This window comes from Arachis ipaensis, chromosome B9 (genome assembly GCF_059453495.1).
Source record: "Arachis ipaensis isolate K30076 ecotype BB chromosome B9, ASM5945349v1, whole genome shotgun sequence".
Lineage (NCBI taxonomy): Eukaryota > Viridiplantae > Streptophyta > Magnoliopsida > Fabales > Fabaceae > Arachis > Arachis ipaensis.
The window spans coordinates 135,360,042-135,432,130 of NC_142444.1; the positions used below are offsets into that span (position 1 = coordinate 135,360,042).

Sequence of the window (72,089 nt, forward strand, 5' to 3'; positions counted from 1 at the left end):
GATTTCACCATAAATATAGTAGTTATTTTAAATATTTTAATCTTTTAAATTTCATTAAATAAATATAGTAGTTATTTTAAAAAAATTATATTAAAATATTAAGATTCAACAAATGATCCCACAAATCGATTTTTTAATTATTCAGTTCTACCATATAAATTAAACAATAATAAAAATTATAATTTTAAAAAATTTAAAAGATTTAAATTTTAAAATAACTACTGTATTATTTAATGAGATTTAAAATATTAAATTTTATATATATAACCAACAATAATTTGATAAACTCGTTTAAATAAAAAAAATTTACTATAAAAAAAATTACAATTTGAAAATGTAAAATTTTAAAATGCAAATGACAAAATAACTTTATAATAATTTAATTATTTTTATTATTTTATGTAAAGAAAATTTTGTTTATTAAGATCTAAAAAATAATATTAAAATTAGTATTATAAAAAATATTTTAAATTTAATATTATGAAGAAAAAATAAAAAAATTTATATAAGGACTAATTTGATTAATTTTTAAAATTGTAGGGATGAAAATGACTTACGCGTGAATTTTTAGGGATTATTTTAATTATAAATAATTTTTTTACATGTCAAGTGATACGTGGCGTAGTAGGTGTCACTAATCTGACACGTCAACCAATCATCTTGTGACACGTGGCATTAACATACTACGTCATTATCTAACTAATAAAAGAATCAATTTGACTTACATTTTATTTTTTAAAGACTAATATGATTAAAAAAAATATTTAAAGACTAATTTAAAAAATAAATAATCTTTCAAGAATGAATTTAATTATTGAGCCAAGAGATATGAGTCTAACTTGCTATTGGTTCTATGATTTTTATATGCTCTTGTTGAAACTGAAAGTATAAAATAAATATTGTAGAATAAGAAAACTTTTGTTTTAAATTTTCATCCATTGTTTTTGTCAACAAAGTAACTATATATTTCATATCGTCATTTGATATGCAATTTTGACATTAATATATACTATGCTAGTGAAACTTGGAATTAGTTATTCCTAGTATTTGAAAAGGGTGAAGATGGTTTTCATGGTTGATAATAATATTAGATTGCGGGTTTTAAAGTTGATAATGATAATTTTGTATATAAAAAAAATCATTGATGATAGGAATAATTTAAAAATTTTAAATAATTTTTTAATAGAACCAATAAAAATTTAATAATGGAGTGTTTTTATTAAACAAAATTTATTTTTTATAAATATATGTTTAATTTAATTTTTTCGTAGTTAATTTTGTAAGTATTTAAATATTGAGAAAGTTTAAGACATCACTTTTATTAAAATTTGACTAACACTTAATCATCAAAAGAAAAATGAATAATTCTACATCATTAAATATCATCTCACACCATTAAAAATATTGATGATGACTAATTAATGACTAAACATCACAAATTCTGCCGATTCCTAACATTCCTCTATTTGATAATAAAAAATAGGCCATGAATTCCTTACTCCTACATTTTTGTAAGAATATCATTAACCTGCATTAAAATAATTACAAAATATACCCCACTTTTTTTTTTTAAAATTTATTAATTAAATTTTGATTCCTTTAACTTTTTGTTATTTACACTTTTTCTTTTTTTTTTTTTTAGTTTCAGTTTTTCAGAAGAGAAGCATGTTTGTTAGGACTTAAAGATTCAATTTCAATCAACGCCATTTTCTCATCTTCTTCCTCTGCTGTATCTTTGATTCGCCTATCCTCGCCGCCGCAATACGCCTCAAACGCTGCCGCTCCCTGCGTCCGCCGCCGCGCCCTGCTTCTGCCGCCGCCGCGCAGGACTCTGCCTAAACGCTTGGAGGTTAGTTAATCATTATGCCTTTTCAATTCATCATTTCGTATGTTTTCTTCTCTGTTCTTTGCACTGTTATTTCTTCAATCTCTTTGACCCTCTCTCTGACTTTGACCTCCACACACACGCACTTTCTATGTTGTAAATGGTTAACACACTTGTGGTTGTTGTTGGTGGTGGTAATGGTGGTGTTTCTCATGTCAACTCTCTCTACTTGCAACTATATTTATTAGTTTTCGGTGTTTTATTGGCTTATTCATATGGTAGTTCGGCAGAGTAACACGGAACAAAAACCATGTTTCATTTGGCGAGTGTTCAACAAGAACATGGTCTTGTCCATGATTTTGTATCCCATAGTGGTCGATTTGCCTTTGATTCCAAGTTCTTCACCTTTGGCTCTGATAATTGCGCTTTAGCTTTATCAAATTACTTGCACTTCAATGTCACAAACCACAGTGTGTGTTCTGCTGCTTCTCCTAGCTTGAAACTTAGAGGCAGAGGGGATTCGAATTAGAATTTCAGGAGGTTTTTTAATGATTTCAACACCGCTATTAGGTTCCACACTCAGAAATTGCCAATTGGATTTGATTCTCCTGCCTTGATTCTAGGGATAATAGTGATGATATTGCCTTGCTACTCAGTAGCTATGAGGAATGTTATTCTAGGGATAATAGTGATTTCAACGCAGCTATTAGGTTGACTAGTATGTAAGATAATACAAAGAAAAATATTAGTCTTCTAATATTTCTCAAAATGAAAATTTATAAATAAGATAGTCCTTCTGTTTTGTTTTATAAATTAGAAAAACGAATAGCCGCTAGTAATTTTGTGCCTGGTGCATTCTAAAACTGATCTGTTAAGTACTTATGCCAAAAATGAATGATGATGATAACTGTATTGATGTTAATGTGTATGGCTTATGGCCCTATGATGGCGCGACTAGTAGTTTGATCATGGCCTTGACATTTGTTTTCAGTCTATGGAGTATGTAGTGATAAAATTATGATTCTTCCTCAGCTTAATTTGCTCTGTGCTGCATTATTATGATTATTGTTATTGCTTTGCTCTCACAAATATATTAATGTTTTTGACGGCTCTGATATGTCAATTCAAGTGATTCTTGGGTCATTATAGTGTCACAATCATTCACACTAGATTGCAGCATGGCCATCACGACTTCATACACAGTTATGAATTATGATGGGAGCAAGTAAGCTAAATCTTGGAGACAAACCCAGAGCAATGAAGCTAGTAGACTATTCCGTTCAAAAACTATATCTTGCGCAGCTTTGGATTGCTATTGAAAAATTCGACAAAATCAATCTCTGGAAAGGGTTGCAGAGCCTCAAAGTCCCCTTTGAATTCAACCTTCATAAAAAGATGCTTCACCTCACTTGCCAATTTCAGCATTTTACATATTGCATCCCAGCACCACTGGACTCCTCGCATCGACAGGAACTCCAGAACATTGAGGTTTCCGAAATCTATCATGTATACCCTCCCTGGAAACAATTAACATGAGATGAAAGAAATATAAGAACAAGAAAACACAGCCAGTAAGAAAAAACTATATGTACAAGAATCACTTAATATGGAAAATTACCCGAACTGTTGGAAATTGAAAGCTTCTTCAAATGCCCGGTTTCAGGGACCCTGATCCAACTACAGCTTTGTACCTCAAGGGATTCAATTTTCGGAGAGATAAGAGAAAGTGAACAGTTTCCCAGACCATAAAAATCGTCCTCATGAAGCTGTTTGAGATTGAGTCATACAAGGCATGGGCAGCTGCAGAACTTGAGCAACAGAGAGGTTGAAGAGGCTGAGGTTTCCATGCAGGAAGCTCAGGACTACCTTGATTCTGTCACGGAAAGTGCCATGGACGAGTTCCGGCGCTTTGAAGAGGAGCTTGAGAGCATGTCAAAGGCTGAAATGGAGAGCCTAGTTAACACTTCTGAGGGTGCAAGAAAGATGGGAAATTTGATGGAGAAAGCTGCCTCCATTGCTTCCAAGAAGTATATTGAGGCTGCACTCAATTCAGCCACTGCTTCCATGAAATCTGCTTGGAAGGGAATCTCTTCTGGCAAGGTCCATCCTTCTTAAAACATGACAATAACAAAATAACCCTCCTATTGAAATGTATTTAGTTAAAATCTGTAATAAGATACTTCTGTTTTAGCCTTGTTTTGTTATCTTCTGTTCTTATATTGCTGCTATAGAAATTGGATCAGAATTGATGTACCAAATTTGATAGGCTGAGAATTCATGATTCAGCCACCAGTGAGAATGCAAACAGATTTAATGTTCATGACACATTGAAAATCCAATACTTTCATGGATGAATCTGATATAACAGTTAGTAGTTAGGTTTATGAAGCTTAATCTCCAAGATTTGTCAGTAATGTATTTATCCCTCAATTCTTCTTAAGAGATATATTATTACTTCTTTGGTTTAATTGAATTTAGTGTCATCGAAGGGCATAGGCATATCAAAAGAAATAACCATCCAATTAAAAATAACAAACATAATTATCTGCATATCTATTAAATTAAACATATAATATATTCATTATTCACATTGTTTAGTATTCTCATTGTCTATTTATACTTTTCTTATAAAAAAAATTCATGAAGCGGCACCTCTGATCTGAGGAGACAAGAAGCGTGCGTATTTTTTGGTACATTGTATAAGTTGAGATAATAGATTAATAATGAATTCCAACAAATATGTATTGTTGTGGATCTAGTATAGATTCAACAAAACGTAACTTGTCAAAATGAGTATGAATCCACTTGTCGAATGTAAGAGTAGAGTCACACAAAAGTTGCATACTCTTCAATTGCTACACATACACCAGCCTTCATATATAAATTGTAACAACTCTTTCGACTTGGAATTGTCTTCTTATTCAGAGCATTTGGTCTTATATCATCTCTTGCTAGTACATTAATTTAATATAAAGTTTTAATTCTCTGCTGATTTACCAGAATATACAACATAAAAAATATATACTGCACTTCCGTTTGGACTATGAATTTTCTTCGGCTGCTTCATATCATATCAAATATCATACCTACAAAAAAAAAAAAAAAAAATAACGACTCTCAACTATCAATTTTACGAGGTTCAACTCTATATATATAGTAAGATATTTAATTTTCTTAGCAGCAAAGTGTATCTGATCGTTCTCTATAACTAATTAGTCACCCTTAGCTTGCATTGGCTTCTTCAATTTCTTCCACTCAATGTTTTCATTTCTGTATTATCTGCTTCTTCTTGCAATTCCTCTAATGGCAGTAGTGATATTTCATCACTTAAAGAAACAACAACACAAAAGAACCACTCTACCACCAGGTCCTAAACCACTTCCCATAATCGGAAACCTCCACCAACTCGACAGCTCCAACCTCAATCTCCAACTATGGAACCTCTCAAAGATCTACGGCTCCATATTCTCCCTTCAAATAGGGTTCAAACCAGCCATAGTTATCTCCTCACCGAAACTCGCAAAGGAGGTTCTCAAAGACCATGATCTTGACGTTTCAAGCAGACCTCCGTCGCTCGGAACCACTAGACTCTCTTACAACGGTTTCGATTTGATTTTCTCTCCATGCATCGAGTACTGGAGAGAAATCAGGAAGATCTGCGTCGTTCATTTCTTCAGCTCCAAGCGAATCTCTGGATTCTACCACATCAGAAAATCTGAAGTGGAAAGAATGTTAGGCAAGATATCAGAGCACGTGAGTTCTTTGAAAACCACGAATCTGAGTGAGATATTGATGTCCGTGTCGAGTTCTATAGTGTGCAGGATTGCGTGCAGAAGAAGATACGAAGTTTATATGGCAAGAAACCATTCATAGAAGATGAAAATATTGAAAAGCTTGTTTATCTGAAAGCAGTGATCAAAGAAACATCAAGATATTATGCACCTGCACCATTGGTACCAAGAGAATTCAACAAAAATAGCAGAATAGCAGGGTATGAAATTGAAGCCAAGACGATAGTATACGTAAATGTGTTTGCCATCCATAGAGACCCTGAAACTTGGAAGGATCCAGAAGGGTTTAGTTTGATTACATTTTAAAATGAATTGATTTCTCAAACCAAACCAAAATTCCAAACCAATTTGAGTATAAATAGTTTATTGAGTTCATCCACCATGCCTAAACTACTGCTATCTTAGATTTTGTCCCCCCTTAGAAATTCCAATTAACTCAGCTTACTAATCAAGTCTCATTCAACAAAGATTAATCACTTACAGGTTACAGCAGTAATAGCAGTAAAGTATAATAATGTTTTAGCAACAAGGACCATTCAACAGCATTATAATAAAACGTTAAATGAATAATATAAAACAATGGTGAGGTCAATTTTACATTGTCACGCATAACGGTTCTCTTTCTCCAATAATTACCGTTTATGCAGCTAGAAAAGCAAGCATCCAAAAAACACCCTTCACTGCCATTGGCCACAACACATACACAGAAGTTGATGGCACTTCACGTGCCTCCAGAACTTTCTTTTCTTTTCTGTTCATAAAAGTTTGAGTTGATCTACATCTACTACACTAGATTAGATAGTGCTGCTCTATTTAGTATTTACCATAGAGGTAGTGACCAGATACATATACAAATAAAATTATTTTCAGTGAAAATACTGAATAGATTTCTAAGTTTTTATTGCAAGCATAATTAAATTTCTTGACTATTGAGAAAAAAATAATGATTAACTAACCTCCAAGTGTGGCGGCGGCGTCTTGCGAGGCGGCGGCAGCGTCTTGCACGGCGGCGGCAGGTTGCGAGGCACCGCCATAGGCAAAGCTTTCAATCTTTTCTCAAAAACAGCCTGCACTACCATGTAAAGGGGAATCTTAGACAATTACCAAGTGATAATCACTTTACACCCTTGGGAACTTGTACAAAGAAGAAAACAAGTTTCCTAGGAGGAAAGAGGTGGCAGTTTACGGACCAGAAGGTGCTCTGCATTTCGCTTATAGTGCTCAGCCTTACTTTCAGCAAGCATGGAAGCCAACCTAATAAGATTTATAGCTGACACCGAGTTCCCAGAGGGTTCTGCCCCATCATGGTCTTCTTTCACACGGAGAAGAACTGAAATATCCACCTGCAAGTATTATTGAAATATCCACCTCCATCCCCATCAAGAAACAAAGCATCCTGCAAGTAACACATCTCAGGAGGAACTCGATGTCTGGCAAAGCACCGTGAAATTTCTTTCAGATTCAGATATCAATCTTTACCTGAGTGCCCTGCAATTCAATTGCCCATTGAAGCCAGTTGATTCCACCACCAAACTCATAGAGATCCAGTAATCCAGAGATCAGAAAAGCATAATCATCCAAGAAACCAGGTGCTTTAGATGGAGAATTTCTGAAACTACGGTTCAGCCTTTGTGTTTCAGCATTGTGAAGTTCCTTCTTAATAAATAATGCTGCTTTTCCCGCAATTTGCATGTATTCCTTTGGCTGGAATTTGCAAAACAAAAAGGAGAAAGTTGAATATATTAGCAATTACTCAAAACTGAAAAAAAGAAGAGGATCTAATTGTCTCCAGGTGTTCCTTTAACAAGCTTCATCTACAATTCCCTTATAACTGCCAATGCCAACTAACTCATAAACTGCCAATTCCCATTTTGATCAACACAACAATATAAAATTTATCCATAATAGGATAATTTACAGACATCCATGATATAAAAGCAGTGTGTCTTCTGTCTTTTTAAATACCAAAAGTCATTCAGCAAAAGGGCAAAACTAAAATATCAAAGGCTCTCTAACTACATATATGGACATCTGTATAAGGGGAAACTTACTTCAGTGCCAACAACAGGAAAATAGAACTTAGTGCTCTCAGCTTCACCCAGGAGAATCTTGGAGGCCCTGGAAAAAGATGAGATAGCCAGTCCATTCCAAGATAGAATAACCTAGAAGCATAGGATTTCTTGAGACTCATACTAAAAAGTTGAAACCAGTATCATAATAGAAGATTCTTAAATAAATTAGTAACCATGTTTACGGGGATACTTTATCATCCAAATGTGGCCTTGCCCGCCTTGACCTTACTTCGAACAGCTTCCGCCTAAATTCTCCAAGAATATCTTATATATGTTTTGATTGACATGCTGTACTTTGATGTGATCTCTGAAGGATCTTTTGATTCTTTTCTCTCAATCAGGACATTCTTTCCCTTGAATTCATCATGAGGATCGCTCATGCTAGATAGGTCACAGTTACCAGACTGCTTTATGTAATAGTGCTCAATAAAAATATCGGCATGCTCTCCAAGTATGTCTTCAACCTAAACCGAAAATTAAAATTAACAAAATGGTTGAAACCAAATATTCAAAGGGAAAAAAAAAAGTTGAAAGCGAACTGCAAATATAGCAAAACAACAAATGATAAATTACAATACATCTATTACATGTGGAGAAAAGCGTCTTGCGCGGCGGGGGCAGCGTCGTGGGCGGCGGCGGCAGGTAGCGCGCGGAGGCGGCAGGTTGCGGTGGCGGCGGAGGCGTGTTGCGGCGGCGAGGATAATGCTAATGAAATTTGCAGCAGAGAAAAAGGAAGAGGAAGAGGAAGAGAAAGAGAAAAATGCAGGAATTGAAATTGTACGAAAATCCTAACAGACCTTTTTTTCTCTTCTCTAAATGCTTGAATGCTTCTAATGTGAGAATGAAAGAAAAAAGAACAAAGTTAAAAAATCAATAATTAGAGGGGTCAAAATATAATTAATAATTTTTACAAAAAATGGAATATATTTTATAATTATTTTAATGCAGATTAATGATACTCCTATAAAAATATAAAAGTAAAGAATCCATAGCCTAAAAAATAATTATTTACTCAAAATTATTTAATTATGATTTTTGTTTGTATTTTCTTTTCATATTTCGCCCGCGTGGACAACACTTTCGAAAATCCCAAAACCTGCTCTCTCTGTCTCTCACTCACTCAGCCAAAGAAACTCCTTCTCATGAAAAATGGAAAACCCTAAGACCCTATACCTCTCCTTCTCTAAATCCAATTCCAACTTCAACCACAGTGACCTTCTCATTCTTTGCGAAATCTTCTTCGAAAATCTCGGCACCGCATTCCGAACTCTCTTCTCTGCCCTCCCTCTCTTCCATGACCGTCACGCTGCCGGGTCAGATCCGAATCCGGATCCGAATTCACGGATTTGGCCGCTTGTTGAAGATGCTGCTATCCTTCTTCGCTGCTGCATGGTTTCTCTGACACTCCTTCACTCCGACCAGAAGTTCCTCGTAGACAAGACGCGTTTTCTCCACCGTGCACTCCACGCCTTCGTCTCCGTCGACGTCGCTAATTGCCGCCTGCGCTTCCGGAACTTCGTCTCAGGTGCTGACGTGGAACTATCCGATTCTTGCCGTCCGTTTCTGTGTGCGCTGCTAGAGGCAAGGCTACTACCTGCAACTGCTTCTAGCTTCTGCTTTTGTGGCTATGTTCTCTGCCTGATTAATGTTTCTGATGTTTAGTTTAGGATTGGTTATTAATTTAAATTGTTTTGTGGAGGTTGTGATTTTGTTTCTTACTTGAAAATTTGGGTGCATTGATTACACATTGCGTTCGAGAATATTAGCAATAGCCACGTTTTCTTTTGATAGCTTTAGTTGGTTGCATGGATTCAACTATACGGTTTCGACTGTAGTAAAAGCAATATTTTGTCCCTTAGAATAACTCAGAGGAAACCGTAAAGTTCTAGTGGCTTCTCTGAAGGTTTTATGAAGTTTTAGACTTTTGTTTTAATTGGACTTGCTGTTTTTGGATCACTTTTCTTGTGGAAGGCCTATTGTTTTTCTTTGACATTACCAAATCAGCATAGATAAGTGTCTACATCTTTTCTTCAGTGCAGTCTTCTCTATATATTGTCATTGGCGCTTATTTGTTCTGATGACCAGCCTCATGGTGTGGATGGATTCAGCTTTGAAAATATTTTCTTTCAGTTTGTTTGAAGTTTTAGTTTCAATTTGCTTACCATTAATTTTAGTTGTAGTTGCAAATGCAATATTCTTGTCACAGCTATCCAAGTTTTTGACGTTTGTAGTCATATTTTCTATATATATTAGCTGTTTTATTAACTTCCAAACACAAACATGTATAGAAATGTTATGATTCATGTCCAACTAAACTTGAAAGTTATTTCAGGTTTTTGCAGATGAGCTTCTAAGACATCAAACTTTAAGAAGCTATCTCATGCTTGTCGATTCAGTATCTTCCATGAGAGAAAAGCTTTTTGTGCACAATTCCATGCATCATGATTTTGCAAGTGTTCTGTTGGTGATAGCTGCCCATTTTAATCTGTCAGTTTCTAATGAGAATGCTTTTGAGAATTTTGTGAGTAGATTATTTTCGCATTGTGACAAGGATTCTCGATTTCCTGGACTTAGCCCTGCACCTGCCATATCATTGCTTATGGACCCTACTATGCCTTCTGCACCAAAGATGTTCCAGGCACATGTAATCTCCTTGGTTTCTGAAGCCATTGATGCTGGCTTAGATTCCACTAGTTTGGCTCCTAATATTAACTGGTACTTAATTGGATTCCAAAAAGCTGTTATTTTGTACTCTATGCACATTACTCATTTGCAAATTGATAATTTTTACTCCAAATCGAAATGTGGCTATGATTTGTCCCAGCATAAGAAGCATCATCCAACATTTCAATCTTCTATTCTGCAAGTCACAAATAGCAAATTAAACCAAGTCTTATTGCTGTCAGATAATTCATGCAAAATATCCTCCAAAACAAAAGCCAACATTTTGGCCGATTGCATTGCTTTTATGAAAGGGAAGCAGTGCATATTTGCTGATTCATGCAGGGGCATGGCTGACTCAATTTTGGAAGGCCTAATTCATCGAGCTTTCTCCCAATATCCTTCTAGAGATGGTTTTTGTGTAAAGGAAAATACCAGTGCCAGAGATATATGTCTTCTTGCATCCATATTGAAGTTCATGGGTGTTTCGTTGATGCAAGCGGTTAAGTGTCTAATTAATAGTGGTGCTTCAGGTTGTTTGAAAACCATGGAAAATACCTCTCTCCACGAGAAATATGGTTCATTGATCAGCCATGTTCGTCATTTTCAAGAAATAAAGTTTTGCTTACCCTTTCAAGCTTTTTTGTGTGATTTGATGAAAATGCAACAAACAACAAGTCACAGTGTCTCAAAATCGATGATTGTGCATTTCTCTGGCTTGCTATATATAAGTTTTAGTAGTGAGCTACATTTGTTGGCAAAGGGGTGTATATATGTAATTATGGCTCTGATGTCTCTCATTGCTTTTGAAGAAGGGGATTTAGTTTCTTTAGATCCATTAAGGCATGGACCACTGAAATCTTGCTCCATTGTAGTCCAATCTAATAATACTGAAGAGGTGAAATGTGCTTTCAGTTCTCTTGTTCTTGAATTAAGTTTGGTTTGTATGTTGTTCTTAAATCGTTGGTGAATTTGCAGGGGGTCGGATATGGAGATAAACAATCTATCTACAAAGTTGTAGAGCAGTTCATTGGAATTCAAAAGGAAAATTTAAGGTACACATTGTTTCTAAATTGTAATCCAGTTTGGCCTTTTAGGTGTTGGGCATTTGTCTTTGAAAAGAAAAAGGAAATGTCATGCAATTAGTCCGATGAATTATAATGTTGCTGAAGCTGAAATGAAAAGATAGAGAAAAAGTGCCTTCGAGTCAATACTGTTCAGTTTTAGTGCTATTGTTATTCTTTTTATGAGTTGTTGAGGTTTGAACAGCTTCATAAATTGCTTGATGAAGTAATTACAGTTTTGTTTAAGTGAAAAGGTTCCTGCAGGATACCTGATAGTGTCCCTTCTGCCTTTATATTTTACAGATCAGGTTCTGCCACCTCCTACACCTGCAATGGGGAAGCTTTCCTTGATTGCATACTAGGAAACCCCAAAGAACTCGATGATTATGATGAACTTGTGGACTTCGTTGTCTGCACTACAGGAAAAGATTATTTCAGCTGGTTGAATAACCGCACACGATATCGGAAACAGAGACATGAGAAGATGATAGATCAAAGAAAGATTAAGAAGAAAGCATTCATGAATGGAAAGTCTTGTAAGCGTCAGAAAATGGGTAGGTCTACCAAGCGTCAGATTTGGAAGTGATGTTTATATTTGATTGATGATTTCATGTAAAAATATGTTAATGTATATGCGATCTATTAATAGGAGGAAAAAAAACTTGCCTTCAGATGTGAACTTTTAAATTTGGTCACAACGATAACTCTCTCATCCAATGTGCACATTAGTTTTGTTGTATGCAATTCGCATACATATCGGTTCACCTCAGAAAAAAGCGCATAAATTCAAATTAGGTACTGTCTGCTCTAGCAAAAAGCGCATAAATTCAAATTAGGTACTGTCTGCTCTAGCCGCTAGGTATGCGTAAACGACATTTGTGTAAACTAGCAACTAGATCAAGCTATTGGACTAACTAAAAGAAGGCGTTTATGATACTGATTTAGAGGATAACATTGATATAATTTAGATTTAATTAGTCTGTTAATTTTTATGATTTTATTAAATTTATAATTAATTTTATTTTATTTTTTTATCAATTGGATTTTATATTACTTTTAATTTTTTTATCAATTAAATTTTTTTAATTTAAAAATGTTAAAATTAATGAAATATTTTTTTCAAAAATATATGATTAAAGATCTAATTAAGTTTTTAATTATAGATATTTTTAATTTGTAGGAAAATATTGTCAATTTTAATATTTTTTATATTGATAATGACCTAATTATAAAATTAAAAGTAATATAAGAACCTAGTTGAAAGAAAAAGTATAGAGATTTAATTATAAATTTAGTAAAACTATAAAGAGTAACAGAGTAGTTAAATCTATAATTTATTATGATTTATATTGTATTTGATTTTATTTTTCAATATAATATAATTTAATTCAATACAGTGCTAATCACAATTATTTGAATCAAATTAGATTACAATAACAAAGTCTTATCCCATAAAATAGGTCAGCTATAGAGATTAAAGAATGTTATTATGTCATGTCGTGTATTATCTTTTTAATGAGATTGTTGATATGTAGATCTCTTTGACCACCCTATATAGAGTCTTTTTAGATCTTTTTCTATCATTTATCACCTGTCTACCTTTCATCTTATCCACCTTTTTAATTGGGTGTTTTGTTAATCTTCTTTTTCCATGTCTAAACCACCTTAGATGAGATTCTACTGTCTTTTTTTTACAAAATATGCTACTTTAACTTTTTCTCTTATATCTTCTGTTCCGAGGGTTAACTGAAATAGTGATTTGGGCCTGAACATGAGGTCCAGACTTCTTCTGAGGCAGGGTCTGATTTGTATCGGTGCCGAGGTGCCGCCGTCTGAGTTCCTCGTGAGGAGGTGGGAGTGGTACCTGTAAGAGACTCCGATACTTAAGTTAACAAGGGTTTTAGTAGATTGGGTCCTGAATATACCTGAGGGTGTTTAGTATATTTATAGTAGGTAGAATAATCACCTTTTAAAATAGTCCCACCTTTTAATGGTAGATAACTGTTCCCATTTTCTAAAAAAGTAGTTATTTATTCAGATAAATAAGGTTGAATTATCTTCATTGCGCCTGACCTCTATGAGGTTGGGTAGGAGTAGTCGAGGCCACCTTTATGGGGTGGGCTTTTGTTCTTTTTGAATCTAGCTTTATTTTGGGCTAGGTTCAAACATTTTGTGGCTTTGGATGTTGACACGTCACGTCGGGTAAACCGCCTATCTAGGACAGATCGGGTACTCGACGTGCTTTTAAAATTCGAAACATTACGTCATGCACGTTCCTTCTTCGATAGCCTTAGTAACCGTGCATGCTATTAATGAAGAGTGTGAAATGACATTTTTTCTCCAGTGTCTTATAAATACTCAATTTTCTTCCTCTTTCTTCTTTTTCTCTTTTCTGAATTGCTTCGGCTTCATTTTTTTTTTCCAAAAATTTATCATAGCTCTTTTCTTTCTTCAAGATTTCTTCTGTTTGTTTGTTTTACTGGAGATTTTTTATTCGTACGTGCTTTTGCTGTTTGAAGTGCGCATTTTTTCGTCTCACATTCTTCTTTTCATGTTGGTTTTTACCCTTCTTCTTGCTCTGTTTCTTGCGTTTTGCTTTGCCACTTTTGTGTTGTTTAATTGAAAATTTGCTTGCTTTCTTATTCTTAGATTTTTGGATGGTGTTGTTATTTTTATCGGTGTCGGAAATACTTTTGAAAATGGAGTTTAGCCTTAGAAACTTTGCATTGGTCCTGAGCTTTATTTGTTACTGTTGCTAGTGGGTCTGAATGTGGAATTTTCATGCTTATGTTGCCGCTAAATGATGCCACTTTATATGTTTAAAGATAGTGCCATTTTTGTATCTGATAATGTGATGATAGTTTGTGTTGTATAAGAATTTTTAAGAATTGTAATCCTTGGTTGGTGTTGTTGACGATGACCCGACTTCCCGTAAATATTACCCGACTTCTTGTTGTGACAATTTTCTTATTTGTTGTATTGTAGGTATAGCTTGTATTTGTCGGTTAGTTGTTCACAATATGTCCTCTAAAGTTCCATCCAACCTGACCTGGATAGATATATCTGTTCTTACTCCTGTCTTCGTTATTAATAGAAAGTATACCGAGACCTTTTGTAGGCACCATATGTTGTGTGAGAATCGAGAGGATGAGCGTATGTATGAGATCTTAGTTGCCGATCCTAAGGAGAGGGTTTGTTTTTCCCGATTTGATAGGTCAGAACGTCATTTCATATATGTGTATGATTATTTTTTTACAAAATTAGGAGCTACCCTTTCTTTCTCTGATTTTGAGTCCAAGGTCCTTAACTTCTACAATATTGCTCCTACCCAATTGCATCCAATTTTTGGATTTCTTGAAAATATAACAACTTCTTTATTGGAAACTAGATGTCCGACCTTCTCTTAAGTTCTTTTTTTTTTTATCTTTTTGTCTTGACCAAACCTTTTAGCTCCAAAAAACAAGGTTGGGTCTCTTTCTGAGCTATTCAGGGTAGAATAATTTTTGCCACCTTTGATGAGTCCTTTCATGATTTTAAGAATTAATTCTTAAGGTTCTTGCTATAGAGAGTGTCCAGCCTTTCTTTTTAGGTGAAAGGAATGAGCCCCTTTTTTCTTTGTACTGGAAAGAGAACCCTGTGATTGTTAAGTATAACCTGGAAGACTTAGATGAGATCGAGGAGAGTGTAATCGGGTTGTTACAAGGATATTGGGGCCGAGCTCCTTATCTGGATACTAAAAGATATTTAGGAAATCCAAGTTAGCTCCAGTCCGAGTTAGGTAGTCTTCTTTTCCATTTTATAGTCCTTTTAGCAAAATAATTTCAGTGACTGACGTTACCTAACTTTTGTATCATGTAGAAAAGATGGCTCCCAACTCGGTCTCTATGAAAACACTGCAAAGAAGAATGTTGTTGCCTAAAGCATACAACTAAAAGGGACCGGTAAAACTACTGATCTTTTGTCGTCCTCTAAGTCGGACTCGGGTGCCTCAGCTTCTTTGAAGATTACTCTTAATCCGGTTCCCCAACCAACCCCTCTTCCGTCTAGTTCGTCCAAACAGACAGCTCATCCTCTACCTTCCAATCCCAAGCCGAACCCTAAAAAACGTAAGTTTTCGAATTCGGGTAGTATATATGAGCAGGGTTTTAACACCCTTGCTTGGAGTGAGAAAAACATCCTTCCCCGTAGCTTTATTAGTATGGACGACATTGCTATACAGAGCCATCTTTAGCTTCTCATCCATGGTGGAGTTTGGATAGTTGGTATATGCGCAGCCTTATCAAGAGAACTGGAGAAAACTCCCTTTGGTGCTACTCAACGCACGTTGTCTGACTTGTAGGCTGTAGTGGCATCCTTGAGGGAGTCTAAAAAGGAGTGGGAAGAAGAAAAAGAATCTCTACTTTTTGACCTTGGCAAAGCTCAGGCTAAAGTAAAGCAGGCAGAAGCCACTTTAGCCATGTCGGAGGGGGTTAAAGAAGAATGCCGAGGAGAATTATACCAGGATCTTCGGGGAGAAACTCAACTTGGTGGATGGGATCACTAAATCTCGAGACAAATACGTGGAGCTTGAGGAGACCGTAGCCAAAAGTATGAACGAGATGGTAGCGAACCTGAAGGCTTGATTTCGAGTTGTTGCTCCTTAGGCGGACCTTTCCCTCATCAGTCTCGACAACATTGTGGTGGATGGCAAGATTGTTCCTGCTCCAGATGATGAGGAGAACACTACTATGCCTGATCCAAAGATCTCGGGGGGCGCAATTCGGATAGGCTTCTCAAGCTCCCGATCTTCAATTGGGTGGTGAGTCCCTTCCCTCTACAACTTTATCGATCACTGCAGTGTCAATGTTTGAATGTGCTTCGACCTTTTCTTCTCAACTTGAAGATGCCGCTACTAGCAAACAACTCTTCCCTCTATAATTTCTAGCTTTGAATGGCCCGACTTGTAGGTCTTTTATAAATAATTTTATCTTTTGTAATAATTGTAGACTTAACCAACTTTTATTTTGTTATAGTTCTAGTTTGGACAACTTTTATTTTGCTGTTTTAAAAATCTTTTTTCACTATTCTGATAGTGGTTGTTGCTTGATAATGTTGTTTAGTTATCCTTCCTTAGTTGGTATAACTGTTAGCTTAGTAGAAATTTTGATGGGGCTGTTTCGATAACCTTCGATGATATTGGAAAAGACGTCGGTAAAAGAAGCTGATCATTTTTCTACTCTTAGTTTATTTGAACTCCGACTTTGAGTAGTCAGGCCTTATCAAGTTACTCTTGCCCTTTGTTTTAGGCCTAACTCTTTTAAGGTTAGACCACAAATTTTTTATATAACTTCTCACACTAATTCGTACTTCGTCACTTCATCTTGCCGACCATGCAGGTCGGACAATGATTTTTGCAGTTTTTCGAGTTTAAAATTAATGCGTTTGAATGGAAAATTGGTAAAAAATGAATTATCCTTAATAAAAGGAAAGGATTTACATAAGTCCGCTTGCTACTAAGGATTTTTTTTACCCTTATCCCTTGCTATGGTGCCTCATTAAAACCCCCTTTAGAAAAATCTTCTCAGAAAAAACCATGAAGTCGGGAAAAAGAGTACTATAGGGAGCAATGTGCGCTTTCTAATTGTAGTACCTCTTTAAGTTACATGAGTGCCAGGACCTTGGGAGCTCGTTTCCCTTTAAGCCAGACACTTTATAGTAACCATTTCCTAAGACTTCGACAATTTTGTAAGGTCCTTTCCAGTTTGCAGCCACTTACCCTCTCCTGACTTCTGAACTCTGATATCATTTCAGATTAGTATGAGGTCGTTCGTGGTAAAGTTTCTCCTGATAACTTTCTGGTTGTACCTTAAGGCCATCCTTTATTTCAATGCTTCCTCTTTTATCCGAGCTTGTTCTCGGACTTCTAGAAGGAGGTCAAGTTCTTTCTTTTGTGCTCATACATTGATCACTTTATCATAAAATATAACTCTTAGAGATTCTTTAGAGATCTCTATAGGGATCATGGCCTCTATGCCATAAGTAAGTCGAAAAGGTGATTCCCCAATTGTTGAGTGGGGAGTTATCCGATGTGCCCATAAGACTTGAGGAAGCTCGTCTACCCATGCTCCATTTGCATCTTGTAGTCGGCATTTTAACGCACCCGATACGACTTTGTTTGCCACTTCGGCTTGTCCATTGGCTTGAGGGTGTTCTACCAATGTAAACTAGTGCTTAATCTTGAGGTTGGCCACCAGGTTTCTAAAGTTTGAGTCGGTGAACTGAGTTCCATTGTCCGTGGTGATGGAGTGTGGAACTCCAAACCGAGTGACAATATTCTTGTAGAGAAACTTCCGATTTTTTTTTGTGCTGTGATGGTTGCCAAAGGTTCTGCCTCGATACACTTAGTAAAATAATCAATACCCACTATGAGGTACTTTACTTTTCCAGGGGCTTGTGAAATGGATCGAGGAGATCTAAGCCCCATTTTACAAATGGCCATAGTGAAGTAACACTGATGTATTCTTCTGGAGGTGCTATATGGAAGTTGGCATGCTTTTGACAATGTGAACATTTTTTAACAAAGTTGGCTACTTTTATTTTCAAGGTCGGTCAAAAAAAGTCGGCTCAGATAACTTTTTTGGCTAGTAATCATATTCCTAAGTGATTTTCACATATGTCATTATGAACTTCTTCTAAGACCTCCTTAATTTTGGAGGTCGGGACACACTTTAATAGAGGTGTTGATACCCCTCTTTCGTAGAGAACATTGTGGATCACGGTGTAGTTTTGTTCTTCCCTTATGAGCCTATTTGCTTCATTTTCATCTCCAGGAATGATATCGAATTTAAGATATTAAACTATGGGAGTCATCCATCCTAAACTTTGGTTGGATATGAATATTGTATCTGATTTGTCATCTTTCTTTAGCACTGAGGGTGCGTGGAGAGTTTCCTGGATCATGCTTCTATTGCTGCCCCCTGCCTTGGTGCTGGCTTATTTAGAGGGCATCAGCTCGGATGTTGGACTCTCGAGCTATATATCGGACCTCTCTTTCTGAGAACTGAGCCAATTGTGCTTGTGCTTCTTCCAGGTACTTCTTCATATTGGGATCTTTAGTTTGATAAGTCCCATTGACTTGGGAGGCTATCACTTGAGAGTCACTAAACAATATCAACCTTTCTGTCCCAACTTTTTTAGCCAGCTTTAACTCAGCAAGCGAGGCTTCATGTTCTGCTTGATTGTTAGAAGCAAGAAACTCAAACTTTAATGATAGATCAATCCGAGTTTCTTCTTCGTTTTTCAGAATAACTCCTGCTCTACTTTCAGCTTTATTGGATGATCCATCCACATATAGACTCTAGGTTGTAGGATTTTCCTGGCCTTCAGTATATTCGGCTACAAAGTTGGCCAGGTACTGGGATTTAATTGTTGTTCAAATTTCATACCTTAAGTCAAACTCGGATAGTTCTACGACCTATTGTAGCATATTTCTTGTGATGTCCGTCTTCTGCAAAATATGTTTCATAGGTTGATTAGTTCAGACCTTTATAGTGTGAGTTTGAAAATAAGGTCAGAGCCTTTTGGAAGTGATGATAAGAATATATGAAAACTTTTCTATCTTTTGATAGTTTAGTTCTGCCCTCTGCAGAGCTTTGCTCACAAAGTAGATGGATTGTTGTCCGTGTTTATCTTCTGGGACCAAGGCTGAGGCTATAGCCCGACTTGCTACTGCTAGATAGAGAATGAGCTCTTCCCCTGGGACAGGTTAGGTGAGGATTGAGAGGTTGGCTTAGGAATGTTTCAAAGTTTCACATTCCTGAGTCCATTCAAATTGGTTCCTTTTTTTGAGTGTTGAGAACAAGGGTAGAGACTTCAGGGTTGTTCTTGCTAGGAACCTGAACGATGCTGCCAACCTCCCATTTAGTTGTTGGACTTCCTTTAGACAAATTGGGCTTTTCATCTCTAATATTACTGTGCGTTTGTCCGGATTGACCTCTATACCTCTTTGAGTGAGCATGAAATCTAAGAACTTCCCATCTTCCACTTCAATGGTGCACTTTGAAGGATTAAGTCTCATCTCGTGCTTCCTTATTATGATAAATACTTCGGCTAGGTCGGACAACAGATTGAGGTCGTCTCTGGTCTTGACAAGCATGTCGTCCACATAAACTTCCATCAATTTTTCGAGGTGAGATGAAAGCACCTTGTTCATCAATCGTTGATATGTTGCGCCAGCAGTTTTCAATCCAAAGGGCATTACTACATAACAATAGTTAGCCTTTGGAGTGATGAAAGAGGTCTTATCCTGGTTCGGCTTGTATATAGGGATTTAATAGTAACCCGAGTATGCATCCATGAAGGAGAAATATCTATATCTTGAAGCTGAATCAATCAAGGCATCAATACTTGGAAGTGGATATGGATCCTTGAGACAAGCTTTGTTGAGATTGGTGTAATCAACACACATCCTCCATTTCCTATTTTGCTTTTCCACAAGAACCACATTTGCCAACCACAAAAGGTATTTTATCTCCCTTATAAACCTGGCCTCTAGCAAAGCTTGCACTTGTTCTTCAACTACTTGTGTTCTTTCAGGGCCGAGTTTTCACCACTTTTGCTGGACAGGTCGGAAGCCTACATAAACGTTGAGTTTGTGATTCATGAGGTTGGGGTCAATGGCTGATATATTGGAGGCTTTCTAGAGGAAGAGGTCGGAGTTTCTTTGTAAGATCTTAATAAAATCTTCCTTTAAACTTTCATCTAAATTGGCTCCTTTACTTGTTGTCTTTTCTGCTTGATCTCCGATTTGAACTTTTTGACTTTCCCTTCATGTTGTAGATGCAGTTCTTCTCATACTCGGACACCGAGCTTAATAGTATCGAATTCCTTACCTTTGGTACTTCCCCTTAGGTTGAGACTTTCATTGTAACACTTTCTTGCTAATTTTTATCTCCTTTTAGTGACAATTCCTTCTGCAGTTAGAAACTTCATACATAGGTGAGGTGTAAAAACGATGACAGCTAATCGGTTCAAGGTTGTCCGACCTATCATAGTGTTGTAGGCTGATGCTACGTCTACTACAATGTAGTCGACACTTAAAGTCCTTGATTTCATACCTGATGCGTGAGCATCTTTCCTATCTTTTCCTAGTAAATTTGCATATAATTTGTTGAGTTTAATAAAGAATTAATTATATTTTAGCCACCATGGATGCTATTTTGAGTTTCGTACAATTTTATTTATTTTAGGTAGCATTCGGATGGATTTGATGAAGTTTCTGCAGAGAAAGAGAAGAAACCAAGGACATGGCAGCGAGGAGCGACGCGCACGCGTGATTGACGCGTTCGCGTGATTTGAAGATTTGCTCAGCGACGCGTCCGCGTGACCGACGCGTCCGCGTGACTCGCGAAAAAAGACCATCGACGCATGCGCGTGACCGACGCATACGCGTGACATGCGCCACGTGCAGAAAATTTAGAAAAACGATGGGGGCGATTTCTGGGCTGTTTTGACCCAGTTCTTAGCCCAGAAATCACATATTAGAAGCTGCAGAATGGACAAATTAGGTGGTCCCTATCCATCAGCTGAAGACTTGTTAATTAATTCGAATTTAAATTCAAATCTTATTTTAGGAAAAGATATTATTTTAATTTTAATTTTAGAAATTTGATTTTTAAATTATTAGGATTAGTTATAAAAGGGATCCCAACAGGGTGGTTCCAGCACAACATTTTTACCACAACATTATTCCCATTTACAATCCTTATTTTTCTACTCTGAACCATGAGCAACTAATCCTCCATTGTTAAGGTTAGGAGCTCTGTCTATTGTATGGATTGGTAATATTATTTTTCTATTTTAATTCATATTTTGATTTATATTTCAATAATTGTTTTCATTCTTTATTTTATGAATTTGGGTGGAACGGAAGTATGACCCATGTTCTAATTGAGTTCTTGTATAACTTGGAAAAGCTCTTTACTTGAACAATAGCTTGAAAACATATTATCCTGAATTTCTAATTGTTTGTATTTAACGGGATACGTGACATATAATTCCTTTATTTTTGGATAATTAGGATTCTTGTGGCATATAAACTAGAATTTGATCATCACCCTCTAATTGGAATTAATTGACCAAGAAATTGGCAGTTGATGAATTTTAGAGGAGACTAGGAAGGTCTAAGGAATTAGGGTCTAGTCACAAATAGTTTGCCATGAATTAAATCTTACATGATTAAAATTAGTTAATAAGAAAAATCAATCCAAAAAATAGATAACTCTGAAACCTTAACTGCCTTCTCCATATTTTATTCCCAAATTAATTATTTCCCTGTCTTCTGTTTAATGCTCTTTGAATTTGCAAACACTCTTTTGTGTTTGTCTAACTAATCCTATCAAACGCTATTGTTGCTTAATCCATCAATCCTCGTGAGATCGACCCGTACTCACGTAAGGTATTACTTGGTACGACCCGATGTACTTGCTGGTTAGTTTGTGGGTTATAAATACCACACCAAGATTTTGGCACCGTTACCAGAGATTGATTTTGATTAACAACTATTAGTTGCTTGATTGCTTAGATTAGGCGTTTTAATTTTAATTAGTTTTATTATTATTATTATTAATTTTTATTTTTCATTTTTGTTTACTTTAATTCCCGTAAAAATTTTTTTCTTTTCTTTGTTCTTTCGTTAATACCCCCTCCCCTGATTGTTTCTTTCACGTCCCTTCCCCCCATGTTTTCTTTTATTTCACTTTCTTTTAATTTTTCTTATTTAAATCTCGTAAGTTTTTTTTATTTAGTTTATTTTATTTTTCTTTTTATTTTCATTTTTCTTTTCTTCGTTTTACTTTGTTTTTTTATTATTATTTTTTTTACTTTTTATATTCTATTAGTTTTATTTTATTTTTATCTTTAAATAAAATAAATAAATAAATAAAAAAAATTTAGTATTAATATTTTTTTAATTTCTGAAATTAAATTTGGTGTTACCCAATTGATTTTATTTTAATTTTTTTATTTATTTTTTTTTTAAATTTCAAAATTTTTTATTTAATTTTAGTTATTATTTTTGAAATTTTTTTTATTTATTTAGTATTTTTATTTTATTATTTTACACAGGTTACCTCACAGGAATTTCTCTGTACTCTGACATAGAGAGTCCCATTTTTTCTTATTTTCTGCTTGTGTATGCAGAGAAATTGAGACAAAGAACATCTCTTAGATTTTGATCCTGAACCTGAAAGAACTTTCAGGCGACGTTTACAACAATTTAGACTTTACAAGGCTGCAGAGTCCACTATGGCAAATAATAACGCTGTTAATGCCAATGTGGCAAATCTGAATGGGGATGAGCAACAAAGGAGAGTGCTTGGCTCTTACTCTACCCCTACTGCGGATCTTTATGGAAAAAGCATTATGGTGCCTCCTATAACTGCAAACAACTTTGAGTTGAAGCCACAATTGGTCACCCTGGTGCAACAAAATTGGCAGTATCATGGTCTTCCTCACGAAGACCCAAATCAATTTATCTCTGATATTCTGTAGATATGTGATACTGTGAAGACAAATGGAGTGAACTCAGAGGTGTATAGACTCATGCTTTTCCCGTTTGCTCTGAGGGATAAAGCAAAGCTATGGCTAGATTCACAACCAAAGGAGAGTCTGAATACTTAGGAAAAGGTTGTTACAGAATTTCTCACTAAATTTTTCCCACCAAAGAAGCTGACTAAGCTTAGGTTGGAGGTTCAGACCTTCAGACAGAAGGAGGGTGAAACCCTTTATGAAGCCTGGGAGAGATACAAGCTACTGACTAGACAATGCCCTCCGGACATGTTCTGCAAATGGACCCAACTAGATATCTTTTATGAAGGTTTGGGTGAGATGTCCAAGATGAGCTTAGATACCTCTGCAGGTGGTTCATTGCATAAGAAGAAGACACCAGAGGAGACTATTGAGCTTATTAAATTGGTGGCTAGCAACCAATATTTATATTCATCTAACAGGAATCCTGTGAACTCTGAGACCTCTCAGAAGAGAGGCGTGTTGGAAGTGAAAGCTATTAATGCTCTTCTTGCTCAAAACAAGCTTATGTCTCAGCAAATAAATCTACTTACTCAACAAATGGGTGGCGTGCAAGTCTCAGCTATCAACACCCAAAATCCACCACAAGAAGTCTCTTATGACATGACAGGTAATTTTGTGCAAAATGATAATTATGATTATGCTCAACCTTCTTCTGAACAGGTGAATTACATGGGGAATTGTCCTAGAAATCCCAACAATGATCCATATTCTAAGACATATAACCAGGGATGGAGAAATCACCCAAATTTTGGATGGAGGGACCAATCTCAGAGACCTCAGAACTTCAACAATAGTTCTCAGGACAGTTTCCAGCAGAACAATGATTTGGAAGCAATATTGACAGGTTTTAGACAGGAAACCAGAGCATCCATCAAGAACCTGGAGATTCAAATGGGTCAATTAGCCACAAAAGTCACTGAAATTGAGCAGAGGACCACCAATAGCCTTCCTGGTAACACAATTCCAAATCCAAGAGATGAATGCAAGGCTATCACCTTAATAAATGGACAAATGGCAAGTACGAAAGCACAAGTTATGCAGAAAACCAGGGCCTCCATTAGAAACTTAGAGGTGCTAGTGGGCCAACTGAGCAAGTAAATACTTGAGAGGTCTGCAAGTACATTTCAAGAGGATACAGTGGTGAACCCAGAAGAACATTGCAAGGTTATTCAATTGAGAAGTGGTAAAGTAGCTGGCTCTGATACCAAGGCCAATGAAGAGCTAGTTGAAAAGGAAGCTCCAAAGGAGGAGAAGGGAGAATTGGAGCACGCCCCTCTAAAGCGTGAGGACAACCCATTCTCAGACTCTCTTGACATTCATCCTATTTTGCCAAAGGCTCCTGAGTACAAGCCTAAAATGTCATATCCTCAGAGACTTCAAAAGGAGACCAAGGACAAACAGTTTTCAAAGTTCTTGGAAGTCTTCAGAAAGTTGCAAATCAATATTCTTTTTACTGAGGTTTTGGAACAAATGACTCTCTATGCCAAGTTCATGAAGGAGCTGTTGTCAAAGAAGAAGTCTTTAAAGGGAGATGAGACAGTGGTCCTGACTAAAGAATGCAGTGCCATCATTCAGAATAACTTACCAAAGAAGATTCCAGATCCAGGGAGCTTTCAAATTTCATGCACCATTGGGAGCACAACCTTTGAGAAAGCGTTATGTGATCTGGGAGCAAGCATCAATTTAATGCCCTTGTCTGTGATGAAGAAGCTGCAGATCCAAGAGGCACAACCCACAAAGATAGCATTACAGATGTCAGACAAATCTATGAAGCCTACATACGGATTAGTGGAGAATATCTTGGTCAAAGTGGGTAAGTTCTTCCTCCCAGTAGATTTTGTAATTCTTGATACATGGGAGGATGAGAATGCCTCTATAATTCTAGGAAGACCATTCCTAGCCACTGGAAGAGCTCTAATTGATGTAGAAGTGGGTGAATTAGTGCTTAGAGTGCATAATGAGCAACTGGTCTTCCATGTCTTCAAAGATATACATTCAACAGGTGAAGAAGAGAGGTGCATGCAGACTGAGCTTATTGATCCAAACCTTCAAGAACCCCCTGATGATGCACAGCAGAGTCTGCAACTCAAACCTCCTTTGGTGACAATCAGTAAAATTCCTCCTGACATCAAACCTAAGTTTGGTGTTGGAAATACATCATCCACTAAGGAGGAGGTTCCCAAAAAGAAGAAAATACCCAGGGGATGGAGAAACAAAAAGATCCCCACTGAAGGTTTCTCCCCAGGAATGAAGGTGGTGTTGATTAAGACTCCAGCATGGATTTATACAGTAAATAGAATCCTCTCTCTGGAGCATATTGAGCTAATTTATGAAGACACAGGAAAGAAGTTCAAAGGGGTGAAGAGCTGAGCCCCTATGATCCTTCTCCTTAAAGGAGCTGACCGTCAAGCTAGTGACGTTAAATAAGCGCTTGTCGGGAGGCAACCCGATAATTTCGTATCCATAGTTATTTTTCGTAGTAGTTGTTTTCTTACTTATTTGATTTTTATTAAGTTATTACTAATTTTCTGATCATGCAGCTATTTTAGGACAGGAGCTAGAAAAAAAAGCACCCGACGCGCAAGCGTCGCTGACGCGTATGCGTCATCTAGGGGTGCGAGAAAAATAAAAAGTTACAGAGAGTTGCGCGTGCGCGCGGCTGGGTTCGCGCGAATCGCACAAAATCCAGGGCACACGGACGCGTGCCTGACGCTAACGCGTCATTATGAAGAATGCGCGACGTACGCGATCGCGTGCTGTACGCGAACGCGTCGTTTGCGCTGCCCAATTTTCTTTCTCTCTCTCTCTCCCAATCCCTATTCTCTCTTGATCTTTTATCCTTTCCTTTTTCTTTCATAATAATATTTGTCTCCTTCTATTTTCAGTTCTTCTTTGCTTGAGGACAAGCAAACCTTTAAGTTTGGTGTTGACGCTTCGCTTAAGGGTTTTCTGTTTATTCCTATGGCACCAAAAGGGAGGCGAATCATCTTCACAAAGAGCACAACCTGAAGAATAAAATGACCGCTCAGATAACTAAGGTGGTTGAGTTCCTTTCATTTTTTTCTTCCTGCTTTTATTATGTATGTTCCGATTTTCTGCTAGTTTGCTTTGTTTGCTGCATGATCCTTTATGAATAGATTCATAGGTTATAGTTTAATTTTTCTGTTAAGTGCTTTAATTCTGAAAGATGTCTCATGTATTGCCCACTAAGCTTGAAATAAAAAAGAAAGAAGAACAGATGTAGTGCATGAGAATTTGAATTTAATTTTTAGAGTAGTCTCATTTACTTAGATGTGGTGGTATTTTCTGTGATTCTGAATGAATGCTTGAACAGTGCATATTTTTGATAGTGAAGTTTATGAATGTTAAAATTGTTGGCTCTTGAAATAATGATGAAAAAGAGAAATGTTATTGATAATCTGAAAAATCATAAAATTGATTCTTGAAGCAAGAAAAAGCAGTGAAAAACACAAAGCTTGAGAAAAAAAAAGAAGAAAAAGAAAAAGCAAGCAGAAAAAGCCAATAACCCTTTTAACTAAAAGGCAAGGGAAAAAAAGATCCAAGGCTTTGAGCATTAATGGATAGGAGGGCCCAAAGGAATAAAATCCTGGCCTAAGCGGCTAAATCAAGCTGTCCCTAACCATGTGCTTGTGGCGTGAAGGTGTCAAGTGAAAAGCTTGAGACTGAGCGGTTAAAGTCGTGATCCAAAGCAAAAAGAGTGTGCTTAAGAACTCTGGGCACCTCTAACTGGGGACTCCAGCAAAGCTGAGTCACAATCTGAAAAGGTTCACCCAGTTATGTATCTGTGGCATTTATGTATCCGGTGGTAATACTGGAAAATAAAATGCTTAGGGTCATGGCCAAGACTCATAAAGTAGCTGTGTTCAAGAATCAACATACTGAACTAGGAGAATCAATAACACTATCTGGATTCTGAGTTCCTATGGATGCCAATCATTCTGAACTTCAAAGGATAAAGTGAGATGCCAAAACTATTCAGAATTGCAGTTGTAAACCCCACTATAAGAAGAGACATGAGCTTAATCGAACTCTCATTCTCATGCAAATTCACATCCTAAGCTTAAATTAGTTTTTGGTTGCTTGAGGACAAGCAACAGTTTAAGTTTGGTGTTGTGATGCGTGAGCATCTTTCCTATCTTTTCCTAGTGAATTTGCATCTAATTTGTTGAGTTTAATTAAGAATTAATTATATTTTAGCCACTATGGATGCTATTTTGAGTTTCGTGCAATTTTATTTATTTTAGGTAGCATTCGGATGGATTTGATGAAGTTTCTGCAGAGAAAGAGAAGAAACCAAGGAGATGGCAGCGAGGAGCGACGCGCACGCGTGACTGACGCTTGGGCGTGATCTGGAAGTATCCATGGCGACGCGTACGTGTCATTTGAAGATTTGCTCAGCGACGCGTCCACGTGACCGACGCGTCCGCGTGACTCGCCAAAAAGGACCATCGACGCGTGCGCGTGACCGACGCGTACGCGTGACATGCGCCACGTGCAGAAAATGTAGAAAAACGTTGGGGGCGATTTCTGGGCTGTTTTGACCCAGTTCTTAGCCCAGAAATCACAGATTAGAAGCTGCAGAATGGACAAATCAAGTGGTCCCTACCCATCAGCTGAAGACTTGTTAATTAATTCGAATTTAAATTCAAATATTATTTTAGGAAAAGATATTATTTTAATTTTAATTTTAGAAATTTGATTTTTAAATTATTAGGATTAGTTATAAAAGGGATCCCAACAGGGTGGTTCCAACACAACATTTTTACCACAACATTATTTCCATTTACAATCCTTATTTTTCTACTCTAAACCATGAGCAACTAATCCTCCATTGTGAAGGTTAGGAGCTCTGTCTATTGTATGGATTGGTAATATTATTTTTCTATTTTAATTCATATTTTGATTTATATTTCAATAATTGTTTTCGTTCTTTATTTTATGAATTTGGGTGGAACGGAAGTATGACCCATGTTCTAATTGAGTTCTTGTATAACTTGGAAAAGCTCTTTACTTGAATAATAGGTTGAAAACATATTATCCTGAATTTCTAATTGTTTGTATTTAACGGGATACGTGACATATAATCCCTTTATTTTTGGATAATTAGGATTCTTGTGGCATATAAACTAGAATTTGATCATCACCCTCTAATTGGAATTAATTGACCAAGGAATTGGCAGTTGATGAATTTTAGAGGAGACTAGGAAGGTCTAAGGAATTAGGGTCTAGTCACAAATAATTTGCCATGAATTAAATCTTACATGATTAAAATTAGTTAATAAGAAAAGTCAATCCAGAGAATAGATAACTCTGAAACCTTAACTGCCTTCTCCATATTTTATTCCCAAATTAATTATTTCCCTGTCTTCTGTTTAATGCTCTTTGAATTTGCAAACACTCTTTTCTGTTTGTCTAACTAATCCTATCAAACGCTATTGTTGCTTAATCCATCAATCCTCGTGGGATCGACCCTTATTCACATAAGGTATTACTTGGTATGACCCGGTGCACTTGCCGGTTAGTTTGTGGGTTATAAATACCGCACCAAATTTTTGGCGCCGTTATCGAATATTGATTTTGATTAACAACTATTAGTTGCTTGATTGCTTAGATTAGGCGTTTTGATTTTAATTAGTTTTATTATTATTATTATTATTAATTTTTATTTTTCATTTTTGTTTACTTTAATTCCTGTTAAAAAATTTTTCTTTTCTTTGTTATTTCGTTAATACCCCCCTCCCCTGATTGTTTCGTTCACGTCCCTTCCCCCCTGTTTTCTTTTATTTCACATTCTTTTAATTTTTCTTATTTAAATCTCGTAACTTTTTTTTATTTAGTTTATTTTATTTTTTTTAATTTTTCTTTTCTTCGTTTTATTTTGTTTTTTTTATTATTAATTTTTTTTACTTTTTATATTCTATTAGTTTTATTTTATTTTTATCTTTAAATAAATAAATAAATAAATAAAATAAAATAAAATAAAAATTTAGTATTAATATTTTTTTAATTTCTGAAATTAAGTTTGGTGTTACTCAATTGATTTTATTTTAATTTTTTTATTTATTTTTTTTAAATTTCGAAATTTTTTATTTAATTTCAGTTATTATTTTTGAAATTTTTTTATTTATTTAGTATTTTTATTTTATTATTTTACACAGGTTACCTCATAGGGACTTCTTTGCACTCTGACGTAGAGAGTCCAATTTTTTCTTGTTTTCTGCTTGTGTATGCGCAGAAATAGAGACAAAGAACATCTCTTAGATTTTGATCCTGAACCTGAAAGAACTTTCAGGCGACGTTTACAACAAACAAGACTTTACAAGGCTGCAGAGTCCACTATGGCAAATAATAACGCTGTTAATGCCAATGTGGCAAATCCGAATGGCGATGAGCAACAAAGGAGAGTGCTTGACTCTTACTCTGCCCCTACTGCGGATCTTTATGGAAAAAGTATTGTGGTGCCTCCTATAACTGCAAACAACTTTGAGTTGAAGCCACAATTGGTCACCCTGGTGCAACAAAATTGGCAGTTTCATGGTCTTCCTCACGAAGACCCAAATCAATTTATCTCTGATTTTCTGCAGATATGTGATACTGTGAAGACAAATGGAGTGAACTCAGAGGTGTATAGACTCATGCTTTTCCCGTTTGCTCTTAGGGATAAAGCAAAGCTATGGCTAGATTCACAACCAAAGGAGAGTCTGAATACTTGAGAAAAGGTTGTTACAGAGTTTTTCACTAAATTTTTCCCACCAAAGAAGCTGACTAAGCTTAGGTTGGAAGTTCAGACCTTCAGACAGAAGGAGGGTGAAACCCTTTATGAAACTTGGGAGAGATACAAGCTACTGACTAGGCAATGCCCTCCGGACATGTTCTCCAAATGGACCCAACTAGATATCTTTTATGAAGGTTTGGGTGAGATGTCTAAGATGAGCTTAGATACCTCTGCAGGTGGTTCATTGCACAAGAAGAAGACACCAGAGGAGACTATTGAGCTTATTGAATTGCGAAGCGGGGCGGGCCAAAAGCTTTTATTTTATTTTTTTATTAAATAAAAGAGTGATTACTGTTACAAAATTAATAATTGTATATTTTCAAATAATTTTTTTATTTTTTATTTTTATTCTTCTTTTAGTCATTAACTTTATTTATTTTATTTTACAATTTCGTATATATGCTTAAATTATGTGACTTATTTTTTAAAATAAAGATGGTTCTATTGAAAAATATTATTTTGAACAATTTTATTGAAGTTAAAAATTAAAAGTGAATTTTAAAAAATTTACACTATAATTTGATGATTTTTTATTTGTATTTAATTTTTTAATTTTTATTTTTTCTTAATTTTAATGATTTTTTTTTTCAAAAAAAAAAAAGAGTCAAGGGGGCTAGCCCGCTAGCCCACCAATCCACCATAAAGTGGGGTGGACTAGAATTTTGAACCCATTTTAGTTGCCAAGGCAGGCCAACCTGCCCAGTTTGTGGCGCAGGCCTAGGCGTGGCGGGGCAGGTTTGGGCGAGCCGGCCCGCTTTGCCACCCCTATCTTTTATGTAAGGACTTAGTAACCCATCCTCCTGTGAATCCTCCATTTATCATGTATATATGCCTATCAGGGATTTGTGGTGGTTGATCTCGCCGACTTCCATCTTCGTCTCCTCTCTTCCTCTTTCCTAGGTCGTCTGACCTTTCAGCGAGGCATCTTTCTAGCCGACCTTCTCTGGCCAACTTTTCTATAACATTTTTTAGATCATAATAGTCATTGGTAGAATGCCCATATAATTTGTGGTACTCGCAATATTCTATCTAACTTCTGACTTTTTTGTGTTTAATGGGGCTAGGAGGTGGAATTTTTTAGTGTGACAGATCTCCCTATAGATATCAACAAGAGAAACTTGGAGCGGGGTGTAGTTGTGGTACCTTCGCAGCTTCTCCGAGCTGTACTCCTCTTTTTTCTTTGTCTCCTTCTCCTTATCCCAAACTTGGTAGGGAAGGTTTGACTTTTGGACGGATCTCTAAGTCGATAGTTCTCTTCTATATTGATACACTTCTCTGCTCGCTTTTGTACCTCATACAAGGAAGTCGGGTGTCGCTTGGATATGGATCGGAAAAATGACCCTTCTCTAAAGCTGTTAACCAACCCCATTATCACTGCTTCAGGAGGTAAGTTTTGTATTTTCAAAGAAGCTTTGTTGAATCTTTCTATATAATCTCGGAGTGTTTCACCGATCTCTTGTTTTACCCCTAAGAGAATTGGAGCAAGTTTGACTTTATCCTTCTAAATTGAAAATCGGGTTAGAAACTTCCTTGCCAGGTCATCAAAGCAAGTCACCGACCTGGGCGGTAAGTTATCAAACCATTTCATCACTACTTTGGTCAGCATTCTCGGGAAGGCCTTGCAACGAGTTGCATCAGACACATCAGCTAGGTACATCCGACTTTTAAGATTGCTCTAGTGATTTGTTAGGTCGATCATTCCATCATAGAGATTTATGTCGGGAATTTTAAAGTTCTTGGAAACCTATGCTCGCATGATTTCTTCAATGAATGGGTCCTCCCCACCGAGAGCACTTTCCTCCCTTTCGGCCCAATTTCTTCGACTTCGAAGTTCGGCCTCTATTCTTGAGAGCTTTTCCTTCAGCTATCTTCGTCGTTGTACCTCTTTTCGTAATTCTCTTTTCACTTCTTGCTGTCGTTGAGCTTCTTACTTGAGTTGTTCTAATAAACTACAATGCATGTGTACGAGTTACAGTATCTCCATAGGATGAGGAAGTTCTTCATCTTCGGGTGGGCGGATCTCTGAATGGTCATTGCAGTATAGTGGTGAGTATTCCTGCCTGTTGATGATCAGATATTTTATACCCTTTTTGGCATTATTTTCTTAGTATTTTTAGTTATATTTTATTAAGTTTTATTATGTTTTAGTAGGTTTTAGTACAAAATTCATATTTTGGATGCTACTTTGAGCTTTTGTATTTTTCTTATAATTTTAGGTGATTTTTGGGTGAAATTAGCAAATTTTGGCAAAGTCTGATTCAGAGGCAAATAAAGGAGTGTAGATGCTATCAATTCCTGACCTCCATGCACTCAAACGCGCATTTCTAGAGTTACAGAGGTCCAATTGATGCGCTCTAAATAGCGTTAGAAAGCTAACTTTCAGGGCTTTCCAATAATACATAATGGTTTATACTTTTTTTTGGATTAGACTACCCAAAATAGGCGTTGAACGCCCAATTTACACCCTTTCTGTGTTCAACGCCCAAGAAGGACTAAGGCTAGCGTTGAACGCCCAAACCCAGCGTTCAATGCCACCAAGGGAGCATAAGGCAGCACATTTATCCCCTAGTGGGCATTCAATTCCCACTCCTCCAAGTTGGTTGCCAAGCTCAACCCAAACACTTACCAAGTGGGCCCAGAAGTGGATTTTCGCACCTTTAGCTTAGTCTATTACATTTTTGTAATTTTTAATTATTATTAATATCTTTTTAGGTCTAGTTATTAGTATATATAGAAGGAAGATCACTCTTGTTAAGGATCTTCATCTTCTTCCTACCTATCATACATTATTTCTGTTTTCTCTGTACATTATGAGCAGCTAAACCTCCTAGGTTAAGGATAGGAGCTCTGGTCATTCTTATGGGTTAATACCATTGTTTTTCTACTTTAATATATATTTGATTCTATTCTATGATGCATTTTCGTTCTTCATCCTTATGAATCTGTGGTGTAACGAGAGTATGACCCCTTATTCTATATGAGCTCGTGCGAAGCCTTAGCCAGATAGCATTGAGCTACAGCTTGAGAATACATCACAGGTTCCAATAGAGTATATGGGCTAATTGAGATATGTGACATAAAATCTCGTTAGTCATGGGTAATTGAGGTCTCTGTGGCGCTAAGTTTGGAATATTGAGCATCATTCTCTGATCCGAAAGATCCGACCTTGTCTGTGGCGTTTTGAGTAGGATCACCAAAGATTGAATGCGTGAGCTTCACCCTCATTCACGTTGGATGACCATTAGCACTGGCGTTTGATGTAGATCAGAGAAGATTAATGACCACTAGCCCCGGCTTTAATCACTTACAGCCTTGCCATTGAATGAATCACTCATTGTTAAAGTAGTCAGTAAGAAGTGTTAATCCGGAAGAATAAGTATCTCCAAGGCCTTAACTGATTTTCTATCATTATTTCTACGTCTTTTCATTATTGTTTTGTTTATGCGCCTATAACAACAACAATCAAATTTCTATTCACCTTACTAAGATCTGCAGGATAACCACAGCTTGTTCAATCTGACAATCCTCATGAGATCGACCCTCACTCACCTGAGGTATTACTTGGACGACCCGGTGCACTTGCCGGTTTAGTTGTGGAAAATTCAGGTGCAAGTTCAGAGAACACCTTTCCTAAGCAAGCTAGTAACCCTTCTCCTGGCACTATGGACACTCACCCTGTGCCACTCAGAATGCAGGAGTATAAGACCAGGATGCCATTTCCTTAGAAACTCTGTCAAGCAGAAAAAATGCAGTTTGCTCGGTTTGCATACTACCTCAGGACATTGGAGATCAAAATCCTATTTGCAGAATCCCTTGAACAAATACCCTCATATTCCATCTTTATGAAGGACATATTAAGCCACAAGAAGGATTGGAGGGAGGTTGAGACAGTATTCCTCACTGCAGAATACAGTGCAGTCATCTAGAAGACCCTACCGGAGAAACTTCAGGACCCTGGGAGTTTTGTGATACTCTGCACCCTCGGAAATGGTTACACAAGGACATCCCTATGTGATCTTGGAGCGAGCATCAACCTAATGCCTTCATCACTGATAGAGACACCTACCCTATAATCATAAGCTCTACCTTAGAGCCACAGGAAGAAAAAGCGCTTATCCTGGTGCTGAAGACACACAAAACAGCTCTTGGATAGACCATAAGTGACTTAAAGGAAATTAGTCCAACTCGGTGTATGCATAAGATCAGGTTTGAAGAAGATGCTAAACTAGTGGTGTAACCACAGCGGCGACTGAACCCAGCTATGAAGGAAGTAGTCCAAAAAGAAGTCACAAAACTGTAGGAGGTTGGGATTATCTATCCCATTTCAGATAGCCCCTGGGTAAGCTTATCCAAGTTGTACCCAAGAAAGTAGGGATGATGGTGATCCAGAATGAAAAGAATGAACTAATTCCTACAAGGACAGTGACAGGTTGGCGTATGTGCATTGATTATAGAAGACTCAATAACGCTACAAGAAAGGATCATTTCCCTTTACCATTCATAGATCAGATGCTGGAGAGACTGGCTGGACATGCATTCCACTGCTTCCTGGATGACTATTCAGGCTACATTCAAATTGCAGTAGATCCCCAGGATCAGGAAAAGACAGCATTCACATGCCCATATGGAATGTTCGCTTACAGAAGAATGCCATTCGGCCTCTGTAATGCACCTACAACCTTTCAGAGGTGCATGCTCTCCATTTTCTCAGACATGGTTGAGAAATTCCTTGAAGTATTCATGGATGATTTCTCTGTCTTTGGTGATTCCTTTGATTTTGGCCTTAACCATCTAGCCCTAGTTCTGAAACGATGCCAAGAAACTAACCTGGTTTTAAACTGGAAAAAGTGTCACTTCATGGTAACTGAAGGCATTGTTCTTGGACATCAAATTTCGAACAAGGGAATAGACGTCGATCAGGCTAAGGTGGAAGTAATTGAACGATCACCACCACCCACTAATATTAAGGCAATCAGAAGTTTCTTAGGCCATGCTGGTTTCCACAGGAGGTTTATAAAAGACTTCTCCAAAATTGCTAAACCTCTGTGCAAACTCTTAGTCACTGACACTCCTTTTGTTTTTGACAAGGATTGCCTGCTTGCTTTCGAAACTCTGAAAGCAAAGCTTATCTCTGCACCTGTCATTTCTGCACCCAATTGGGACTTACCATTCGAACTGATGTGTGATGCCAGTGATTATGGCATTGGTGCAGTTCTAGGATAGAGGCATGATAAGCTCCTGCACGTCATTTATTATTCCAGTCGTGTTTTAAATGACGCACAAAGGAACTACACCACTACAAAGAAGGAATTACTTGCAGTCATCTATGCCATTGACAAGTTCAGATCCTATTTAATAGGCTCTAAAGTCATTATCTACACTGATCATGCTGCTCTCAAATACCTTCTATCAAAGCAGGACTCTAAACCAAGATTGATAAGGTGGGTATTACTCCTACAAGAATTTGATATAGAGATCAGGGATAGAAAATGATCAGAAAATTAGGTGGCTGACCACTTGTCCCAGATTGAACCCACAGTAGGGATGTCCCCTCCCACTACTGAGATATCCGAGACTTTTCCTGATGCACAACTCTTTGCAATACGTAAAGCACCTTGGTATGCCGACATTGCAAATTAAAAGGCTGTAAGGTTCATCCCCAGGGATTACAATAAACAACAAGCTCGAAAACTCATACATGATTCTAAGTACTACTTCTGGGACGAACCATATCTTTCCAAAAGGTGCTCGGACAGTATAATCCGCCATTGCATGTCTGAGGAAGAAACACAACAAATCCTATGGCATTGCCATGACTCAGATTATGGAGGTCATTTTGGAGGTGAGCGAACAACCACCAAGGTCCTGCAGAGCGGTTTCTACTGGCCAACACTCTTCAAGGACTCCTGGAAGTTTGTCCGTAATTGTGACAGTTGTCAACGGGCTGGAAACATCCCTCATAATCATGAAATGCCTCAATAAGGGATCTTGGAAATTGAGCTATTTGATGTATGGGGCATAGACTTCATGGGCCCTTTTCCACCCTCATATTCGAACACAGACATTATTGTGGCAGTAGACTATGTGTCTAAATGGCTTGAGGCAATCGCATTACCCACTAATGACACCCGAGTGGTGATGAAATTCCTCCAGAAATACATTTTCAGCAGATTCGGCGTCCCAAGGACACTGATTAGTGATGGAGGAAGTCACTTTTGTAACAGACAACTTGACTCCATTCTGCATTGTTAAGGCATTCGCCACAGAGTAGCAACCCCCTACCATCCGCAGACAAATGGGAAAGGTGAGGTCTTTAGCAGGGAGCTCAAAAGAATCTTGGAGAGAACAGTGAGCACCTCCAGGAAGGATTGGACAAGGAAACTTGATGATGCCCTCTGGGCGTATATAACAGCCTTCAAGACCCCTATTGGAATGTCGCCCTACTAGCTGGTCTATGGCATAGCATGTTATTTATCCGTGGAACTGGAACACAGGGCCTACTGGGCAACCAAATTCCTCAACTTTTATGCCAAGGCTGCAGGAAAAAAAGGTTGCTCCAGCTGAATGAGTTGGATGAATTCTGACAAGCTGCATTCGACAATGCTAAAATTCACAAGGAAAGAGCCAAGAAATGGCACGATAAAAAGACCTCTTCCAGAGTCTTCGAGCCAGGCCAGAAGGTTTTACTCTTGAATTCCAAACTCAAGCTCTTCCCTGGAAAGCTAAAGTCACGATGGACGGGACCTTTTGTGGTCACTAATGTATCACCTTATGGTCGTATAGAGCTCCAAGGCAGACACTCTAATGAGAGATTTATAGTGAATGGACAGAGAGTCAAGCATTACCTAGGGGATAACCTTGAGCAAAAAAGCTCCACACTGCTGCTAACATGACAGTAGTAAGGTCAAGCTATTGACAGTAAAGAAGCGCTTGTTGGGAGGCAACCCAACCATAAGTAGCGTACTACTGTTTCTTTCTTTTGTTTATTCTCATTTAAATTCATTTTTAGTTCATTTCCTATTAAATTTCATAGTTTTCCTTTGATTTTTAACGTTTGTGATCATGTGCAGCACTTAGAACAGCGACAGAGACATTCAAAGCTGCAAACAGAACACTTTGGGGAGAACCCCTTACTGGCATTGAACGCTAGACAAGGAGGGAGCTGGGCATTCAACGCCCATTGAGGAGAGCATTGCTGGTGTTAAACACTAGACCGGGAGTAGTTTGGGCGTTCAACGCCCCTAAAGGAGACATCACTGGCATTGAACGCCAGAATAGGACCAATCTGGTCGTTTAACGCCCTCTATGGAGCAGCTAGAGCTATCAATTTGGTCCCCTTTGGGCATTCAACACCCATTCTTAGCGTTGAACATCCATCCATTCCAAATATAAAAATATTAGATCCCCCCTGGCGTTCAATGCCAGACCTGGGCGTTGAACGCCCAGGTGGGGGAGGGGGAGGGGCAAAATTTGAATGTGCAAGGAAGGAAGGAGGGGTTGACTTTTTTCAAACCATATCTTTTCAAAACCTTATCTTTTCATCAATCATATCTACACATCATACGTTCTTTTATTTTAATTTGTATTTCACAAAATTAAACCCATTTTTTTCATATCTCTTTTAACAACTTATTCTACAATCTTATATTTTCAAATTATATCTCTTTCATTTCAAATCTTTTATAATTTAAAGAAATTTCAATCATATCTTCCTTATCTTTAATATTATCTTTTCAATTTAAATATGCCTATCTTCTCCTATCTCATTTCAATTTAAAATTCGAAACCACACCCTTCCTCCCTCTACTTAAACATTCGACCATCTATCTCCCTCACACGCCCTCCTTTATCTAGCATACGCTTCCCTCTTCCTTTTCTTTTTGCTCGGGACGAGCAAAACTTTTAAGTTTAGTGTGGAAAACACTTTTCTCTTTCACTTATTCACAATCCATGGCTCCAAAGAGTGGAAGACCTACCTCAAGAAATAAGAAAGAAAGTTCTCCACCAACAACTACCTATAAACCTTACAGATTCTATTCCAAGCTTCATGAGGAACACTACTATAATGTAGTGTGCAAGAAGACAGTGATTCCGGAAGTCAAGTTCCAATTGAAAGATGATGAATACCCGAAAATCCAAGAGCAGATTCAAATGAGGGATTGAGAAACTCTGGCCAACCCTGCAACCAATGTTGGAATAATAAGAGTCCAAGAGTTTTATGCAAATCTGTGGATGACAGATAAACAAAAGAAAGAGGGATAAAGATTCCACACATGATGTACCATGATCCGAGGAAAGACTCTATATTTCGATCTGAATAGAGTAAGGGAGGTTTTCAAACTACCCATACAAAAGGATGACCCTGACTCTTTTAATAGGAGAGTACAAGCTAATCCGAGGCTAGATCAAGTCCTTGAGGACATATGTATGCCCGAAACTCAGTGGATAGTTGACAAGAAAGGTCAACCAAACTAACTGAGGAGAATAAATCTCAAGCCGGTTGCTAGAGGATGGCTGGACTTCATTGGGCATTCCATACTCCCCCTAGCAACTGTTTTGAAGTTACTGTGAGGCGAGCGGTGATGTCCACTGCATCATGTTGGGAAATAAAGTGAAAATTCACCAGCTAATCCCCTGTGAGTTGTACAAATTTGCAAACAAGACCTCAACTCAAGCTAAGCTGGTTTTTCCACACCTCATCTCTCGCTTGTGTGGTGAAGCAGGAGCCCTGATTGACAGAGACACATGCATCCCAATAGACAGCCCAATCACCAAAGAGAGTATAGAGTACACCAGGGGACCAGCTCCAGACAAGATTCATTAGTCATTTGACCCTCCTAAGAGGAAGACGCCTGAGCAGCCTCAAGAATAGAGTATCCCTCCAATTGAATATTGGACTCAGCTGGCAACATCCGTTGAACAGTTGCAATCTACTATGGACCAATTGAGAGAGGAGCAAAAGGACCAGTCTAGCATACTTCATAAGATGGCTGAAGAACAAGAGAAGCAGGGGCGAGAATTAGAGGAGCTGAAGCACCATAAACTATCTTCTGGAGAGAGCAGTGACCACCATAATTAAGGTGGTTAAGTTTCACCCCCTGTCCAGTTCCTATTTAAGTATTCTAATTCCTGTTTTTCATATTTAAGATTACATGATCACTAGTAGGATTTTTCATTTTTCTAGTAATTAATTTTTATTTTTGTCAATTAAGTATAAGATATTCCACTTATCACTCCATTAAGCTTGAATAAAATTCGTTTTTTTAGAAGTAGTAAAATACAAGAATTCTTGAGTTAATTATGATTCGTTCCTTCTAATTCAAAGAGTGGTGGCCTTGCATTAATTTTCTGAATGTATGAATTAATTGGGTATAATTGTCTTGAAGCTGAGGGTGTTGGCTCTTGAAAGAACAGTGAATTTAAGAAAGTATTATTGGTTCTCAGAAAAATCCAAATTATTTATTCTTGAAGCAAAAGAAACAGCAAGAAAAAAAATATATATATATATATATTTCGAAAGAAGACCAAGAAAATGATCCAAGGCTTTGAGCATCAATGATTAGGAGGGTCAAAAATTGGCCTAAAAAGATCAATTAAGTTGTTATTATATGCTTGTGGTGTGAAGGTGTCAAGTAAAAAGTTTGAGACTAAGCAGTTAAAGTCGTGATCCAAAGCTAAAGAGTACGCTTAAGAACTCTGGGCACCACTGTCTGGGAATTCAAGCAAAGCTGAATTCGAATCCAAGGGGTTTTCCCAGTTAAGTGCCTGTGGCGTTTATGTATCCAGTGATAATATGGAAAAACAAAGCGCTTAGAGTCACGACTAGGCTCAAAAGGTGCAAGGCACCAAAAGAAAAGATGTGTTCAAGAATAAAGAAAAGCTAAAAGAAGAGAATCAATAATATCATCCGGATTCTAGTTCCAAGGGATGCCAATACTTCTGAGCTTCAAAGGAAAGTGAGATGCTAAAACTGTTCAAAGGTAAAGAGCTAATAGCCCCATTCAAGTATTTGGAACTGAGCTTCATTGACAACTCTGAGACTTATAGTATCTTTCTCTTCTTTTTAGTCCTACTTGTTTTTGGTTACTTGAGGACAAGCAACATTTTAAGTTTGGTATTCTGATGAGTGGATATTTTATACCCTTTTTGGCACTATTTTCTTAGTATCTTTAGTTATATTTTATTAAGTTTTATTATGTTTTAGTGCAAAATTCACATTTTGGATGCTAATTTGAGCTTTTGTGTTTTTCTTATAATTTCATATAATTTTTGGGTGAAATTGGCAAGTTTTGGCAAAGTCTGATTCAGAGGCAAAGAAAGGAGTGTAGATGTTGTCAATTCCTGACCTTCATACATTCAAACGAGAATTTCTGGAGCTACAAAGGTCCAATTGACACGCTCTCCATGGCGTTAGAAAGCTAACTTCTAGGGCTTTCCAGCAATATATAATAGTTTATACTTTTTTTTTTGAATTGGACTGCCCAAAACGAGCGTTGAACGCCCAACTTACCCCCTTTCTGGCGTTCAACGCCCAAAAAGGGCTAAGGCTAGCGTTAAACGCCCGAACCAGCGTTCAACGCCACCAAAGGAGCACAAAGAAGCGCATTTACCCTCGTAGTGGGTGTTCAACGCCCACTCCTCCAAGTTGGATGCCAAGCTCAACCCAAACATTCACTAAGTGGGCCCAAAAGTGGATTTTCGCACCTTTAGCTTAGTCTATTTCATTTTTGTAATTTTTAATTATTATTAATATATTTTTAGGTCTAGTTATTAGTATATATAGAGGGAAAATCACTCTATTAAGGATCTTCATCTTCTTCCTACCTATCATACATTATTTCTATTTTCTCTGTACATTATGAGCAGCTAAGTCTCCTCGGTTAAGGATAGGAGCTCTGCTCATTCCTATGGATTAATATCATTACTTTTCTACTTTAATATATGTTTGATTCTATTCTATGATGCAATTTCGTTCTTCATCCTTATGAATTTGGGGTGGAACGAGAGTATGACCCCTTATTCTACATGAGCTCGTGCGAAGTCTTAGATGGATAGCATTGAGCTACAACTTGAGAATACATCACAGGTTCCAAGAGAGTATCTGGGCTAATTGGGATATGTGACATAAAATCTTATTATTCATGGGTAATTGAGGTCTCTGTGGTGCTAAGGTTAGAATATTGAGCATCAATCTCTGATCCAGAAGATCTGACCTTGTCTGTGGTGTTTTGAGTAGGATCATCACCAGAGATTGAATGTGTAAGCTTCACCCTCATTCACGTTGGATGACCATTAGCACCGGCATTTGATGTGGATCAGAGGAGATTAATGACCACTAGCCCCGACTTTAATCACTTACAGTCTTGCCGTTGAATGAATTACTCATTGTTAAAGTAGTCAGTAAGAAGTGTTAATCTGAAGGAATAAGTATCTGCAAGGCCTTAACTGATTTCCTATAATTGTTTCTACGTGTTTTCAATATTGTTTTATTTATACGCCTATAACAACAACAATCAACTTTCTATTCGCCCGACTAAGATCTGCAAGATAACCAATGCTTGCTCAATCCGACAATCCTCGTGGGATCGACCCTCATTCACCTGAGGTATTACTTGGACGACCCGATGCACTTGCCGGCTCTAGAAAAGTTGTTGAGATCTCTTTTTTAGATGGGTAGGAGATATCTTAGGAAGTAGTTACTTATTCAGATAAGTAAGGCTGAACTACTTAGTTGCGCCTAACCTCTATGAGGTCAGGTAGGATTAGTGGAGGCCACCTTTATGGGGCGGACTTTTGTTCTTTTTAGGCCTGGCTTTATTTTGAGCCAGGGTATGAACATCTTCATTCCTGAGTTTGTCCATACGTGTGTGGCCTCTCATTTATCTCAACATCCTCATTTTTGCTAGAATTGACTTATATTCATTTTCACCCTTTTACTACCCAATACTCTGTTCCATATAAAATAGTCGGTATAACGGCAGTTCGATAAAATTTTCTTTAAGTTTAAAGGTAACTTTTTTGTCTCATAAAACCAAAGGCACTCTGTCAGGTTGAAAAGCCCGTTTGTATCCGATGTTTTACATCTTCCTCAATTTTTTCATTATCATGTATAATACATCCAAGATACTTTGAAATTTTACTTTCAGTAGGATTTTCAATTTTTACTTATGTATTATTGTTTTTCCCTTGCCTTCCAAACTTGCATTCTACATATATTGTCTTGATGTAACTTTTACGCAAATTGTACCCTTCTAAAACTCCTCTCCACAACTCTAGTTTCTAATTAAATCTTGTCTTATTTCTCCCATAAAGATGATGTCATCCGGCAAAATGTATGCACCATGGTACTGATTCCTGGATTTGCTCAATAAATATCTCCAAAACCAATATGATGAGATGTGAGCTTAGAGATTATCGTTGGTACAATATTGCACCAATAAAAAACTCCTCTATCACACCACCTTAAGTCTTCACACTAGTTGTAACCTCATCGTACATATCCTTAATTGTATGAATATATGCGATGATTACTCTCTTCTTTTTCAAGACCTTCCATAGAACTTCTCTTGGTACCTATCACCTTCCATAAACCTTCCGAGACTTGTGCCTCTTGTCTAAACTTTTGTTCTATTATTCTCTTCCAAACTTCATGGTATGACTCATGAGCTTGATTTTTCTTAGTTTCTACAATTTTGTATATCTTCCTTATTCTTGTAAATAGAGATCAAGGTGCTTTTCTTTCACTCATCTAATATCTTCTTGAACACTAGGATCTTATTAAAAATTTTGATTAACTAATAGACGCTCTTTCCTCCTAAGTCTCTCGATATTTTAATTGGAATATCATCTGGTCCAACTGCCCTTGTACTCTTCATATGTTTTAGAGTCTCTTTTATTTCGAACTCTTGAATCCTTTGATAGTAGTTAAAGTTTTAGTCTTTTTTTTTTTATGTGTAATCGATCAAAGTACATAAAAATCTTTTGTCTTTCATTAAATAACTTATAGAAGTAACTTTCTTACTTTTTATTAATGTTCTCATCTTAGACCAATTCAAATTGTAATAAATTAAATCAATTTTATCTTTTAAATTGATCTAAATCATATCATAAACACTTTTTAAGTTGTCCAATAGATTGATTTTGTTGTCCAAATAAATAAGGTTACAAATATCTTGTATAAAACTATATCTACACATATGTGATTGGCAAATGAGATAAAATACTGTTTGCATTATAAACAACATATGTATAAGTATTCTGATAAACAGATGTGTAATATAATATAAAAATATAAATAATCTTAAATTTGTTTATAAATGATAAATATTATATTTATTTTAAAAAAATGAGTAATTACCTAAATTAGTTTATGAGATTTTTAAAATCCGATACTTTAGTCTTTTAGATTTTAAAATATATAAAATAGTCTCTAACATTTACTTCCATTAGATAATACAGTTTCTCTTTGTTAGTCACTAACAGTTGTTGCTTACGTAGAATATTGACTCACACACGTAGTCATTAAGTGTTCACGTGTGTAATCTGGACAAATCAGTCCCTAGGATGAAGTACAAAATAGTTCCTAGGGTGAAGTACAAAACAATCTCCAAAGAGTTTAAAAAGTCTCAAAACAGTCTCTAGAAAATTTTAAAAGTTTTTAAAATAGTCCCTTTGAATTATTTATATATAATTATTTCTAAATTAATAAATTTTAATTTCTAAAATTTTTTATCTATATATCTCAAATTTGATTATTTATATATGCAAAATTTTTTTATATATTTTAAAATCATAAATTATAAATTAATTTTGAAAAAGTACTATTTTAAAAAAAATTAATTTAAAATAAACAAATTTATATTTATTTTTGACAATGCAAGATATTAATTTAATTGTAGATATCATATTAATGATCATTATTTAATAATCAAGAAGAGAATGTGCTAGTATTGTTTAAAAAGATAGAAGAACTCTCATTTAACATAAAATTTTTTACATAAACAATTGAGAATATTTGTGCAAATGTTTATAAGGGTAACACTTCAAAATTTGTATGCAATGCAAACCAAATTACCTATGAAGTCAAATGTGTAAGTTTTGGTCAATATCATAGGAGTTTAAGTATATAAATAATTACCTTCATAATACAATGACCTTTTAAATTTAGTTGTTATTATTATGGTTTGTACATTATATTTATGTAGGTATCATAGGTTAATGATTAAATAATATTTTTATGACATTTTAGAGTTAATAAATAAAATTATCTTTTAGTATATATTTTGTTATTTTTTATATTCTTTATTTATTATATAGTTTTAATAATATTTTATTATTCTGATTAATAAAAATATTATAAGACGTTGATTTTTGAAAAGGATAAAAAATTTCAAACGAATTGTTTTGGAATGTTTAGAATTTTTCAATAACTGTTTTAAGAGTTTTTAATTTTTTTGCACCATGGGATTGGTCTAACACATGTAGATACTTAACGGCCATGTATGCGAGTTAACACTTTACATCAGTAATCACCATCAAACTAGCAGAGAGATTATATTGTCTAACAGAAATAAACGTTGGAGACTGTTTTGTGTATTTTAAAATTTGAGATTCTTTCTATTTTTAAAATTCTAGAGACTGGTTTGAATAATTACTAAAAAAAAATTCTTATAGTATTATTTGGGTTCTAATGCTTCTATTTCATATACCAACTAAATCTAAAGTAGTCGCTCAAATTTACGGTTTTTATCATTTTAGTGTCTTAAATATTTAAATATTGTACCTAAATTATAAATACAGAGACAGAGATACAAAGACAAAGAAATAGAGACAGTTTCTAATATTTTTATGTTTTTGTATTATGTTTGGAAGCAATTGACAAAAACTTGTCAAATATCTTTGTTTTGTATTTAAAAAGATAGATACAATTAACTAAATACATAACAAAAGACATTATATACCCTTTTGATTTTTTTTTAAAATTAGAATTTTTTTTCGATCAAATCCCATCTTATAATAAAAGAAAACTCTTCTCTATTCCTTTTGATCTTTTTCGATTAAATCCCAGTTGGTTCAACATTTATCTTCTTCACTTCACATTTATACTCTTCCTTCATTTTCTTAATCCTTCGTTTTTTTTTTTACTCCACCCTCATATTCTTTCTTCATCTTTTTCGCCCTTTTATCTTTATTACTCTTACTTCTCCGATTACAATACCTGTAAGCATAGGATGGAGGTAAATTTTAGGGATGACCAAGCAAAGGCGACACAGATGAAGAAAAAAAAAAGAGATAGAGAAAGAGGAAGAGTCAGAAAAAATAACACCAAAAAGAGAATATGAAGCTAGGATTTTAATAAAAGAAGGACAAATTTTGGTATTTACAAAATATATTAAGGGTAAAAAAATTATTAAAATGATCTCTAAATTATGTGATTCCATATGTCTTAACTAGAGACTGATACAAAAATTTAATTAAAAAATATGTACAAAAAAATATATTTTATCTGTCTTTTAAACTAAATATATTATAAAATATGATATTATCTTTTGTCTTTGACTCTAAAGTACATTCGAATATTATAATATTTTTTATATTTAAATTTTGTTTTAAAAATTTATCTAAATATAAAATAATAAAAACTTTTTTTTTCAAAAGTCAAGACATAATCTAGCCTACAAGTAAGGGTGTGTTTGACAAACACATTAAAAGAGAAAAAATACGTTACAAATTCTTAAAAGCTTCTTTTTTTGTTTGGCTAATTTTTCTCTATGTAAAGGCAGAAGTGATTTTATTCACAAAACCACGTATACAAGAAGCTATAATTTCTAACTTCTGCCTTACATTAATTAGTTTTTAGCCATTGACATTCAATATTTATTTTTCTTTTACCAACTTTATCCTTTATACATATTATTGTATTATTTATAGAATTTTTATTATTTTTCTTTATATATGAGTTTTTTTATTATTATTTATTATTTATACTTTTTATTAATTTTTATTTGATATTATATATTTTTATAATGGTACTTTTTGTGATTATATTTATTATTATCTTTTTATAATATAATTTTGATTCCATTAGATAAAATAAATTAAACAAAAAATTAACTATGAATAATAATAATAGTAAAAAATTATAGCGTACTAAAAAAGAGTATTGAGAATACTAAAAATATACTATATAAAAACATATAAGAAGAAAATATTAAAAAAATTAAACATATATAAAAAAATAATATTATAATTTAATGTCATATTCTTTTTAGTAATTATCTATCTAAAAGTGATAGTTTAACTAATATTATCCAAATAATATTTATTTTATCAAAATCAATTTTAACATAGAGTTGTCAAACATAAATTATATTGAAACAAACTTAATTCTATTCAAACTCAAATCTATAAAATCACTTTTATTCAATTGACCAACCACAATCCAAACACACACTAATAAGTCAGATTACACGTGAGAAAGCAAACGATGGAGTGAGAAAAGCGTGAAAAATAAAACAGTAATAATTAACAAGAACGCAAGGAGAGAAAATGTTGCTCCAACTAAATAAACTGGACGAATTCTGGCATGCAGCCTTTGAGAATGCTAAAGTCTACAGGGAAAGGGCAGAGAAGTGGCATGATAGGAAGATAGCCTCAAGAGTTTTCAAGCCCGGCCAGAAGATTTTGCTATTCAATTCTAGGCTCAACTATTGGGATCAACTTAACACCTTAATAGGGGAGCTAAGTTCAAATGTGGAGCAACTGAGGGTGGAGCATCAAGACCACTCCACTATCATCCATAAAATAAGAGAAGATCAAAGAGTTATGTAGGAAGAACAACAGAGACAAGGAAGAGACATAGAGGAGCTTAAATGCTCCATTGGATTCACTAGAGGGAGTAGTAGCCGCCGTCACTAAGGTGGTCTCATTCCCTTAATCACCTTGCCTAGGTTTTTTTTTCTGTTTTGCATCAAGTGTTATATCTTATTGTCTGTTTCTAGTGCATGATTATCTTTATTCATGTCTTAAGACTATGAAATATTCCATATATTTCTCACCTTGCTTAAAAGAAAATTTTATTTGAAAAAGAAAAGTGAGATAGTTGAATTTTGAGTTATATATTAAGAATAGTTCAATTATCTTGATGTGGTGGTATTGCTTTTATTTTCTGAATGCATGAATAAATAGTGCATATTTGATGTTGGAGTTAAAGAACGTTGGCTCTTGAAAGAATGATGATAAAAGTGAAGTATTATTGGTAATCTGAAAAATTCAAAAATTGATTCTTGAAGTAAGAAAAAACAGCAAAAAGCAAAAAGCAATAAACGAAAAAAGAAAAAAGAAAAAAAAAGCAAAGAGAATGCAAAAAAAAAGAAGAGAAAAAAGGCAGTAGCTCTTTAAACAAAAAGGCAAGAGCAAGGATCCAAGGCTTTGAGCATCAATGGTTAGGAGGGCCTAAAAGAAACAAAATCTTGGCCTAAAAAGTTCAAATGAACTCCTCCCCCTAATTATATGCTTGTGGTGTGAAAGTGTCAAGTGAAAAGCTTGAGACTGAGCAGTTAAAGTCTCGATCTAAAGCAAAAAGAGTGTGCTTAAGAACTCTGGGGGATTCTAACAAAGCTGAATCACAATCCGAAAGGGTTCACCCAGTTAAGTGTCTGTGGTGTTTATGTATCTAGTGGTAATACTGGAAAACAAAGTGCTTAGGGTCACGACCAAGACTCAAAAGAAGCTATGTTCAACAATAAAAAAGAACTAAATTAGGAGAGTAAATAATATCATCTGGATTCTAATTTTCTAAAGATGCCAATCATTTTGAGCTTCAAAGGAAACTGAGATGCCAAAACTATTCAGAAGTAAAAAGTTACTAGTCCCGCTCATCTAATTGAAACTAAGCTTCATTGAGAACTCTGAGATTTATTGTATCCTTTTCTTCTTTTTAACCTACTTGTTTTTGGTTGCTTCGGGACAAGCAACAATTTAAGTTTGGTGTTTTGATGAGCGGATATTTTATACGCTTTTTGACATCATTTTTATATAGTTTTTATTATGTTTTGTTTAAGTTTTATAATATTTTCATATGTTTTAGTGCAAAATTCATATTTTTGGATTCCATTGATTTTATGTGTTTTATGGTGATTTCAGGTATTTTCTGGCTGAAATTAAAGAGCTTTGGCAAAAGTCTGATTCAGAGATAGAGAAAGGATTGCAGATGCTGTCGGATTCTGACCTCCGTGTACTCGAAGGAGAATTTATGGAGCTACAGAAGTCCAAATGGATCACTCTCAATGGCATTGTAAAGCTAACATCCAGGGATTTCCAGAAATATATAGTCTATACTTTTCTCTGGAAATGAAGGCCCAAAACTAGCGTTCAACGCCAGCTACCTACCCCATTCATGGCGTTGGATGCCCAAAAGGGAGCAGCTGGCGTTCAAACGCCAAAAAAGGAGTTCAAATCCAATGTTCAATGCCCAAGAGGGAGTACCACACGTGAAGACACCCTTAGCTCAGCCCAAACACTCACCAAGTGGGCCTCAGAAGTGGATTTTCGTATTATAAGACCATTCTATCATATTTTTGTACTTCTTAGTCATTAGATTAGTATATATAGGAGAAGATCAACCATGTTTAGGATCTCTCCAGCATATCTTCTTCACCCACTTTTACATTCGAACCTTTCATTGTAAGCTATGAGTCACTAACATCCTAGGTTAAGGTTAGGAACTTTGCTGATTCTTATGAATTAATAATATCACTATTCTACTTCAATCTATGCTTCATTCGCTTCTAAGATGTATCTTCTTCTTCATCCTAATGAATTGAGAGTGTAACTTGACCATCATCCCTATTCACATGGGTTCTTGCGAGTCCTTGACGGGATAGTACTGAACCACAAGCTTGATCATACATCTTTTAGACGGCTAATCCACGACTTCTTTGGGTACTTGGAGACATCAGTGTAATCGAGGTGCGGGGCGATTAGGGCCTTTGTGGTATAGGCTAGAACTAAAGGAGAAGCATTCTCTGATCCGGAAGATCCGACCTTGTCTGTGACGTTTTGAGTAGGATCACCAAGGGAATGGATTGCTAGAGCTTCACCCCCGTTCAGATTGGATAACCGCTGACTCGGCATTTGATCTGAAGCAGAGTAGATTAATGACTGCTGACCCAGCGTTGGTCATATATAGCCTGCCATGGAATGAATAAGCAGAAGTTGGAGTAGATGGTGAGAAAAGTTGATCCAGAAGGAAGAAGCATCTCCGAAGCCTCAACCGTTCTCATACCATTGATTTTACACCTATCCAGTAACGTTTTATTTATTTATTTATTTTATGCATTTTTCACAACAACAATAATTTTTCTATCTGCCTGACTAAGATCTACAAGGTGTCCATTGCTTGCTCAAACCAACAATCCTCGTGGGATCGATCCTCATTCACCTGATGTATTACTTGGACGATCTGGTGCACTTGCCGGTCTATTTGTGCGAAACTTGCGGAGTTAGTTTCGTGCACCAATGAGCAAGGCCTACGATAGAGTGGAGTGGTGTTATCTGTGGTTCATTATGAAGAGAATGGGTTTTGATGCTAGATGGATAGCATGGATCAAAGAACTGGTTTCTACTGTTTCTTACTCTGTACTTGTGGAAGGCAAACTTTTTGGCTGTTTTAGGCCAACTAGGGGTATCCGTCAAGGGGACCCCTCTATCACCGTATTTTTTTCTCTTTTGTGCAGAAGGACTTCTCCTTCTGCTACATTGGATAGAGCAAAATAGGGTTATTCAGGGAATTCAGATTCTCAAAAGAAGTCTGGCTATTAACCACCTTCTCTTTGCAGATGACTCCATTTTATTCTGTAAAGCATCAGAAAAATCATGTGCTAATATCCTGACTCTACTTTATGACTATGAGATGGTTAATGGACAAAAAGTCAACCTAAACAAGTCAGCCGTCTTCTAGAGTCATAACACTCCGCTCCACATTAGACAACAATTAGCAGAATGTCTTAATATTGGCCATATAGGGGTCTAAGATAAATAACTGGGCCTCCCATCTTCTGTACAAAGATCTAAAAAAGACAATTTTTGAGCCGTCAAAGACAGTACAAAAGAAGGTACAATCTTGGACGAGAAATCTATTGTCAGCAGGTGGAAGACGTGTCCTAATTAAGGCTATTGAAGAAGCAATTTCTGTGTATACTCTATCCTGTTTTAAGATACGTGATTCACTTTAAGATGAGATTCACAACATTTTAACACAATTCTGGTGGGTTCAGAGAGGCACTGAAAGGAGAATGTCATGGATTAGCTGGGACAAAATGACAAGACCCAAAAGAGAAGGAGGATTGGGTTTCAAAGACCTGTGTGCACAAAATTTGTCTCTGCTTGGAAAACAATTTTGGAGATCGGCTGTTAATCTTAATGCACTACTCATCCAAATGTTAAAGGGTAAGTATTTTAGATATAAATCTTTTTTGATTGCAAGCAAAGGGACTAACCCTTCCTGGAGTTGGCAAAGTCTTTTAGAGGGTAGAAAAGTGGTGAAAAAAGGATTGTTGTGGACTATAGGGTCAGGAGATGATGTTAATGTTTGGCAAGAACCTTGGATGTCGCCCCCATACCCATATCATATTAGTCTCAGCAATCAATCCAGCAACAATATGTTTTCAATTAATAGAGTAAATGACTTATTGACCACAGGAAGAAGATGGAACTGAGAGCTTATCGAATTAATATTTTCTCCTTAAATAAGAACTCGCATCCTCTCTATAGAGCCGAATAATAACAGCAAGGACTCTCTAATTTGGGCCTTGAACTCCAAGAAGCAATATGATGTGGTATCTGGATATGTGGTTGCGTACGGCTTGCACATGAGCCGATTAATCAGCTACCTGGAATCATGCAAAACCCAAGAAGCTGGAGAAAAAAATTTGGGGCTTACAATTACCAACAAAGATTAAAATCTTTTTGTGGAGAGCTGTGCATGAAAGATTACCTGTACTGAGCCTCATCCACTAGCATTTCCAATCGACTCCACCTTTGTGTCCCAGATTTAAATTAACCCAGGAAACCATCATCCACTACCTTCGATGGTGCGACCCTGCTCAAGAGGTACGGGGAGTAGTTGATTTGAAGCTGGTGCAGCCATTGAAAAGTGGTTCCCCCTTTGTGGAGTGGTGGACCCAGGTACTATTAGGTGCTAGAAATGGGAGAGAAGGTGACGATACCCTCAACATCTTCGCTGCTCTTTGTTGGGCATTGTGGAAAGCACGTAATAAAGAAGTGTTTGAAAATGAGAAAACTCCTGTCCAACAGATCTCGAACTCAGCAAGAAAAATTTGCCAGGAGATGAATAGAAGATAAATTTCCTAATTTTCTAATGTATTTTTCTTTCTTTAGTTTATTAGTTATTATTGTAGTCACTTATGACTTCAATTGGAAAAATCCCACTACTATTTCTTTAGTCTCACATTGAACTTTGTATCACTTTCTTAAAATAATGCAATTACCTTCACATTAGGAAAAAAAACCTACTATTTCTAGAAGAAAAAATGCAAGTGAAAATAAAAGTTATATAAGATGGAATAATGAAATTGATGTTCATAACAACGATAAAAAAGTAAAGTATAATTATTGTTCAAAATCTATCAATGGAGGAATTTTTATGAAGTTTTGATTGTGTTATAAATTAAACTAGATGCATATATATATATATATATATATATATATATATATATATATATATATATATATATATATATATATATATAATGCGTAATGGTAAACTCGTACGAATTTACGAATCAAGTCTAAATCAGCTTGCGAGTTTAACCACCTTGCTCTTCACTCAATCAATTTAATATATGGTGTAAATGTAAAGGTTTCCTGGGGTTGAGTGCGCGCAGGAAAATAGAACAAAAAGAACAATAACAGAAAATTAGGGTTGTATGCTACAACTCATTGGTAAAATGGAATATCGGTATGATTTTAATCGTCTTAAGACAAAAGACCAGAAAAATTGATGATATACCTATTATTCCTTGTTTCGATTGAGATCAAGACTTGTCCCAAAAATTATAGGATACAAACCAATTAGTGTTGTTTTATCACTGCTGCGATGCTCAAAAGGAGAAATGCAAGCTCATTTGCTTCTGAACCTTAGTTCCCAGGAAACAAAAAAGCTAGCAAGGTTCAAATAAAAGCTTCTATAGTCTTGTATTCACTCAAAAAAAAACCTAGTAGCTTTGATAAACCATTCATTCTTGAATGGCTGCAGGGCCATTGACCTCCTGCAAAATAGCAAAAATAATTAATAGAACAAAGAAACTCAAAAGTCCATAGCAGAATTAGCGACTACCTTATTCTCAATCACCACCCCATCAGGAATTTCCAGTCTCAAGCCAGGTTTTGCAGTAATAGCCACTTGCCCCTGACAGGTGTGTCACAGAAAAAGCAATTGTTAGTCATAACACTTGTCCTTTCCAAATATATAAAATATATAAGATTTTGAGCTATTATATACACCAAAACTCCATGATTCATTTATCACTTAAACATGGAAAAAGAAAAAGTATAGTTTTTTCTTAAATTTTGAAAAAAGAAGGGGCCCGAGGGGGTGGGGAAGGTGATTTTATGAAACACACAGCACAACACACTGCACTGCAAAATTAAATGCAATTTTTTATGTATCCAACACGCATATCATGCCAAAGAGAAAACATATTATCTATTATACCTTGAAAGTAATATTAGCTCCAAACCACACATTGCCTCTCACGGTCAAACTATCTAAACCAACGATGCTTGGAATGGATTTGAAGCGACTTTGAAAGTCACCACCCTGGGAATGAAACAGAAGATTCATAATAAAAAAGGAATAGCTAGGCAAAGGTGTGACAAGAAACCAATATATCATCTTCACCTTTTGAAATTCAGGTCCCAGATCTATCACTGGATTTAAAGGGTTAGTCCAAGCTGGATTACGAGTTAAGACACCTTCTTTACATGTGTAAAGATCTGACTGCAAGAATACATATTTGGGGAGAGTGGAAATTAGTCAAATAGAACAAAGTATGCTTCTGAGTAACAGAATGTACAAATTACATGTACATCAGGCCAGAATCACTTGTAGTAGAAGTAAATTTGACGTTGCATCCAAGGGAAGAAAACGTGGTTCAGGTACACTGACACCAATCAATTTATCGAAGAACTGACATCCAAACAAAGAAGCCTACACTTAAAGGACCAACTAAGAACTTCATATCTAGCAGAAAACAACTTGTAATACTGGTTAGCAGCTTCTTTTCTTAATCATTTTCTTTTAGGAAGACAGTTATGAGAGACTTTAAAACTCACTATGGATCAAAACAAGAATAAGTTTCCTAGATAAGACAGGTGCTACTAGAGCATAAGGTGTCTAAAATCAACCAACAATTTAGTATCCACTCTAACTAAGCTTGTTAACTCATATATTACATTATACTTGATGGCCCAAACTGGCGTTCCAAGTCAGCATAGAAATTCTGGCGTCAAAACGCCAGAACTGGCATAAAAGCTGGAGTTAAACGCCCAAACTGGCACAAAAGCTGGCGTTTAACTCCAAGAAAAGCCTCTACACGTGAAAGCGTCAATGCTCAGCCCAAGCACACACCAAGTGGGCCCTGAAGTGGATTCTTCATCATTTACTCATTTCTGTAAACCCTAGGTTACTAGTTTTCTATAAATAGGACCTTTTGCTAGAGACTTTTACACACTTGATCATACTTTTGATCTTGGTTCTTCTGGTTTCTTCTCTGGGGCCGAAGCCAATGATCACCATTATCACTTTTGTATTTTCAACAGTGGAGTTTCTACACACCATAGATTAAGGTGTGGAGCTCTGCTGTTTCTCATGAATTAATGCAAAGTACTATTATTTTTCTATTCAATTCACGCCTACTTCTTCTCTAAGATATACACTCGTTCTTCAACCTGACGAATGTGATGATCTGTGACACTCATCATCATTCTCACCTATGAATGCGTGCCTGACAACCACTTCCGTTCTACATGCAAACAAGCTTGAATGTGTATCTCTTGGGTTTCTAATCTAAGATTAGAACCTTCGTGGTATAGGCTAGAATCAATTGGCGGCCATTCCTGAGATTTGGAAAGTCTAAACCTTGTCTGTGGTATTCTGAGTAGGATCTGGGAAGGGATGACTGTGACGAGCTTCAAACTCGTGAGTGTTGGACGTAGTGACAGACGCAAAAGGATCAATGGATCCTATTCCAACATGATCGAGAACCAACAGCTGATTAGCCATGAGGTGACAGCGCATTTGGAACATTTTCACTGAGAGGACGTGAGGTAGTCATTGACAACGGTGAAACCCAACATACAGCTTGCCATGGAAAGGAATATGAATGATTGGATGAAGGCAATAGGAAAGCAGAAGTTTAGGAGGAACAAAGCATCTTCATACACTTATCTGAAATTCTCACCAATGAATCACATAAGTATCTCTATCCTATTTTATGTTTTATTCATCTTTTAATTATCAATCCTCCATAACCATTTGAATCCGCTTGACTGAGATTTACAAGATGACCATAGCTTGCTTCAAGCCGACAATCTCCGTGGGATCGACCCTTACTCACGTAAGGTTTATTACTTGGACGACCCAGTGCACTTGCTGGTTAGTTGTGCGGAGTTGTGACAAAGAGTTGAGATTACAATTGTGCGTACCAAGTTGTTGGCGCCATTGATGATCACAATTTCGTGCACCAAGTTTTTGGCGCCGTTGCTGGGGATTGTTCGAGTTTGGACAACTGACGATTCATCTTGTTGCTCAGATTAGGGTTTTTAAGAATGAATTCTAGAGTTTCATGATGATTTGTTGAAGTCTGGCTGGCTGAGAAGCCATGTCTAATCCTTTGGACCGAGGTTTCAACTTATCATCACAAGGGCTTGTTGATTTCTATCAATCTTGCTGTTGAACGTAATGATTTGCTAAAGCTTGGCTGGCCATTGGCCATGTCTAGTGTTTTGGACCGAAGCTTTCACTGAAAGCTTGGCTGGCTAGTAAGCCATGTCTAATTCTTGGACCGGAGTTTTAGACTAACATTGCATGATTCCTGGAATTCTCATTAAGAATTTTGAAGTCCTTTTTTCTCTTTTTCCACTTAATTTTCGAAAAAATTACAAAAAATTTATAAAATCTTAAAATAAAAAATATTTTATGTTTCTTGTTTGAGTCTAGCGTCTAATTTTAAGTTTGGTATCCTGCATGTCTTTATTTTTCTTGCATGTGCATTATGTTCTTCATTGATCTTCAAGTTACTCTTGATGATTTCCTTACTCTGATCTTTAAATTCTCTTGTTTTGTGTCTTTTGTTGTTTCTCATATGTATTTTCAATTTGTTATAGTCCTTAGTACACAAACTTCTAAATTTGGTGTCTTGCATGCATTGTTTGTTTAATCTTAGTTTCTCATGATTAGTTACATTTTGATTATTTCTCATCATTAAAAATTCAAAAATAAAATTTTAAAATTGTGTCTTTTCAAGTCAATAATACAGAGAATTGAAAATTCAGAACATGCAGCAGAGGAATTACAGAGAAAAAGCTGGGCATTCAAAACGCCCAGTGAAGAAGGAAAATTGGCGTTTAAACGCCAGCCAAGGTACCTGGCTGGGCGTTAAACGCCCAAAAAGGTAGCATTTTGGGCATTAAACGCCAGAATGGATGCCATTATGGGCGTTTAACGCCAGGAGGACACTAGAGGGAAGATTTTATTTTTAATTCAAATCTTTTTCAAATTTTCATAATTTTTCAAAATCAAATCTTTTTCAAATCATATCTTTTCAATCATATCCTTTCAAAATCAACTTTTTTCTATTTTTTATTTATTACTATTTTCGAAAATCCTTGCTACAATTAATGATTTAATTCAAAATTTTCAAGTTGTTACTTGCCTATTAAGAAAGGATCAAATTTTAATTCTAGAATCATATATTTTAATTTCTTGTTAGTCAAGTAATCCACTTTAATTTTAAAAATTTCTCTTTTTAATTTGATTCTCAATCATATCTTCTCAATCATATCTTTTCAATCACATCTTTTTCAAAATTAATTTTCAATCATATCTTTTTTATTTCTAATTTCAAAATCTTTTCCAAAAATCACTTAATTTCTTTCCCAATCTTAGTTTTCGAAAATCATTTACCAAATTTTCAAAAGTTCTTTTAATTATTTCAAAATCTTTTTACTTTAATTTCAAAAATTCTTCCCCTCTTCCCAAATCCTTCTATTTAAAGGACTAATACTTTTCCATTATCAGCAATTCAAACTCTGTCCCTCTTGATAAGTTCAAATTCTCTCTTCTCTACCTTATCCTTCTATTTTTATTTTCCTCTGACACCTCAAGGAATCTCTATACTGTGACATAGAGGATTTCATATTTTCTTCTCCTCTTTTTTCATATGAGCAGGAGCAAGGACAAGGGCATTCTTGTTGAAGCTGATTCTGAACCTGAAAGGACCTTGAAGAGAAAGCTAAAAGAAGCTAAAGTATAACTCTCTATAGAGGACCTAACAGAAACTTTCAAACAAGAAGAAGTCATGGCAGCCGAAAACAACAACAATGCCAACAATGCAAGGAAGGTGCTTGGTGACTTTACTGCACCTACTCCCAACTTCTATGGGAGAAGCATCTCAATCCCTGCCATTGGAGCAAACAACTTTGAGCTTAAGCCTCAATTAGCTTCTCTGATGCAACAGAATTGCAAGTTTCATGGACTTTCATTGGAAGATCCTCATCAGTTCTTAGCTGAATTCTTGCAAATCTGTGACACTGTCAAGACCAATGGGGTTGATCCCGAAATCTACAAGCTTATGCTCTTTCCCTTTGCTATAAGAGACAAAGCTAGAACATGGTTGGATTCACAACCTAAAGAAAGCCTAAACTCTTGGGAAAAGCTAGTCAATGCCTTCTTGGCAAAGTTCTTTCCACCTCAAAAATTGAGCAAGCTTAGAGTGGAAGTCCAAACCTTCAGACAGAAGGAAGGTGAATCCCTCTATGAAGCTTGGGAAAGATACAAGAAATTGATCAGAAGGTGTCCTTCTGACATGCTTTCAGAATGGAGCATCATAGGTATCTTCTATGATGGTCTGTCTGAACTGTCCAAGATGTCATTGGACAGCTCTGCTGGAGGATCTCTTCATCTGAAGAAGACGCCTGCAGAAGCTCAAGAACTCATTGAAATGGTTGCAAATAACCAATTCATGTACACCTCTAAAAGGAATCCTGTGAATAATGGGACAATTCAGAAGAAAGGAGTTCTTGAGATTGATACTCTGAATGCCATATTGGCTCAAAACAAAATATTGACTCAGCAAGTCAATATGATTTCTCAGAGTCTGTCTGGAATGCAAGCAGCAACAGTCAGTACCAAAGAAGCTTCATCTAAAGAAGAAGGTTATGATCCTGAGAACCCAGCAATGGAAGAGGTGAATTACATGGGAGAATCCTATGGAAACACCTATAATCCTTCATGGAAAAATCATCCAAACCTCTCATGGAAGGATCAACAGAGGCCTCAACAAAGCTTCAACAACAATAATGGTGGAAGAAATAGTTTTAGCAATGGCAAACCTTTTCCATCATCTTCTCAGCAACAAACAGAGAATTCTAAGCAGAACCACTCTGAATTAGCAACTGTAGTCTCTGATTTAATTAAAACCACTCAAAGTTTCATGACTGAAACAAGGTCCTCCATTAGAAATTTGGAGGCACAAGTAGGTCAGCTGAGTAAGAAAGTTACTAAACTCCCTCCTAGTACTCTTCCAAGCAATACAGAAGAGAATCCAAAAGGAGAGTGCAAGGTCATCAACATAACCCACACGGCCGAACCTGGAGAGGAGGAAGAGGCAGTGATCTCCACTGAGGAAGACCTCAATGGACGTCCACTGGCCTCCAAGGAGTTCTCTAATGAGGAACCATGGGAATCTGAGGCTCACACTGAGACCATAGAGATTCCATTGAATTTACTTTTGCCATTCATGAGCTCTGATGAGTATTCTTCCTCTGAAGAGGATGAAGATGTTACTGAAGAACAAGTTGCTAAGTACCTTGGAGCAATCATGAAACTAAATGCCAAGCTATTTGGTAATGATACTTGGGAGGATGAACCCCCTTGCTCACTAAAGAACTGGATGACTTGACTAGGCAAAAATTACCTCTGAGGAGACAAGATCCTGGAAAGTTCTCAATACCTTGTACTATACGCACCATAACCTTTGAGAAGGCTCTGTGTGACCTAGGGTCAAGTATAAACCTCATGCCTCTCTCTATAATGGAGAAGCTAGGGATCCTTGAGGTACAAGCTGCAAGAATCTCACTAGAGATGGCAGACAATTCAAGAAAACAGGCTTATGAACTTGTAGAGGATGTCTTGGTAAAGGTTGAAGACCACTACATCCCTGCTGATTTTATAATCCTAGATACTGGGAAGTGTATGGATGAATCCATCATCCTTGGCAGACCCTTCCTAGCCACAGCAAAGCTGTGATTGATGTTGACAGAGGAGAATTGGTCCTTCAAGTGAATGAGGACTCCCTTGTGTTTAAAGCTCAAGGATCTCCCTCTGTAACCATGGAGAAGAAGCATGAAAAGCTTCTTTCAATACAGAGTCAAACAAAACCCCCATATTCAAACTCTAAGTTTGGTGTTAAGAGGCCATCATCATGCTCTGAGTACCTGTGAGGCTCCATGAGAGCCCACTGTCAAGCTACTGACATTAAAGAAGTGCTTGTTGGGAGGCAATCCAATTTTACTTATCTATGTTAAATTTCTATTTTCCATTGTTATTTTATGTTTTCTGTAGGTTGATGATCATGTGAAGTCACAAAAACAATTGAAAAAGCAAAACAAACTGAAAAACAGAATGAAAAATAGCACACCCTGGAGGAGAAGCCTACTAGCATTTAAACGCCAGTAAGGACAGCAGAATGGGCGTTAAACGCCCAGTCTGGCACCATTCTAGGCGTTTAACGCCAGAAATGAGCACCAGACTGGCATTTAATGCCAGAAAAGGGCAAGAAACTGGCGTTAAACACCAAAAATGGGCAGCAACCTGGCGTTTAACGCCAGGATTGGCAGCAAAGGGCATTTTGCAAGCCTGATTGGTGTAGGGATGAGAAATCCTTGACACCTCAGGATCTGTGGATCCCACAGGATCCCCACCAACCTCAACTCACTCTCTCTCTTCTTCACACTTTTTCATAATACTCTTTCCCAAATACCCTTCACCAATCACCTCAATACCTCTTCCCCAAAAACTCCTCACCTATCAAATCCTACCCTCTTCTCCATAAACCCTTCACCAATCCACATCCATCCATCATAAACCCCACCTACCTCACCATTAAAATTTAAACCACTTTCCCTCCCAAACCCACCCATACATGGCCGAACCTTACCATCTCCTCACTCCTATATAAACCCATCTTCACCCCTTCATTTTCACACATCTTAAACACTACTTCTCCCCCTTGGCCGAAATACTAACCCCCTCCATCTCCTCTATTTCTTCTTCCTCTACTCTCTTCCTTCTTCTTTTGCTCGAGGACAAGCAAACCTTCTAAGTTTGGTGTGGTAAAAGCGTTGCTTTTTGTTTTTCCATAACCATTTATGGCACCTAAGGCCGGAGAAACCTCTAGAAAGAGGAAAGGGAAGGCAAAAGCTTCCACCTCCGAGTCATAGGAGATGGAGAGATTCATCTCAAGGATGCATCAAGACCACTTCTATAAAGTTGTGGCCAAGAAGAAGGTGATCCCCGAGGTCCCTTTCAAGCTCAAAAAGGGTGAATACCTGGAGATTCGACATGAGATTCGAAGAAGAGGTTGGGAAGTTCTCACCAACCCCATTCAACAAGTCGAAATCTTAATGGTTCAAGAGTTCTATGCCAATGCATGGATCACTAAGAACCATGATCAAAGTGTGAACCCAGACCCAAAGAATTGGCTTACAATGGTTCGGGGGAAATACTTAGATTTCAGTCCGGAAAATGTATGGTTGGCATTCAACTTGCCCATGATGCAAGGAGATGCACGTCCCTACACTAGAAGGGTCAACTTTGATCAAAGGTTGGACCAAGTCCTCATAGACATTTGTGAAGAGGGCGCTCAATGGAAGAAAGATTCAAGAGGGAAGCCGATTCAACTAAGAAGGCATGACCTCAAGCCCGTGGCTAGGGGATGGTTGGAGTTCATCCAACGCTCAATCATTCCCACTAGCAACTGGTCTGAAGTTACTATAGACCGGGCTATCATGATCCATAGCATCATGATTGGAGAGGAAGTAGAAGTTCATGAGGTTATATCCCTAGAACTCTACAAGGTGGCGGACAAGTCCTCTACTTTGTCAAGGTTAGCCTTCCCTCATCTCATTTGTCACCTTTGCAATTCAGCTGGAATTGACATAGAGGAAGACATCCTCATTGATGAGGACAAGCCCATCACTAAGAAAAGGATGGAGCAAACAAGAGATCCCACTCATGAAAAAGAGCATGAGGAAATTCCTCATCATGAAATCCCTGAGATGCCTCAAGGGATGCATTGTCCTCCACAAAATTATTGGGAGCAAATTAACACCTCCCTAGGAGAATTAAGTTCCAATATGGGACAACTAAGGGTGGAACACCAAGAGCATTCTATCCTCCTTCATGAAATTAGAGAAGATCAAAGAATCATGAGAGAGGAGCAACAAAGGCAAGGAAGAGACATTGAGGAGCTCAAGCACTCCATAAGATCTTCAAGAGGAAGAACTAGCCGCCATCACTAAGGTGGACCCGTTCTTTAATTTCCTTGTTCTTTATTTTCTGTTTTTCGAATTTTTATGCTTTAGTTTATCTATGTTTGTGTTTTTATTACATGATCATTAGTGTCTATGCCTTAAAGCTATGAATGTCCTATGAATCCATCACCTTTCTTAAATGAAAAATGTTTTTAATTGCAAAAGAAAAAGAAATACATGAATTTCGAATTTTAAATAGTTTAATTATTTTGATGTGGTGGCAATACTTTTTGTTCTTCTAAATGAATGCTTGAACAGTGCATTTTTTTTTTGAAATTGTTGTTTATGAATGTTAAAATTGTTGGCTCTTGAAAGAATGATAGAAAAGGAGAAATGTTATTGATAATCTGAAAAAATCATAAAATTGATTCTTGAAGCAAGAAAAAGCAGTGAAAAAAAAAAGAAAAAGAAAAAGCAAGCAGAAAAAGCCAATAGCCCTTTAAACCAAAAGGCAAGGGTAAAATAAAAAGGATCCAAGGCTTTGAGCATCAGTGGATAGGAGGGCCCACAGAAATAAAATCCTGGCCTAAGCGGCTAAACCAAGCTGTCGCTAACCATGTGCTTGTGGCGTGAAGGTGTCAAGTGAAAACTTGAGACTGAGCGGTTAAAGTCGTGGTCCAAAGCAAAAAGAGTGTGCTTAAGAATCCTGGACACCTCTAATTGGGGACTCTAGCAAAGCTGAGTCACAATCTGAAAAGGTTCACCCAGTTATGTGTATGTGGCATTTATGTATCCGGTGGTAATACTGGAAAACAAAGTGCTTAGGGCCACGGCCAAGACTCATAAAGTAGCTGTATCAACATACTGAACTAGGAGAATCAATAGCACTATCTGAATTCTGAGTTCCTATAGAAGCCAATCACTCTGAACTTCAAGAGATAAAGTGAGATGCCAAAACTGTTCAGAAGCAAAAAGCTAATAGCCCCGCTCATATAATCAAGACTGATCTTCATAGATGTCTTTGGAATTCATTGTATATTCTATTCTTTTTATCCTATTTGATTTTTAGTTGCTTGGGGACAAGCAACAATTTAAGTTTGGTGTTGTGATAAGCGGATAATTTATATGCTTTTTGGCATTGTTTTTAGTATGTTTTTAGTATATTTTAGTTAGTTTTTATTATGTTTTTATTAGTTTTTAAATACAAATCACATTTCTGGACTTTACTATGATTTTGTGTATTTTTCTGTGATTTCATGTATTTTCTGGCTGAAATTGAGGGACCTGAGCAAAAATCTGATTCAGAGGCTGAAAAAGGACTGCAGATGCTGTTGGATTCTGACCTCCCTGCACTCGAAGTAGATTTTCTCAAGATATAGAAGCCCAATTGGCACTCTCTCAATTGCGTTGGAATGTAGACATCCTGGGCTTTCCAGAAATATATAATAGTCCATACTTTGTCCGAGATTTGATGGCTCAAACTGGCGTTCCAAGTCAGCATAGAAATTCTGGCGTCAAAACGCCAGAACTGGCATAAAAGCTGGAGTTAAACGCCCAAACTGGCACAAAAGCTGGCGTTTAACTCCAAGAAAAGCATCTACATGTGAAAGCTTCAACACTCAATCCAAGCACACACGAAGTGGGCCCTGAAGTGGATTCTTCATCATTTACTCATTTCTGTAAATCCTAGGTTACTAGTTTTCTACAAATAGGACCTTTTGCTAGAGACTTTTACACACTTGATCATACTTTTGATCTTGGTTCTTCTGGTTTCCTCTCTGGGGCCAAAGCCAATGATCACCATTATCACTTTTGTATTTTCAACGGTGGAGTTTCTACACACCATAGATTAAGGTGTGGAGCTCTGCTGTTCCTCATGAATTAATGCAAAGTACCATTGTTTTTCTATTCAATTCATGCCTACTTCTTCTCTAAGATATACACTCGTTCTTCAACCTGACGAATGTGATGATCTGTGACACTCATCATCATTCTCACCTATGAACGCGTGCCTAACAACCACTTCCGTTCTACATGCAAACAAGCTTGAATGTGTATCTCTTGGGTTTCTAATCTAAGATTAGAACCTTCGTGGTATAGGCTAGAATCAATTGGCGGCCATTCCTGAGATCCGGAAAGTCTAAACCATGTCTGTGGTATTCCGAGTAGGATCTGGGAAGGGATGACTGTGACGAGCTTCAAACTCGCAAGTTTTGGGCGTAGTGACAGACGTAAAAGGATCAATGGATCCTATTCCAACATGATCGAGAACCAACATCTGATTAGCCGTGTGGTGACAGCGCATTTGGAACATTTTCACTGAGAGGATGGGAGGTAGTCATTGACAACGGTGAAACCCAACATACAGCTTACCATGAAAAGGAGTATGAATGATTGGATGAAGGCAATAGGAAAGCAGAAGTTTAGGAGGAATAAAGCATCTTCATACACTTATCTGAAATTTTCACCAATGAATTACATAAGTATCTCTATCCTATTTTATGTTTTATTCATCTTTTAATTATCAATCCTCCATAACCATTTGAATCCGCCTGACTGAGATTTACAAGATGACCATAGCTTGCTTCAAGCCGACAATCTCCGTGGGATCGACCCTTACTCATGTAAGGTTTATTACTTGGACGACCCAGTGCACTTGCTGGTTAGTTGTGCGGAGTTGTGACAAAGAGTTGAGATTACAATTGTGCGTACCAAGTTATTGGCACCATTGATGATCATAATTTCGTGCACCATTGAGGCACTGTGTTAGCATAGAATTCTCTCACCAAGCTCTCTACCACTTTCCTTGGTGGGTTACATAGAAGTGACCAACCCCTGTTGTTGATCTCAATGTTGATTTCAATATGCTCATTCCTCCCTAGTTGAAACCCAACTTCTGGAATGATCTCCCTCTCACTCACCCAACCATAAAATTGATTTTGGTTGAATGCAGAGAGAAACTTGTAGTCATTGAAAGAGCTTGAGGATCCAGAGGTTGGTTCCTTGATTTTTCTTTTCTTTGAGGCTGAGCTTTTTGGTGGTGCCATTAGGTTGAGAGAGTGTGTATGGGATTGTGAAAAAAATGTGTGGGGGTTACAAGAAAGAGCAAGCAAAACAATGTTTTGCTCCAACACCAAACTTAGGACTTGATTGTCCCAATCAAGGAAAAAAAGAAGAAAGAAAGAAAGGAAAGAGATAGTAGAAGATGAAAAGAAAAGGGAAGGTGAGGAGTGTATGCTCTTCGTGTGTGATTGGGGTTGTTGTAGTGGGAGAGGAGATGGGGAGGTGAGGCTTTTATAATGGGTGAATGGTGTGGTACGAAGGGTGGGAATTGAAAAGGGTTAAATGTTTTCCCACTTGGGGAGTGGCGCCTAGCGTGGGAAGAGGCGCCAACTCTTTTCTCACATGTCTTCTGCGTGTGTTGAGTTCTAAAGTGCAAGTACACTTTGACTTCCTTGCTTTGTGAGTTGTTTACCATGTGGGCCCCATCTTTTCTCCTGAAATTAAAACTGAACCCATTAGTAATGACAAAAGAACCCATTCACATTCCTTCTCATCAAGAGTGATTTGGATTGCAACTGATGGGTGTCCCTTGGGACACCAAACTTAATTCTTTGGCATCTTAATAAATTGGTTCCATTATTGTGTATTTAATGTGTTCATAAGAATGGAGTAATTATCAATCTTTTCATTTTCTTTTGATTCCAATTCCTCTGAACTCATTAAACCACATTCATGTTCTTACCCAAAGCATTAAGTACTTTCAAATTAGGTGACTTGGACTGCTAGGTGATCCTTGGTGGTGGCCACACCAAACTTAATCTCTGAGCTTACTCTTCAAAATCAAGCTATTAATTGTTTGTAAGCCTAGATTAAGTGGGTGAGAGACCACACCAAACTTAGCAGTTTAGCTAGTTCTCAGCCCATCCACTCATCATGATTTATGCCTTCATCAAGTTGCAATTCCAGAATAGAAAGAAATAAAAGAGTGTAAAAAATCTAGCTACCAAGTCTAATGTCAAACTTTCTAATCTACAATTGTAAACTAATCCTACTTTGGTAATGTAACACAAATATGAGACTGAAAATTAAATTATCTAAAGCAATAGATTTTAAACTACTTCTAAGAAAAGCAATTAAATCAAAAAGGATAAAGTGTTGGGGTGCCTCCCAACTAGCGCTTCTTTATTGTCATTAGCTTGACATTCCTTCATCTTCAGCTGAGCTTGTAGCTCACTCTCTGCTCCTCTAAGGAGCCTCCCAAGTAGTGTTTAAGTCTATGGCCATTGACAGTAAAAGTTCTCTGAGTCTTGTCCTCCATGAGCTCCACATGACCATAAGGAAACACCTTGAGTATGGTGAAAGGTCCTGACCATCGAGACTTAAGTTTCCCAGGGAAGAACTTGAGTTTTGAGTTGTAAAGTAACACCTTCTGTCCTTCAGTGAACTCCCTTCTTGCTATCTTTTGGTCATGCCACCTTTTTGTGTTCTCTTTGTAGATTTTTGCATTCTCATATGCTTGATTTCTAAACTCCTCCAGCTCATTGAGTTGCATTAATCTCTTTTTTCCAGCAGCTTGCTCATCATAGTTTGACATTTTTAGAGCCCAAAATACTCTATGCTCAAGTTCAACTGGTAAGTGACAAGCCTTACCATATACCAGTTGGTATGGAGACATCCCAATGGGAGTCTTATAGGCTGTCCTGTAGGCCCATAGTGCATCATCCAGCTTCTTAGACCAATTCTTTCTTGAGCTTCCAACAGTTTTTTCAAGGATTCGTTTCAGCTCTCTGTTGGAGATTTCAGCTTGCCCGTTGGTCTGTGGGTGGTATGGGGTTGCCACTTTGTGCTTTACTCCATATCTGAGAAGGAGTGTCTCGAGTTGTTTGTTACAGAAGTGTGTCCCTCCATCACTAATGAGAGCTTTGGGAACTACAAATCTGCTGAAGATGTTCCTTCTCAAGAAGCTTATCACAACCTTGTTGTCATTTATTGCAGTGGCTATGGCTTCTACCCACCTTGAGACATAATCAACAGCCACTAATATGTAGCTATTTGAGTAGGAGGTTGGGAAGGGTCCCATGAAATCAATCCTCCATACATCAAACAGCTCCAACTCTAGTATGAATTGCTGTGGCATCTCATTTCTTTTGGTTAGATTACCAGCTCTTTGGCATTCATCACACCTTGACACCATTTCCTTGGCATCCTTAAACATTGTTGGCCAATAAAATCCGGATTGAAGCACTTTTGCTGCTGTCCTTTCTCCACTGAAGTGACCTCTATATGCGGATCCATGGCACTGCCATAACACTTCCTGCCCTTCTTCATGGGATATACACCTTCTTAGGATTCCATCAGCACACTTTTTGAACAAATAAGGGTCATCCCAGATGTAGTGTTTGGCATCCTTAATTAGCTTCCTCCTCATGTGCTTATTGATGTTGGTTGGTAGCTCCCCAATAGCCTTGAAGTTAGCTATGTCTGTAAACCAAGGGGCTACTTGAATCATCATCAATTGTTCATCAGGAAAGCTTTCATTTACTGCTACTTGTTGCATTTCTTCTTCTTGTGGGATCCTTGAGAGGTGGTCAGCTACCTTGTTCTCTACTCTGCTCCTATCTTTAATCTCAATATCAAATTCTTGGAGCAGTAGAATCCACCTTATTAGTCTGGGCTTAGATTCTTGTTTGGTAAGCAAGTATTTGAGTGCTGCATGATCAGTGAACACAATTACTTTTGAGCCAATAAGATATGATCTAAACTTATCAAAAGTAAAAACTATGGCTAAAAGTTCTTTCTCCATGGTGGTATAGTTCCTTTGATTCTCATTAAGAACCTTGCTAGCATAATAAATAACATGTACTAGCTTGTCTTTCCTCTGTCCTAGAACAGCACCAACAGCAAAATCAGATGCATCACACATTAGTTCAAAGGGAAGATCCCAACTTGGTGGTGCTATAATAGGTACAGAGGAGAGTTTCTTCTTAAGTTCATCAAAGGCTACCATGCACTCTCTATCAAAAACAAAGGGAGTATTTGAGACAAGTAGGTTGCTAAGGGGTTTTGCAATCTTTGAAAAATCTTTGATAAACCTCTTATAGAACCCAGCGTGTCCCAAAAAACTTCTGATTGCTTTGACATTGCAAGGTGGAGGTAATTTTTCAATTACTTCCACTTTTGCCTTGTTCACTTCTATGCCATCTTTTGAAATTTTGTGACCAAGAACCACCCCTTCAGTCACCATAAAATGGCACTTCTCCCAGTTTAAAACTAGGTTAGTTTCTTGACACCTTTTTAGCACAAGAGCAAGATGGTATAGGCAATCAGAATATGAGTTCCCAAATATAGAGAAGTTGTCCATGAATATTTCTATGAACTTTTCAATCATGTCTGAAAAAATAGAGAGCATGCACCTTTGGAATGTTGCAGGTGCATTGCACAATCCAAAGGGCATTCTCCTATAAACAAAGACACCATATGGACAAGTAAATGAAGTTTTTTCCTGATCCTTGGGGTCTACAACAATTTGGTTGTAGCCCGAATACCCATCCAGGAAGCAATAATACTCATGTCCTGCCAATCTTTCAAGCATCTGGTCCATGAAAGGTAGGGGAAAGTGGTCCTTCCGGGTGGCTTCATTAAGTTTCCGGTAGTCAATGCACATACGCCATCCGGTCACTGTCCTTGTGGGTATCAATTCATTCTTCTCATTTGCCACAACAGTGATCCCTCCCTTCTTAGGGACTACTTGCACCGGGCTTACCCAAGGGCTGTCTGAGATGGGGTAAATCACCCCTGCTTGCCACAATTTCAGCACTTCTTTCTGAACCACTTCATTCATGGTTGGGTTCAGCCTCCTTTGTTGTTGTCTTGAAGGTTTGGCATCCTCTTCAAGTAAGATTTTATGCATACACATTGAAGGACTGATCCCTTTTAAATCTGCAAGTGTCCAGCCTATGGCATCCTTGTGTTGTCTCAGCACTTGGATAAGCTCCTCTTCTTGTTCCTTGCTCAGACTTGAATTTATGATCACTGGGTGAGTGTTGTTAGCACCCAGATATGCATATTTCAAGTTGGGTGGTAAGGTTTTCAGCTCTAATTTTGGTGACTCTGCATTTTTGTTGTCTGTGGTGGTTGGCATGATTGAGTTTCTCATGGTTGCTTGTGGTGGTTCTCCATCTGATACTTGTTCTAGCTCAATGGTTCCTCCACATTGTTCTTCTTCCAAGACTTCTTGAACTATCTGTTCCATGGTGTCTACCAGCATGTATTCTTCTATGGATTCCTTAGGATAACTCATTGCTTTAAAGACATTGAAGACTATTTTTTCTTCATGCAGCCTCAAGACTAGTTCCTCTTTTTGCACATCAATTATGGCTCCAGCAGTAACTAGGAATGGTCTTCCTAGGATAATTGACGTATTGACCTCTTCTTCCATGTCCAGCACAACGAAATCAGCAGGGAAAATGAATTCTCCTACTTTCACTAGCAAGTCCTCCACCACCCCATGTGGAAACTTAAATGTTCTGTCTGCCAATTGGAGTGCCATCCTTGTTGGCTTGGCTTCCTCAATCTTCATCCTTCTCATCATGGTTAGGGAGATAAGATTTATGCTAGCTCCCAAATCACACAAAGCTTTCTCAATGGTGATGTCTCCTATGATGCAAGGGATTTGGAAACTCCCTGGGTCTTTCAGCTTTTGAGGCAGCTTCTTCCGTATGATGGCACTGCATTCTTTAGTCAATATTATAGTTTCTTTTGCCTCCCAGTTCCTCTTTTTGGTTATAAGCTCCTTCAAAAATTTAGCATAGAGTGGCATTTTTTCTAATGCCTCGGCAAATGGTATGTTGATTTGGAGCCTTTTGAAGATCTCTAAGAACTTAGAAAACTGGCCATCCTTCCCATCTTTTTCCAGTCTTTGTGGGTATGGTGCCTTTGGCACATAAGGCTTCAAGACTGGTTTTGGTGGAGGTGGAGCAGGGATCTCTCCTTCATCCTTGTTCCCATGCTTTGCTGCAGCTTCTTCATGCTTGTCTTTGCTTGGGGTTCCTTCTTCTATAACCTTCCCACTTCTTAGAGTAATGGCTTTGCATTCCCCTCTTGGGTTAGCCATGGTATCACTGGAAAATGTGTGTGTGGAAAGTGGGATTTGCTTGGATAAAATCCCCACTTGTGCTTCCAACTTTGAGATTGATGCGCCTTAATTTTTCAGATTTAACCTGTATTCTTCTTGATTAGTGATGAGCGGATATTTTATACGCTTTTTGGGGATAATTTCATATAGTTTTGAGTATGTTTTAGTTAGTTTTTAGTCTATTTCTATTAGTTTTTAGGAAAAATTCATATTTCTGGACTTTACTATGAGTTGTGTGTTTTTCTGTAATTTCAGGTATTTTTCTGGCTGAAATTGAAGGAGCTGAGCAAAAATCTGATTCAGGCTGAAAAAGGACTGCTGATGCTGTTGGATTCTGACCTCCCTGCACTCAAAGTAGATTTTCTGGAGCTACAGAACTCGAAATGGCGTGCTTTCAATTGCGTTGGAAAGTAGACATCTAGGGCTTTCCAGCAATATATAATAGTCCATACTTTGCACAAGAATAAACGACGTAAACTGGCGTTCAACGCCAGTCCTCTGCCCAATTCTGGCGTCCAGCGCCAGAAAAGGATAAAAAACTGGAGTTGAACGCCCAAACTGGCACAAAAACTAGCGTTCAACTCCATAAATGGCCTCTGCACGTGAATTGCTTAAGTCTCAGCCCCAGCACACACCAAGTGGGCCCCAGCACACAGAAGTGGGCCCCAGAAGTGAATTTCTGCTTCATCCATCATAGTTTATCCAATTTTTGTAAACCTAGGCTACTAGTTTAGTATTTAAACAACTTTTAGAGACTTATTTTGTATCTCATGACATTTCGGATCTAAACTTTGTATTCTCTGACGGCATGAGTCTCTAAACCCCATTGTTGGGGGTGAGGAGCTCTGCTGTGTCTCGATGAATTAATGCAAGTATTTCTGTTTTCCATTCAAACACGCTTGTTCCTACCTAAGATGTTCATTCGCGCTTAACTGTGATGGAGGTGATGAGCTGTGACACTCATCACCTTCCTCAAATCATGAACGTGTGCCTGACAACCACCTCCGTTCTATATACGATTGAATGAGTATCTCTTAGATTCCTTAATCAGAATCTCCGTGGTATAAGCTAGAACTGATGGCAGCATTCATGAGAATCCGAAAAGTCTAAACCTTGTCTGTGGTATTCCGAGTAGGATTCAAGGATTGAATGACTGTGACGAGCTTCAAACTCTTGAAGGCTGGGCATTAGTGACAGACGCAAAAGGATAGTAAATCCTATTCCAACCGGATCGAGAACCAACCGGTGATTAGCCGTGCTGTGACAGAGCGCGTGAGCGTAGTTTTCACTGGGAGGACGGAAGGTAGCCATTGACAACGGTGATCCACCAACACACAGCTTGCCATAGGAGGGCGTGCGCGCGTGAATCAGAAGACAGAGGAAAGCAGAGATTCAGAAGACAAAGCATCTCCAAAACTCCAACATATTCTCCATTACTGCACAACAAGTAATCTTTAATTTATGTTCTCTTGGTTATTCACAATTCAACTGATAAACATAATTGACTTCCTGACTAAGATTTACAAGATAATCATAGATTGCTTCAAACCAACAATCTCCGTGGGATTCGACCCTTACTCACGTGAGGTATTACTTGGACGACCCAGTGCACTTGCTAGTTAGTGGTACGAGTTGTGAAAAGTGTGATTCACAATTCGTGCACCAAGTTTTTGGCGCCGTTGCCGGGGATTGTTCGTGTTTGGACAACTAACGGCTTATTTTGTTTCTTAGATTAGGAAAAATTTTCTCTTTTTGAACCTTGTTAAAACACTTTAAATTTATAGCTCAGTTAATTAGAACGTGGTGTTTATGTTCACGGTAATTGGCTATCATATTTTTTAAAACCTTTTTCAAAAATAATTTTTCTGTTAAATCCTGTGCCAAACTTTAAGTTTGGTGTTTTCAAAAATAATCTTTCTTAAAATTTTCGAAAATTTTCATAACTCATTTGGCTAGAGCGTTAATCTGTGTTCTTGGTAATTGGGTTAGAGTCTTTTATATTCTTTTCAAAACCTTCTTTTACATAAATAATATTTTTTCTATTAAATCTTGTGCCAAACTTTAAGTTTGGTGTTTTCTTGTTGATTTCCCTTTGGTTTTCGAAAATTTTGGTTTGGTTTTCTAAAAAATTTTTAAGTTTGGTGTTCTTTCTTCATGTTCTTGTGTTCTTGTGAGTCTTCAAAGTGTTCTTGAGTTTTCCTTGTGTCTTGATCTTAAAATTTTTAAGTTTGGTGTTCCTTGGTGTTTTCCCTCCAAAATTTTCAAAAACAAGGAGCATTAGATCTAAAAATTTTAAATCTTGTACTATCTTATTGTTTTTCTCTCTCCTCACTAAATTCAAAAATATCTTTTCAAAATATCTCTTCTAACTTCCTAACTTCTTATCTTTTCAAAATTTGTTTCAACTAACCAACTAACTTTTTGTTTGTTTCTTAACTTTTTCAAAACTACCTAACTAACTCTCTCTCTAATTTTCGAAAATATCTTCCCTCTTTTTCAAAAATTTCTTTTTTTTTAACTAATTAATTTTTATTTTCTTTTACGAAAAAAAAAATTTAATTTCAAAATTCAAATTCTTTTTAGTTATTTTATTTTATTTAAGTATTTACTTCTTATAAAATAAAATAAATAAAAAGATAAATCAGTCCAAGTTATATCCATATATCCATCATGGACATAAGTGGAAATGAACAGTCCAGGAGGACTCTGGGGTCATATTCTAACCCCTCTACTGCTTCATATGGGAGTAGCATATGCATACCCTCCATTGGAGTTAGTAGCTTTGAGTTGAATCCTCAGCTCATTATCATGGTGCAGCAAAGTTGCCAGTATTCCGGTCTTCCACAGGAAGAACCTACAGAGTTTCTGGCACAATTTTTACAAATTGCTGACACAGTACATGATAAGGAAATAGATCAGGATGTCTACAGACTATTACTGTTTCCATTTGCTGTAAAAGATCAAGCTAAGAGGTGGTTAAATAACCAACCTAAGGCCAGCATAAGAACATGGAAACAGCTGACAGAAAAATTCTTGAATCAGTATTTTCCTCCAAAAAGGATGACACAGCTAAGGCTGGACATCCAAGGCTTTAAACAAGGAGATAATGAATCTCTTTATGATTCCTGGGAGAGATACAGAGAGATGCTACGAAAATGCCCCTCTGAAATGTTTTCAGAGTGGGTTCAGTTAGACATCTTCTACTATGGGCTTGCAGAAGGAGCTCAGATGTCTCTAGATTACTCAGCCGGTGGATCTATCCATATGAGAAAGACAATTGAAGAAGCTCAAGAGCTCATTGATACAGTTGCCAGGAATCAGCATCTGTATCTAAGCAGCAACCCTTCCATGAATGAAGAGGTTAAAACAGTAAGTGCCGAATTCAGTACTGTAAAACAAGC

At 36.9% G+C, this 72,089-nt stretch overlaps 2 protein-coding genes, 2 non-coding genes and 2 pseudogenes across 10 annotated transcripts; 3 read left to right on the top strand and 3 right to left on the bottom strand.

Annotated features, from left to right (window-relative positions):
• Positions 1 to 1,657: 1,657 nt before the first annotated feature.
• On the top strand, positions 1,658 to 4,148 carry LOC148546444 (uncharacterized; annotated as a pseudogene). The gene has a single exon (XR_015899050.1). The product of XR_015899050.1 is annotated as an uncharacterized LOC148546444 (transcript).
• A 573-nt stretch (positions 4,149 to 4,721) lies between these two features.
• LOC107618895 (uncharacterized) lies at positions 4,722 to 8,513 on the bottom strand. Of its 6 annotated transcripts, none has more exons than XM_088499636.1 (7): positions 8,276 to 8,513; positions 7,862 to 8,152; positions 7,668 to 7,778; positions 7,096 to 7,320; positions 6,807 to 7,012; positions 6,573 to 6,683; positions 4,722 to 4,911 (listed from the first exon to the last, which is right to left on the bottom strand). In XM_088499636.1, exons 2-5 carry the CDS (start codon positions 7,862 to 7,864, stop codon positions 6,932 to 6,934), a joined length of 420 nt encoding a protein of 139 aa, XP_088355762.1. In that variant the 5' UTR covers positions 7,865 to 8,152; positions 8,276 to 8,513; the 3' UTR covers positions 4,722 to 4,911; positions 6,573 to 6,683; positions 6,807 to 6,931. The 6 variants fall into 6 exon arrangements, with proteins under 6 accessions (XP_088355762.1, XP_088355761.1, XP_088355760.1 ...); XM_088499635.1 differs by having other exon boundaries at positions 4,722 to 5,727; XM_088499634.1 differs by having other exon boundaries at positions 4,722 to 5,767.
• On the top strand, positions 5,084 to 5,698 carry LOC107618893 (cytochrome P450 83B1 pseudogene; annotated as a pseudogene).
• A 226-nt stretch (positions 8,514 to 8,739) lies between the features above and the next one.
• On the top strand, positions 8,740 to 12,084 carry LOC107618933 (uncharacterized). The gene is made up of 4 exons (XM_016321125.3): positions 8,740 to 9,269; positions 10,021 to 11,247; positions 11,328 to 11,404; positions 11,717 to 12,084. Exons 1-4 carry the CDS (start codon positions 8,838 to 8,840, stop codon positions 11,997 to 11,999), a joined length of 2,019 nt encoding a protein of 672 aa, XP_016176611.1. The 5' UTR covers positions 8,740 to 8,837; the 3' UTR covers positions 12,000 to 12,084.
• An 11,041-nt stretch (positions 12,085 to 23,125) lies between these two features.
• Positions 23,126 to 23,232, bottom strand: LOC148546445 (small nucleolar RNA R71). Its single transcript, XR_015901375.1, has one exon. It is a non-coding gene; the product is annotated as a small nucleolar RNA R71 (small nucleolar RNA).
• Positions 23,233 to 56,782: 33,550 nt separating this feature from the next.
• On the bottom strand, positions 56,783 to 56,890 carry LOC148546446 (small nucleolar RNA R71). Its single transcript, XR_015900771.1, has one exon. It is a non-coding gene; the product is annotated as a small nucleolar RNA R71 (small nucleolar RNA).
• Positions 56,891 to 72,089: the final 15,199 nt, after the last annotated feature.

Coding starts and splice junctions, on each gene's coding strand:
- LOC107618895 (XM_088499636.1), bottom strand. Junction 7,321..7,667: donor TTCCTGTTGTTGGCACTGAA/GTAAGTTTCCCC, acceptor TGCAAATTCCAG/CCAAAGGAATACATGCAAAT. Junction 7,013..7,095: donor TTGAATTGCAGGGCACTCAG/GTAAAGATTGAT, acceptor TGTTACTTGCAG/GATGCTTTGTTTCTTGATGG.
- LOC107618933 (XM_016321125.3), top strand. CDS start 8,838: ATGGAAAACCCTAAGACCCTATACCTCTCCTTCTCTAAATCCAATTCC. Junction 9,270..10,020: donor TTCTGTGTGCGCTGCTAGAG/GCAAGGCTACTA, acceptor AAGTTATTTCAG/GTTTTTGCAGATGAGCTTCT. Junction 11,405..11,716: donor ATTCAAAAGGAAAATTTAAG/GTACACATTGTT, acceptor TATATTTTACAG/ATCAGGTTCTGCCACCTCCT.